The following is a 72,089-nucleotide window of genomic DNA, read 5'->3' as shown; positions in this document are numbered from 1 at the left end:
CAATTGTCATCCTCTGTCCTCCCACCCTCTCCCTGTTTCTCCTCCAAAAGAATGAATTAAAAACCTCCTTTTTCTTTTTTCCAACTATATTTTAGTTTGAGGGCTTGATAATACTGTAATTCCTAGTCGAGTTTATTCCTTTTGTGTATATCTAGAAACTTTTCTTTTTTGCAAGCAAAAAAAAAAAAAATTTATTTACCAAGTATGTTGCAAATCTATCTTATTTACCTATTGGTGGTACATATACTAACTTACGTTTTGCAACTTTGATTTTCTAGTCACAGCGGTTAAATGCTAACTCTTCTCTTAGCCTCCGGCACTGCCATGTTTATATGCTTTGTAGACAAAATATTTTCTATTTTATTGAGTCCTAGTATGTGCTAATGGCAGATTCAAGGTTATTGGATATGACTTCACAAAGGAGAGCGCCATTTCTTTTCCCTGAAATACGTCTTGGCAGTTCCTTTTGTCAAGAAAGATTTGAAGACCATAGCAAGCACATCAAAATGGAAGAGAAGCCAATCTGCATCTCTCAATTAGCCATGGCAGTGACAAAGAAGCAGTCACCAAGTAAAAGCCTCCAGCATCATCATGGTACGAGAAAAGAAAATTCATCGAAGATTCATCTTGGAGCAACATTGTCGGTTGAAGAATTATCGTCTGGGCAAAACTCCGCTTGTGCTCTCTCTCTTCTGTCAGCCCACTCACAACACCATTTACACAACTTAGAAAATTATTGTGCTCACCTTAAAAGAGATCATAATCCTGAGGACTTTTGCGAATTAAGTGCTTCGAGAAGCTTTTCATCAAATGAATTATATTCATGTGAAGTAATTGGAACAGATAGGATCGTCCAAGTTCTTGATGACAGTCAAGCTGTTTCAACTGATGATCTAAGAGAAAGATGTGTTCGAAGATCATATTCTATGAATTCTAAGCATGACCTTTCTCCAGAAGATGGACCAACCGTGGATTTAGTTCAGTTGTCATCGCACCTGCAAAGAGTGGAGCAGCTGAAACATTCTGACCAAGCGAAGCAGGAGAATGATATCTTCCGTTGTTTTACGACCACATGAGTATCAAGAAAGCTGCAAGGTGTGTAGCCATGTCCAATTGAATATTAAATGCTTCTTTCTTTTCTATCATGTTTTGGAATTCGAAATGCCTTTGCAGGTAAATCAACATATCTGTTTGATTTAGGCTTCGGAAACTCTGTGTTTGAACCATGTAAAACATTGTTGTTTTGTTTTTGACCCTTTCATAATTCATGCTTAATTGTTGCAGTGTTAATATGATACCTGAAAGCTTTTGAGGAGATTCAGCCGATACAAGAATGGCTTTGCCGACAAGTCAAGAGGCAAAGACAGAATAAGAAATGGTAGATGTCTGTATATTTTGTAAGTGTCATTTTAATTTCTTTGCTGCATCAACTGCTCAATTGTATAGAACTATTTTGTGGAAACAACACTGTTTTTCTGTAGTCATCCTCTGTTTGCTGATGACTATCACAGTATATACTGATGTTTAAGCAGAAAATGTTATCAAAAGGATAATTTTTTCTGTGTAATCTGTTTGTGGCCTCTTCTTTATGCTAGATGAGATTATTATCTCTTGAGGATGCATAAAAGATACTTAAATCATGTTTTTAAGACCATAAGATTAAGGTGAAACCTTTCATCAGCAATTCGTGTGATGCAACATTCCATTTCCTCATAGAGAAAAATAGAAATGTCACTTTTTGGCAAGAACTCTGCCTTTTGATGCCTACTAATTACTCTAGTATTTGTTTTCTTCTCAATTCAACACTTTTGAGGCCACAACAGTGAAGCACCATTGCAGAATCTTTAATTCCATGGCATAAAGCAGTTGGTGGTTATGAAATTTGAAATTAAATATTTACACAGTTTAGTCTATATTCAAGTTCAACAATCGCTTTCAATAATGGCTACCCGCCGCTTTCTAGTGAATTGGAACTGAATAAGGAATTTTTCAGGAACTAGTGGCTTTGGTGCAACTAAACTTCGATGCTCTGTCGCAGAAAAGTTTATTCAATGCAAACTAATTGTAATTAAGTTTGGTGCAACTAAACTGGATGCTTTGTCCTGATAAAAGTTTATTCCATGCACACGTGCATACACAAAACAAAAGAGCGTAACTTTCGGCATGCATTATCTCAAAGTACATTTCTTTTTTGACTTACTGTTTAAAATTTTTAGCTGATCATATTAATTAATTGTTATAGTACATTAGATTTTGTTTTATACACATGTTTTGACTTTTGTCAGCTGCTTTTCCAATTCACTAGATATCTTTAATATAGGAGTAGATAGATAGGGGTGTGGATATATGAGTGTGTTTTTGAGGTGGTCCTTGAAAGAGAAGGATCTATTCTATGAAGAAAAGAACAGAGAGGTGGTGTGGTCCCCCGTTGCAACATTCGATTTGGTTGAAAACACAAGCTAGCCCGCCGCTGCGTCCCTGTACTATTCTAGTATGCTATAAAAATAAAAGGATTTTTTTGGATGATTTGGGATCAAAAGGGAGTTGCTCTAGCGGTGAACACCATCCACTTCCAATCAAGAACATGTGAGTTCGATCACCCCAAGAGCAAGGTGGAGAGTTCTTGGAGGGGGGGAGCTGATGGTCTATCGGAAACAGCCTCTCTACCCCAGGATAGGGGTAAGGTCCGTGTACACACTACCCTCTCCAGACTCTACTAGTGGGATTATACTGGGTTGTTGTTGTTGTTTTGGATGATTTGGCATAATAGGATTTAAAAACTATTTGACTCCATATACTAAAATATTTTACGTACCTAATCGTTAAGTGCTTGGGATGTGTCCTTAAATAAGGTTTATATACTCAATCACGATTAATTATTATGTATTTTTACTGCAATTCATTGCTTAATCATGTTAAATTCACAAAGATTGGTGCTGTCCGGTTAAGGTGTTTTATTTCTGTAAATAATACATTCTTTGAGGTACAAAGACAGTATCGTTGCAGCATTCAACACTTGTGACTGCTTAGTCCCTTTTCATGAATCCTTTCCTTGTTACCGCGTTCAATTCATTTTTAAAAATTTGTCGCCGAATTTTATACCCTTAAATCTTCCATTTTCCACGTGGTTAATAGGCAAATTATGTATTTACACTGTCTTGGTGGGTAGAGTTATTCAGTACCTGTGCTGGTGGAAGATAGCCGATCTTTGATAAAAATTAATGGAGGTGTACGCAAGTTAGTCTAAACACCATCCTCGGAAAAATGAAAAATAATGTGATGTAAAACAACAGTTTTAAAGAATATTTTCTATACGAACTATTTCCATAAGGAATTTTTACAAGAAGATAAAGAAGCTATAGTTATAGAAGATAATCCATTATTTTGAAGGAAAACAGAAAAGAAGAATTATTACAATCATTATTCATTCCTCCATATTATTCCCATCTCCTGGAGCCAACAACCTCAACCTATTCAAGCGAATGTTTAGTTGGAAAACCAATTATGTAGTCAAAAGTACCTACGTTTAAATAAAAGAGGACTTTTTATGCGTAGCCCACATTCGTTGACTTTTTAGATATAATTGTGAATTATAATATTGTCGAGTTGCAAAATGAAACTGCAAATGATTACAGCAATGAGATTGTAGATGGGATTGAATAATGTTCTATCATATAATTGATTCATATATAGTTGTCAATTTTGGAATTTTGACCTAACCAATTAAATCATTATATATGAATGAAAAAAGTTGAGATGTTAGAGTGGTTAGAGTTTGTGGGCAGAGTATGGGATTGGGAAGAGGGCTAAGAATTAAATAATTGGATAATATTATCATTTGTTTGGTTCATAGGATAGGATGTCGGACTAGAATTGTGATTAAGTATTTTATTACATTAATGTGCACAACAACTCCTTAAGCTCAAATTAATTAAGACTCCTTTCTTAAGTAATAATCATTTTTTCTTTACTTTCTTTTTTCATTTATGTTATGGGCCAATACCTGCAAAATTAACAGGAAAAACGACATGGTATGAAATAGTTGGGCAATAAGTGAGTGAAGCTAGAACTGTATTTTTTTTTTCCTCTTTAAAGAATTGAAATATTTCTTTACAGACATTCTGATTCAAAGGATTTAAGTCTACACCAATAGTATTCAAATCTTTTACATTACCAATGTATAATAATTAGTTGTAGCAGGTTATGTATCCTCTTTCTGAGGTTATTGAGTCATGCTTACAATAAACAATTATTTATAGTTAGTTCTTAAGTAACCTAGTTGTATAAAAAAATTACACTATCAACTTATAAAACTTAAAACTTTAAAAAAGAAAATAAAATTGAGGGTGAAATTGAAGAAAGTAATTTCTGCCTACATTATTATATCAAAAGTGCTATTTTGATTTCTTTTAAAGGTTATAGATTGATATTGAACTCTGCCAACGTTATCGTATTAAAAGTGCTATTTGACTGTTAAAATAATAAGCTGAAATTCTCATAATCTCAAATATATGAAGTATCCTTGTTAGTAATTTTAAAAGAAAAAACAAAAGAGGTTCTAGGGATGAACGTTAATTTATACCCATGACTTATCAATTACTATTAAAGGCGCTTAACGAAATATCGTTTGTCTTTTTTGCCCTTTAAAAATCGATTTTGTATTGGATAAAATTATAATTTAATGAACTTTCCTAATATTTAAGACTTTGAAATCTATTAATATTTTACTTATTAAATTGTTCCATATTTGAACTATGTCTGAAGTTCTATTATTTAGGATTAAAAATATATTATGCGAATAAATAACAAACATATACAAATTTCTCCAACAAAGTAAACCAATCCTATTACATATCATCTTTAAAATTGTTTTGGACTTTCAATTTAATTTTTTTAGTTTTCGACAATAAATAACTTTGAAGTCATTATCGACATTTTCATATATTTAATATTTGACCTCCTTTCATACTCAAATAGTAATATTTTTTTCATCGTTTGAATAATATTTGGAAACTATACTAAATGAACAAATAACTAAGTATTTTCTCTTCATCGATTATATGTTTAGTACTTGTAACTACTCTCAATAATTTAAAAAACAGATAAGATAATATTAAAAAATGTTTAAAAATAATCATGAGGACAATATTGAAGGATAACAATCTTGAGATAAAAAGTCCAAGGTTAAATTAAAAATAAAAATTTATTCAAGTTTACATATGATAAGATCAAACAAATGTTTATATTATACTCTGTATATTCTTATTTTAATCCAATGACTCAAACATCTACCTAAATAATTATATCCAATAAATAATTTCAATATTATCTAATCACTACATTATAATCTATGTATAATTTTTTGCAGTGTTCTAAATGAGCTTTTATTAATTATTTTTCTTTCTTTTTCATCCATCCCAGCACATCTATGTCTTTTTAATATATTACTAAGTTATTTATCGTAAAATATCAACTCAACATTAGTCATCTTTATACTATACACTATCGTTAAGAAATATTTTTAAACTATAGGGCAATTTCTTCATTCCCAAATCTCTAAAGAGCTAAAGATTTAATTTTTAAATAGGTGTTAATTAATAAATCTTTAAAGAATTTTGATAAAAGTATTTATGTATAAATACTTTCTTTTAGTATTAGGTTACAAAAATAACAATAAATTTCATAAGATATTTCCACAGAAGTCTTTAGAAATCACAAAAAGGCATCTTAGGATTTATGTTGAGAAAGATTTCCTTTATTAAGTTAGCTAAATGGAATCAACATATATTATTTTCATGAACTTACACTATTTTTATTTTTTATTTTATAACTCAAAGATATTATTTAAATATAACTTATATAATTTTTTAAAATTATATATTCATTAATATGGGTATATGTATGAAGTGAGTACCCTAAGACTAGTTAATAAAATAGAGAAGAGCCATAAGCTATTTGTTGCACAAATGCATCAACTTTTGCATAACCATTCAAGTAAATTATGTACATTGCAAAAAACAGCTATAAACTGAATACTCTCTCCGATTTGATTTAATTTATGTGAACCTACTTGACTGACACACAATATAAAAAGAAGAGAAAAAAACTTAATACCAAAACGTTAATTTGATTCACTAAATAGATTGTAATCTAGAAGCATGTGAAACTCAATGAAAGTTGTATGTTATGATTAGTAAATTAGTGGGCCTCATGAGGAGGCTCATCATTTTTAATCTTCCAAAATTACACTCTTTACTATAGTGTATAATCACTCTTAATATAAAATAAGATTATTAAAAGCAATGTACTATGTTGAAAAATTTACTCCCGGGACATTTTCTTAGTTTTGCGGAACTAAAGAACCTAAACAACTCAGTTGAGAGCTCCGTGACTGGTTCAAGGGAAGGTCAACCAATGATTGATAGGCCATTCCAAAGTTGGTTGAGACACGGGATGATAGGGCGGGCGGCCGACTTTCGGTACTTTCTGCCAACTCGATTTCAATACTAAGTAAGCTCCTCATCGCATTCAAGAAAATGTAGAAACTGGGGGGAGTCTCTATCAATTAGTGCCAGATAAATTTCTGAATAGTGGAAGGAGTCAATCTCCAGGATGAATGTCTCTACGACATTCTTGACGTCTTCCGGTTGTGGGGAGTAGTCCAGTGACCGCAACATGTGTGTCGCGCACCGGACCAGCCGGTTTTGCTGGCGAACAAAGCGGTCTATCGCCCTTTGTTCCTCCACCGAGAGCCATAGTACCATAGGGATGGTGAGAGTTCATAAGAGCCCGAATTTAGATAGGTGAAAGATCCTTACTCAAATTACGAACCCGTGGCTGACCTGCCAGTCCATCAAATATCGTAGTTTATCCTTAAGAGCAGGAGGTTCCTTGTGTGAAACTTAGATGTTGAACATATGGAATTTGGAAGTGAGATTTTTCCAATAGTGGCACGGTAGTGCTAGTTTTCTTATGCTCATATATATGTTTTATTTAAATTTGAACGAAAATACTGTTCAAAATCCGGAAATACTCCAACATAATATACTAGATTATTATCCCATGAATACTTAAAAGAAGAATGAGAACAAATTAAACAAGGTAAAATTATCTCAATTCAACATGATCTTTGTAAAATGGCAAAACATATATAGCTTGAAGTTTATGACATACATAGAATCATCCACATTTTTACATCTGCTTCTCAGGAGTATATTTTATAGAAACAGGTACATGAGCAATATTCAAGAGGCAAAAAGCTTTTCAAAGAAACCGGTACAAGAGAAATATTCAAGAGGCAAAAAGCTTTTCAAATTCGTAATAAGCTAAAATCCAATCGAGAAGGATGCAACTTAAAACCAGGAGTACTAGAAAGCAAATATATCATAGGAATACATTTTTTCTGCTACGGAAGTTGAAAGTGGCAAATAAGTAGAGACTAATTAATCCTCCATGATACAAAATATAGAGAGTTACCAGAGTAAGAAGGTTGCGAACGAGACAAGCAAATTAAAGTCAAACATAAATATTTCTTCCGAGTGGCCTCATAATATCTCCCTGTAGATCCCAAATTTTGCTTCACTCCTCCAACATCTAGGCCTACATTAATCGAGAATGATTTTCATTAAATAGCATTTTACATATATATATATATATATATATATATATATATATATATATATATATATATATATATATATATATATATATACATATATAAAGAACACGAAAACAAAAAGGAACTACGTTTTTTCTGTTAATCAAGATAAACTAATTATATTCTTTATTATAAAGAAGGATGGAAAAAATAAATGCTTACATTGTTGCTGCTCTCAGCCAAGGTCCCATTTGGAGTATTAGGAATGTACCTAGCCCACTATATCAACAATTTTATTAGATTAATTAGTAGCTACACAAGTTATAGAAAAATAAGGCAGTAAACTTACAAAGTTTATTATTTTAATATGGGAGTGAAACTCACATTTTTAGCTGCTGCACTGAAAGCCTCTCGGTGTGGAATCTCTGGATTTGCTGCTTTGATGCGTTGTATCTCATCCCTTTATAATAATGAAATAAATTAAGAATAACTCAAAAAAAAAAATTCATTATTATAGGAATTTAACATAATCTATGAGAATAAATTACAATTAATGAAACTGAATAAGTAATAAAAAAATAAAAAAAGAGTAGACGATGTTTACTTCATGAACCGATTGTAGGCAGATGGAAGCCTGTGCTTCTTCTCAGGAGCTTCGTCCATAGTTTAAAAAAAAGTAAAAAACATGATTAGTTTTCTTGTAAGCTATTGAGCCAAATAGACACGATATTCTTAAAATTCTTTTACACTATAGGTCAATGATACCTCTTGTATTCCGGTCTTATTTTCAAATTATTAATCTCATATTTTAAGATAAATATCTTTTGGTGACCCGATATTAATATAAAAAAATTTAGACTGACAATGTATATTACTTAAACTTAATAGACAAAGAAAGAAACTATAAGGGAGATTGAGGAAAAGCATATATACGTTTTACAACAAAAGGTGCCTTTGGTGACGAGGGTTCACTTGAAGATGAAGAAGAAGACTGGCCCTTCTTGAAATCGCTGAAGAAAGTTTGATGCTTTCACCATAAAAGAAACAAATGAAACATCGATCCATATACCCTTTAAAAGAATTGATCAAACCAGAAAAAATGGAAATTAAAAAAAGAAGAAGCATTGTGAATAATTACCTGAAGAGCGCTTTGGTGATCAAAACATTGGCCTTGGAGTGGAGGTCTAGTGCTTAAAAAGGAAAGGTTACTGCAATGACCACATTTCACTGTCACTGTATCCAACAGCCTCTTGTATGGAATTCCAACCTATATAACAAAAACATATTTAACTTAGTATCCACTGACAATGTAAATGAAAATTCACAAAATCAGTGTGATTAACTTGATGTAACACATGTTGTTTGACTTATTTCACTTATTTCTATTTATAAATAATTATCTTTTAAATCACATGACAGTATGTAAAAGTTTAATCTTACCATAAAGGACCACCAGGAGGGTGTTGAGTGGTTTTTTTTTTGGGGGGGGGGAGGTTGTTTGAGTTCATCTTCAGTTGAATACCCTTCATCGAAAAATTATGTTGTATATCCGAAAAGTTATACTGCATGTATAAATCAAAAGTTACTTTTTATACATATATATTAAATCTTGAAAACCTTTAGCAAAATTATTGGCTTCGCCACTGCATATATCATGATCATCCATTCTTGTCAAATATCAGGTGTGATAGTATGAGTGTGCACGTGTATAATATATATGATGAGAAACAGAATGTTGAAAGTGAAGAATCAGAGAAATGATAGTTATAACAGTAGTATATATGTTGTAGCACATGTGATTTGACAAAGTAGATTTGCTCTCTTCTTGCTATATATAAAGGTCATATAAGAAGGAAACAATCACAGTAGCTTTCGTTTGAGCTTTCCTGTCTTTCTATTCTTTGCCTTTCCAAGAAACTATACATAGAAATCATGCATCAAAATAATGATTGAAACTTCTTCAATTTACAGCTAACTAGAAATATATAAGATTGATAGAGACAGTTAAACGGGCATTGCATGAAATAGAGAAATAAATACCGCAAGAACAGTGTTGCAAAAACTGCAACGGACATAACAAAGATGTTCAGAAGATTGAACCAAATCCATGGAGTTTTTATCAGCAGCTTCCAAGTTGACACAAGAGCTAGCAGAACTAGGAGAAGAGGAAGACATATTTATATTTTGGAGTTTGAAGACTAGTATATGGGCAGAGAGCAATATCACTAATTTTTGAAGCCTTGTAACGAAAGCAAGAACATGTTTTTTTGGAGTATTAGGGTTAGAGGAATAAAAGGTTATATATGGTTAAATCTGGTTTTAAGGCAAAGGGTTCCCTTAAATAGTGATATATATATATATATATATATATATATATATATATATATATATATATATATATATATATGAATGCGCATGTGCGAGGTTAATTCAACTTGTAGTTCATAAAGTACTTTGAATCTCTAACGGAATTCTTTTAAGGGTAAGTGGTAGGTCTTTTCAAAAATTTGGCTCTACCATGGCATTGCAAGATTGTATCAATGTATCATCATATTGTTGAACAACATAAACAAAAAAGAAAAAGAAAAATCAGGTTTAACTTTATTTATTAAGCTTAAATATATGGTGTGGATGAAGTATACATTTGGCAAATATATCAAAACCTACACAAACCTCATAATTATAACCTTCTAGTAGGGCTTAACGTGCAAAGTTGCACCATATCATGTTAAGAAGCAAATCCAACTTATGTGTAATTCAAAGGTCGATTTATTGTAATTAATTGTCTTTTTCTTTAATGAGTGGAGAACATGATTATTTATCTTCAAATATGGGATATTATACTCTAGGTTTTTCACCAAAGGTCCCTGGTAATATATGATGTGCTATGTTACTGTCTCAAAAACTGTCAGTGTCCTTGATTTTGGAAGAAAAGGGCAATATTGCGTATAGATGCTGATGAAAGTTGGGATTTGATCTCTTTGACTTTTTAAATCTGAATTATTTTAATTTATATACTCCTATGATTTAAGCAAGCAACAGCTCATGTCCTCTATCAAAAGGACATTTTAAGCTTGAAAGATATGTAATTATATTTAAATCACAAAAGGACGATACCCTGGATATGCAATAATTATTGTAGTACTTCTCCGATTCTTTCAATTTAATTGTCTCTCCAGATTTCAACAGATCCTTTTCCCAGCATCTTTATGTAAAGCCTTTCCCTTTGCCACTTTTATCAAATAAAAGCTTATCTAATCATCTTATACTATATTTTGTTGCTTTTGATATTTAGGGCAAATAAATATCACACGGTATTCAAAGAGATGCATGGTTAACGCAATAAACTTGACAATGGCCAATTAGACTGTCTAAAAGGTTAAGAGCATGGATCAGAAAATGTGATTTTCGTTTTTCCTAGTACTGAGCTTTTCTTAACGTCAAAACATAGTGATCATTGTCAAGCAAATTTTTTCTTACCAGTTTTTAAGGTATTCTACTACTATATTCCTATCATGGTTTCTTTGAGCATAATCCAATTATCTATTAGTACTAAAAACCCAAACAAAACTCAATATAATGACATTGATAGCCTTTAAAAATCATCCATCTCTTCATGTTTGGCAGCTAACACTTTTTTTTCTTAAAGTATTATCCTATTAGGTATAGTAAATCTACTGCTAACTAATTTAAATTTGTGTGGGTTAAATCCAATAAAAAAGATGAAGCTAGCACTCCCTGCTAAGATATTCTCCGTCAAAATTAAACTTACAATTAAGTTGATTAAAGTGAGTAAATAATAGTAAATCTTTATCCCATAGGGGTACAAAGTAATTTCAAGAAGAATAAAGGGATCATATGAACAAACAAAAAGAGAAGGTAGAAGTTGAAAGCATGCACGAAAGGATCAATTAAACAAGTTTATGCTTATGAGTTATGGCTTCCCTAACATCTTCTAACTCCTTTTTTTCTCTTTTTCTTTTTATGTTAAAGAAAGAAAGCTGAAAATGACCAGTGCTACAATCACAAGTCACTGTCAATTGTCATAGTGATCTTTTAGCTGAGCTTAGGAGAGGGAAATTAAGTTTCTGTCTTTTTGGTGATGGGACTATTCCTTGTTTGCTAAACAAGGAAACTAGCTATTTCTACCCTTCATCCTCTACAACTTTCTTTGTTAGTATAAACGACTTTCCCAAGAGACCGATCCTTTCTTTACCACTTCATGCATGCAAAAATCAATGCCCCCCTTATGGCCACGAGATTCCCCCAATTTCTTCCTCGAATCTATTGCCAAATACCAAAGCCAATCAATTCAATTATATATGCACAAAAGTTTTAACTTTTTCTCTTCATCTTTTTTTATGTGTTTGCTATTTGATTATATACAGATTTGGACATAATCATTTGATCTACGACTGCCCTCTTTGCTTACCATTTATGGAAGCTTTGATTGGACACGTCTCTCTTTAATTTGAGATTCATGTCTCCCTGGACTTTTCTGGTTCCTCGTGGGGTGTAGATTATTCAAAGGTTATGAGGCGAATGAAGTTGAGACAACAAATAGTACCCAGTGTCTGCTAATAGTTTGGATTTTAAAGTTTTAAGAACAATAAATATCTTATTTATAAAACTATATACGCAATCTGATTAGCAGTACTCATTCTACTAAATCACTTTTTATATAATACTTCACTAATCATTTATTTTTCATTTATAGAGAGTATCTGTAGTTACATGCAACATCATTTAGTTTTTTTCTTTTTTCCATTTATTCTTTGAGATGGGGATAACTCCGAAATAGTGGGAAGGAAGATATAAAAAGAAAAACTTTTGGTGAGATAATTGACATTCTGTGTCTAATAATATGTTTGGCCAAGTTTCTCTAAGACTAAAAATATTTTTTTTGAAAAAAAAATTAAAAAAAATTAAAGTTGAAGAGTTTCGCCAAGCTTTTAGAAGAAAATAATGCTTTTGAGTAGAAGCAAAAATAGTTTTTTAGAAGCAAAAAAAAATAGCTTCTCCCTAGAAGCATTTTTTTGAAAAGTACTTTTGAGAAAAATATACTTAGAACCACTTTTTAGAAGCTTACCAAACACTAACTCTTGATGAAAGTACTTTTTAAATTAATTTGCCAAGCACAAATTTGTTCTCACCAAAAGTACTATTTGAAAAGCACTTTTGAAAAAAATACTTCTCAGAATAAGCTAATTTAGAAGCTTGACCAAACAAGCTATAAATGATGTAGAGTGAATTAAACGGTGTATTCAGAATGGCTTCTCAGACTTCATGCTTGAAATGGACTCTTTGCTCATAGTCAACATGATCAAAGAAAGACATACTGACAATTATAAAATGAAGAACACGATCAATGATATCTCACTGTGCATGAACCAAGCCAATATCACTCCTATGCATTACTATGGGGAAGCTAACCAAGTAGCAAACTACTTGGCAAAAATGGCTTCCAACAAATCGGAGAGTAAGATGTACATATCTTTCTACCTTTTGCCTAGGGAAATCAAGGGAACTTTCATTTTAGATAAATTTCAATTACCTAGCATTAGAACAAAGTATGATAAGGCAAATTTCTTTGTAAGTTAAGCCTTTCCATCTTGTAATTTTTTTGGCACAGGAGTGTGTTTCACACCTTTGTGATTTTTTTGGTTAGGGTAGACTCTCTAGTGTTGTAATCTTGGAGGTAAGGTAATCTCCCCTTCCTTTCTAACGATAATACAACACACCCAGCGATACTGGAAAATTATACAAAAATAAAAAATAATTAAAAAAGTTGCAATTAGGCAGGTGCAATTCTAATTCCAATCGGGATGGTGGAGAAAAATTCCGATGAGACAAGTATCGATCCCTATGCATATGATTTGAGGAAATGGACAAGGAAAGTGACCCATATGTTTAAGTTTCAAATTAAATCGCAAGTATTTTCCTCGTGAAATTATTGTTTTATCTTACGTAATTATTACCAATCCGAAAGAAACTTATTTAATTAGAAGGTCCTCAACCAAAAGAACAACTATAAATATTTGATAAGGATGCAGCCTAACATTTTCTCTAACTTGCCTAATTTGCATTATTGCATATATGTCTAAGCCTTTACGGATTCTGAAGTCATATATGGCTAGACTTGATTTCTGTTTGCATTAGAGCAGTAGGAGACAATATATTTTGATTAATATTTTTGTTTTAGTTTTGTCATCAATGATCGACCCTAATCAAAACACAATCTATATAGATTGTTAGCGAAATGAGAGGCCATGCTACACATACAACAATAACAACCCAGTATAATCCTACACAATAACAACAACTCAGTATAATCTCACTAGTGGGGTCTGAAGCCATGGTACACATACACTTACAAATTTTATATTAAAGCCATGAAAATTAAGTTACAAATTGTAACATGGTACACACAATAACGAACTTACATAAGATAACACCCTATTATACACCCGTCAATGTTATTAAACAAGGTTATTCGTAATTATCTTCTAAATTATCGGACTGTGTAAATATTTAATTTTTTATATTAGAAGTGCATAGAATTTAAACTCTTTCAATAGAATTTAAGTCAATTATATGCACCAAATAATTTTTTTTACACTATCGGTACAATTTAGCCCCGGCAAGGAGGTGTGAGAGGTTGTCCTTAGTGGGTCTTAGAAGAGGTAGAGATAGGCCAAAAAAGTATTGGAGAGAGGTGATTATGCAAGATATGAATTTGCTTCAGCTAACTGAGGACATGACCCTTAATAGGAAGGTGTGGAGGTCGAGGATTAAGGTTGTAGGTTAATAGGTATTTTTGCGGGTTTTCGGACATTTTCAATTTTTTTCTCGTTATTACTTGTTGCTAAATGCTACTGCTCTTTTCTCATTTTTTTTCCTCGTGTCGAGGGTTTATTGGAAATAATTTCCCTATATTCACTGTAGGGGTAAAGTTTGAGTACTATCTACCCTCCCTAAACCTCACTTGTGGGGTTATAGTTTGTTATTGTTGTACACTTACAATTTAACCTGTCATAGGTTTTATGTACTGGAATTATGTCTTCTTATTTTTTTTCCACTCCTTACCTATTTTCCCATGATAACTTACGGAAATAAAAATGATAAAATTGTACAAATGATAGAGGAAACAAATATATCAAAAAGCTATTCCGATGTTCGAATCCGGATTCCATTAATGAAAGAAATTGCCAGTGCTACAGCGGATTCTTTGGCTTTAAAGTTGGAACAAAATTTATTTGATATAAACATATGTTGCATGGAACTACCTTAAATTACGTAAAACTTCCGAGGTTATTTTCTTTTGGACAAATGAAACTTTTATCCTCCTCAAATTAAGAAAATGTGGCAAACCTAGAAAAGTACCACCGCATTAGTTATTTATAATACCCACTTTTAAACCCCCCCCCCCCCTTCCCCCACCCACCCACCCCCCAAAAAAAGAAAGAAGTTGGAAAAATCGACTTAATTTTCATTGTTAAACGGTAGAATTATGTGAACAATATAATTATTTGTAACGACCCGCCCGATCGTTTTGAATGTTGTAACCTCGTTCCCCCATTTACTGCTAATTTATATGCTTAATTGCCATTATGTGACTTGCCGGGGTAGTTGGTTCGATTTCGGGGATATTTCGAAATGATTTGAGACATGCACTTAGCCTCAAGGTTGGAAGCTTAAGTTAAAAAGGATGACCAAATATTGACTTAGGTGTAAATGGCTTCGGAATGGAGTTTTGATGGTTAAGATAGCTCCGTTGGGTGATTTCGAACTTAGGAGTATGTTCGGATAGTGATTTGGAGGTCTGTAGTTGATTTAGGCTTTGAAATGGCCAGAGTTGGAAAATTAGAAGTTTTGGATATTGAGAAGTTTGACCGAGAGTTGACTTTGTGATTTTCGGACTCAGATTTTGGTTCAGGGAGTTGGAGTAGGTCCTTTGTGTCATTTATGACTTGTGTGCGAAATTTGAGATCAATCGGACATGATTTGATAGGTTTCAACATCAATTGTAGAAGTTGCAATTCCTTAGTTTTTATTAGGCTTGAATTGGGTGCGATTTGTATTTTTGATGTTGTTTGATGTGATTTGAGGTCTCGACTAAGTTTGTATCATATTTTAAAACTTGCTGGTATGTTTCGTTGAGGTCCCGGGGGCCTCGGGTAGGTTTCGAATGGTTAACGGATCGAAGTTTCGAATGGAAGGATTGCTGGAGTGCACCAGGTCTGGTGCGATCGCACTTGCGATGGAATTGGTTGCAGGTGCGTTACCACAGAAATTACACGAGGAGCACAGAAGCGGCTTGGAAAGAGGTGTACAGTGGTCGTAGGTGCGAGGGTATTTCTGCACCTGCTTAGTCACAGATACAGCGTATGGGCGCAGAAGCGGAGCTCAGTGAGGAGGCTATGGAGCGCAGGTGCGGAGGAAGTTCCGCAGATGCGGACTCGCATCTGCGCGTGTATGATCGCAGAAGCGAATGCAGGGACCTTCAGGTATAACCGCATAAGCGGAGGAAGCGTCCGCACCTGCGAGACCGCAGATGAGGTTAAGTGAGTCACAGGTGCGAAAACACTGGCAGTTTTAAATCCGAATAGTTTCGTGATTTTTCTTATTTTGGACTTTGCAAACTCGGACCAAGACGATTTTCGAGAGGCATTTCGAGGGGTTTCTTGAGGTAAGTCACTTGTGATCATTTTTATTCAATAATCTTATTTCCCCATTGAATTTACCACATAGTTTGTATGTTTTTTAGGTGGAATTTTGTGAGTTTGAGGCTAGGGATTTGAAGAGTAAATTTGGGGATTTGAGTGACGATTTGGTATCAAAATTTGGTAAATTTGGTATGGTTAGACTCGTGGTCGAATGGACTTCCAGATTTAGTAACTATTATTGAATTCCGAGACATGGGCCCGGGGTCGACTTTTGAGTTGACCTTTTGACTTTTGATTAAGAACTTAGTATTTTCATATGGAATTGATTCCTTTAGCTCGTGTTGATTGTATCGAATTATTTATGGCTAGGTTTGAGGCATTCAGAGGCCGATTCACGAGGCAAGGGCTTGTTGGAGTAGAGATTTGCACGGTTTGAGGTAAGTAACACTTCTAAACTTGGTTCTGAGGGTATGAAACCCCAAATTTCGTGTTATGTGATTAGTATTGAGATGACGCACATGCTAAATGACGGGCGTGTGGGCGTGCACCATAGGAATTGTGAACAATCTTGTCGTTATCAGTATATTCTCCATGTGTTAGAAAAATTGAGCTGTTGGTACTGTTGGGACCCATAGAGGTCATGTTACATGTTGAATTATTTGCTTAATTTGAAATTATGTACTCAGTCGCAGTTATTAATTGCATATCATATCTCAGTCTCTATTGCCATTTATTTACACATCATATCATCATTGTTTGGGCTGATTATCATAATTCTTGTGAGCCCGAGAGACTGGAGAGATTAATGACTGAGTGAGGCCGAGGGCCTGATTGTGAGGATATTTATGGAATTGGGATGGACGCGGCAACATGTTTTATTGATTTATGCCTTGATTGGCTTATTATAGCTTGGGATGGATTTTTCTATCTGGAGTCTGCACACCTACAGTGAGCGCAGATACCTACTGAGTGCGAGTACAAGTGTGAGTGCGAGTGCCGAGCGATTTGGGAGGAATGAGTGACTGTGAGGATGGAGTAACTGTGAGGAATGAGTGACTGTGAGGATGGGGTGAATGAGAGGACTGAGTGATTGATACTCTAAGAGTATGCATATGATTTTATCACTGTTTTGTACTTCAGTTGGCATACATAACTGACATGTAGATATCGAGATGTACCATATCTTGTTTCAATTGAACTTGACATAACTTACTTGTTTGAGCTTTAACTGTTAAATTTGGAAGCATGTTTACCCTTCTGTACGGTATTTCTATAATTGAACTGTGCCTGTGAAGCCCGTCACTGTTTTCAGCCCAATAGTTAGACTTGTTACTTACTGAGTTGGTTGTACTCACGCTACACTCTGCATTTCATGTGCAGATCAAGGTTTTTCTGGATACGGTAGTTGCTGATTCTCAGAGTTTTTCAGTTATTCATAGATTTTCGAGGTAGTTGTCTGGCATCCGCAGACCTTGACTCCTCCCTATCCCTCAGTTTTACTTATTCAGTTTCAGTTTTCTTAACCAGTGTTCCAGACTTTGTATTTGTATAGATACTCATGTACTCTGTGATACCCTAGTTTTGGGAAACTTCTGTATTGAGTTGTGACGGTTTTTATCAGTTTTTATGAGATTTTTACTTATTTAAACCTGTTGTAGTATATTTTAAATTTGAAAGTGTTGGTATGTCTGAGTTGTTGGCTTGCCTAGTATCATGATAGGCATCATCATGACAGGTCAAGTTTTGGGTCGTGACAAGTTGGTATCAGAGCCTAGGTTACATAGGTCTCATGAGTCATGAGCAGGTTTAGTAGAGTCTTGTGGATCGGTACGGAGATATCAGTACTTATCTTCGAGAAGCTGCTGAACCCTTAGGAAAACTTCACATTCTTGTATTTTTGTCATACGAATTTGTTGATTCCGAGAACTAAATTTCTGTTATTATATTCTCTCTCACATATGGTGAAGACATGTGCTACCAGACCGGACGACGGATAGCCACCAATACCACCAGATAGGGCCACAAGAGGCCGGGTTGCGGTAGGGGCCGAGGTGCAGCTCGTACAGCAGTTAGAGCAGCACCTGCAAATCCACCAGTTGCTCCAGGTCAGGAGTAGGTTCCAAATGTGGTTGAGTCAGTGGATCCAGCTCAGGAACCAATTGTGCCCATTTTGATTCCAGGCCTTCAGGAGGATTTGTCTTCGATATTGACCGTTTGCACTAGTCTTGCTTAGGCGGTTTCTGTTCAGACCGAGCCATCTACTTCTCAGGCCAGGGGAGGTACTCAGTCTCCCACCGCTCGTACTCCAGAGCAGGTGATGCAAGGATTTCAGACATCGGGGGTACTATCCGCCCAACTGGTTGCCGCTGCTCAAGCCCAGGTGGTTTCCGTTATGAGTGATGATGAGCAGAAGAGACTAGAGAGATTTAGGAGACTCCAGCCTCCATCATTCAGTGGGGCTGAGTCACGGGATGCCTATGACTTCTTGGATATGTGCCAATGGATTCATCGCATGGCGGGTATTCTGGAGGCTAGTGGGCTCCTTTACTATTTTTCAGCTATCAGGGGTTACCTTCAGATAGTGGGAGGCCGATGAGAGGAGCAGGCCACTCGGTGCTACACCACTTTCATGGCACGAGTTCTCCATTCTCTTCTTTGAGAAGTTTGTGCCACAGACCCGCAGGGAGGAGCTGTGTAGGCAATTCGAGCAGCTACGTCAGGATGGCATGTCTGTGACCCAGTATGAGGTGAGGTTTTCAGAGTTGGCTCTTCACGCAGTTTGGTTGGTTCCCACTGAGAGGGAGAGGATTAGGAGGTTCATTGATGGCCTCTACTATCAGTTGTGTTTTGTTATGACTCGGGAGAGTGTATCGGGTGCTAGGTTCGACGAGGTGGTTGATATTGCTTGGCGGCTAGAGATGGTCCATAGTCAGGAGCATGAGGAGAGTGAGGCCAAGAGGCCTCGTGATTTGGGTGGTTTTGGCGGTGTTCCTTCAGGGGCTTAGTTCCACCACAGTAGGGGTCATCCTTATAGGCCCGTCAGATGACTCGTCCAGTTCATCATAGTGCCTAAGCTAGCCATGGTTTGTATAGTGCTCGCCTGGGTTAGTCATCTCTCAGTGCTCTCCCAGCTCAGAGTTCATCCCGTGCTCCATCGGTTCAGGGTTTATCTGTGCCAGGTCCTTCTAGCAGTTACTCTGGTACTCGGGGCCCGATTCAGCCCCCACCACCACCACCAGCGGGGAGTTGTTTTGAGTGCGGGGAGTTTGGGCTTATGTGGAGACAGTGTCCTCTTCACCCAGGAGGTCCAGTTTAGTAGAGGGGTCGGGCTATAACTTCCGCACCAGTTACTTCACCACCCGCCCAGCCAACTCGGGGTGGGACCCAAAAAGTTAGAGGTCACCCTAGAGGAGGAGGCCGATCATGTGGTGGTCATACCCGATTCTATGCTATTTAACAAAGATGCTTCCACATTATTTGATCATGGTTCCACTTACTCCTATGTATCATCCTATTTTACTCGTTATTTGGATATGCCCCGTGAGTCCTTAGTTTCACCTGTTCATGTATCTGCGCCGGTGGGCGATACTATTATTGTGAACCATGTATATTGGTCGTGTATAGTGACTATTAGGTGATTGGAGACTAGAGTTGATCTCTTGTTGCTTAGTATGGTCGATTTTAACGTGATTTTGGGTATGGATAGGTTGTCTTCATGTCATGATATTTTGAATTATCATGCTAAGACCATGATATTGGCGATGCCGGGGTTGCTAAGGATTGAGTGGAGAGGTTCTCTAGATTATGTTCCCAGCAGGGTGATTTCTTATTTAAAGGCCCAAACGGATGGTTGGGAAGGGATGTCTGTCATATTTGGCCTTTGTGAGGGATGTTGGTGCTGATACCCCTACTATTGATTCTGCTCCGGTAGTGCGAGACTTTTTAGATGTGTTTCCTGCAGACTTGTCAAACATGCCACACGATATGGATATTGATTTTGGTATTGATTTGGTGTCGGGCACTCAGCCTATTTTCGTTTCTCCGTATTGTATGGCACCGAATGAGTTGAAGGGATTGAAAGAACAACTTCAGGAACTTCTTGATAAGGGGTTTATTAGGCCTAGTGTGTCGCCTTGGGGTGCACCGGTTTTGTTTGTGAAGAAGAAGAAGGATGGTACTATGCGAATATGCATCGACTATAGGTAGTTGAACAAAGTTACAATCAAGAACAAGCATCATTTGTCACGCATTGATGATCTATTTGACCAGCTTCAGGGAGAGAGGGTGCTCTCTAAGATTGATTTGAGGTCAATTGATGATTCGGGACTCAGATATTCTAAAGACGACATTCAAGACTCGTTATGGTCACTATGAGTTCCTTGTGATGTCTTTGGGATTGACCAACACCCCCAACAACATTCATGGATCTGATGAACAGTGTATTACAGCCATATCTCGACTCGTTTGTCATAGTATTCATTGATGATATCCTGTTGTACTCACGTAGCCAGGAGGAGCATGCCCAGCATTTGAGGATTATATTACAGCGGCTGAGGGAGGAAAAGCTTTATGCCAAGTTCTCCAAGTGAGTTTTGGATTAGTTCGGTGGAGTTCTTAGGGCACGTGGTGTCCAGTGAGGGGATTAAGGTGGATCCAAAGAAGATAAAGGTGGTTCAGAGTTGGCCCAGACCGTCCTCAACTACTGAGATTTGGAGCTTTCTCATCTTGGCCGGTTATTATCATCATTTCGTGGAGGGTTTCTCGTCTATTGCATCGCCTTTGACCAAATTGACCTAGAAGAGTGCTCCTTTTAGGTGGTCGGATGAGTATGAGGAGAGATTTTAGAACCTCAAGACTGTCTTGACCACAACTCTAATTCTAGTTTTGCCTTCAGCATCAGGCTCTTATAGAGTGTATTACGATGCTTTTCGGATCGGTATCAGGTGTGTATTGATGTAGGAGGGTAGAGTAATTGCTTATGCTTCACGTCAGTTGAAGCCTGTTGAGAAGAACTACCATGTTCATGATTTGGAGTTGGCAGCCATCGTTCATGCATTAAAGATCTAGAGGCATTATCTCTATGATGTGTCATGTGAGGTATTTACGGATTATCCTGAAAAGGCCAATGTGGCAGCAAAGATGATTGGAGCTGCTAAAGGACTATGATATTACTATTTTGTATCATCCCGAAAAGGCCAATGTGGTGGCCGATGCCCTGAGTAAAAAACGGTAAGTATGGGTAGCCTTGCATTTATTCCTGTTGGTGACAGACCGCTTGCAGTTGATGTTCAGACCTTGGCCAACCAGTTCGTGAGATTGCATGTTTCGGAGTCCAGCCGGGTTCTAGCTTGTGTGATTTCTCGGTCTTCCTTATATGATCGCATCAGAGAGCACCGGCATGATGATCCCCATTTGCTTGTCCTTAAGGACACGATGATGCCAAGGATGTTACTATTGGGGATGATGGGGTATAGAGGATGCAGAGTTGGATTTGTGTGCCTAATGTAGATAGGCTACGTGAGTTGATTCTTGAGGAGGCTCATAGTTCTCGGTATTTCATTCATCCGGATGTCACAAAGATGTATCAGGACTTGAGGTAGCACAATTGGTAGAGGAGGATGAAAAATAATATAGTGGGATTTGTAGCTCGATGCCTAAACTATCAGCAAGTGAAATATGAACATCAGAGACCAGGCAGATTTCTTCAGAGGCTTGAGATTCCAGAGTGTAAATGGGAGCACATCACCATGGATTTTGTAGTTGGGCTTCCACGGACTTCGAGGAAGTTTGATGCTATTTAGGTGATTGTAGATCGGTTGACCAAGTCGGCGCATTTCATTCCAGTTGGGACTACTTATTCGTTGGAGCGGTTGGCTGAGATCTACATCCGCGAAATTTGTTCGCCTTCACGGTGTGCCAGTGTCCATCATTTCAGATTGGGGCACGCGGTTTTGGATAGTTGTGCAGTGAGAGTTGGGCACCCAGGTTGAGTTGATTACAACATTCCACCCTCAAACGGATAGACACTCCGAGCACACTATTCATATATTGGAGGATATGCTATGCTTTTGTGTCATAGATTTCGGGGGGTTCAGGGGATCAGTTTCTGACGCTTGTATAAATTTCCAATAACAACAGCTACCAATCGAGCATTCAGATGGCTCCGTATGAGGCTTTGTATGGGAGACGGTGTCAGTCTCCTGTAGGGTGGTTTGAGTCGGGCGAGGCTAGGCTATTGGGCACTGACTTGGTTCGGGATGCTTTGGACAAGGTTAAATTGATTCATGATCGACTTCACGCAACGTAATCTAGACAGAAGAGTTACGCCGGTTCGTGATGTTGCTTACATAGTTATAGAGAATTTAATGCTCAAGGTTTCACCCACGAAGGGTGTTATGAGGTTCGAGAAGAAGGGCAAGTTGAGTCCTCGGTATATTGGGCTGTTTGAGGTGCTTCAGAGGATTGGAGAGGTGGCTTACAAGCTTGCCTTGCCGCCTAATCTATCAAGTTTTCATCCAGTATTTCATATTTCTATGCTCTGGAAGTATGTCGGCGATCCGCCTCATGTTTTGGAATTCAACACAGTTCAGTAAAATGGTGATTTGACTTATGATATGGAATCGGTGGCCATTTTGGATCGGCAGGTTCGAAAGTTGAGATCAAAGAACATAGCTTCAGTGAAGGTGCAGTGGAGAGGTCAACCAGTTGAGTAGGCTACTTGGGAGAATGAGCGGGAGATGCAGAGAAGATATCCACGCCTATTTGAGACTCCAGATATGTTTCTAGACCCGTTCGAGGACGAATGTTTATTTAAGAGGGGGAGGATGTAACTACCCGGCCGGTCATTTTGAGTGTTGTAGCCCCGTTACCCCGTTTACTACTAATTTTTATGCTTAATTTCTATTATGTGACTTGCCGGGATAGTTGGTTCGGTTTCGGGGATGTTTTGGAATGAATTGAGACATGCACTTAGTCTCAAGGTTGGAAGCTTAAGTTAAAAAAGTTGACCGAATGTTGACTTAGGTGAAAATGGCTCTGGAATGGAGTTTTGATGGTTCCAATAGCTCAGTTGGGTAATTTCGAACTTAGGAGTGTGTCCAGATAGTGATTTGGAAGTCCGTAATTGATTTAGGCTTGAAATGCCGAAAGTTGGAAAATTAAAAGTTTGACCGAGAGTTGACTTTGTGGTTACCGAACTCTGATTTTGGTTTCAGGAGTTGGAGTAGGTCCGTTGTACCATGTATGAATTGTGTGCAAAATTTGAGGTCAATCGGACTTGATTTGATAGGTTTTGGCATCGATTGTAGAAGTTGGAATTCCTTAGTTTTCATTAGGCTTGAATTAGGGTGCGATTCGTATTTTTGATATTGTTTGATGTGATTTTAGGGCTCGACTAAGTTCGTATCATGTTTTAGGACTTGTTGGTATGTTTGGTTGAGGTTCAGGGGGCCTCGGGTTTGTTTCGTATGATTAACAAGTCGAAATTTGGAATTGAAGGATTGCTGAAGTGCAATAGGTCTGATGCAATCGCACCTGCGATGCAATTGATAGCAGGTGCGTTACTAATGGTAGGCTATAATTTCGTGTTTTAGTCGCTTATTTCATTCCAATTTACTGCACTTTAATTGAGTTTGAGCTTTAATCGCTAGTGTTTTGCACTAATTGTGTATTTTATGCCTTGTAGGAGAATTCCGAGCTATGTAAATGTTATGGAGCTAATTAGAGTGATTTGGAGCTTTGAAGTCTGAGTAAAAGCCCAAAGGATTAATTCGGGATCGCATTCGGGGGTCGAGGACCAAGTCTGGATATCAAACTCGAAGCAAAAAGCCGGACTCTAAGAAAACTACACTAGAGCACCGCGCCGCGCCTGTGTAAAATCTTGCCATCCGTCAGAAATCAACTCTTTAAAAATCCCCACTACTGTGTAATTTTTACAGAGTATTTTTCTATTTTGCGCGGGAGAAGGTATTTGCGCCTGGGCTCGATCCTACTTGGTATAAATACATAAAAAAAATAGTATTTTGGGACTTTTGACACATCTAAGACCTAAGGAGGCTAAGGAGGAGGTAGAGAAGCGAAAGCATAGGGAATTCATCATCCAATCCTCACTCAAGACAAGAGTTTGGATCATATTATGATTTTCTTTATATTTGTGATGAATTACTCTATATTTATGAAGTAGTTCTCTTTAGGGTTTGATGGATTTGGTGTATTGATATTTGTTTGTGGATCACAACTCTAGTTTTTATGTATTAAATCGTTTTGGATGTTTTAATATGGGCATCTATATTCACTTGTTTATATAATCGAGAGAGGCATAATCTGTGATATCTTTGCATTATATTATAGGCAAAATACATAAATTACCCCCTAAACTATGGACCAAATCCCTCTTACATATTTTTTGCGGACGAAAATCACTTTACACACTCAATCTTTCTAGAGTGTGTCTAAAACACACCACTTTTTTGTTGACCAGATTTTTAAAATATGCTTGATATCATGCACCAATAAGGTCGTGACACATGTCGTAACAAAAAACCTTAATTAATAGTAATTCTTTCTTTAAAAAATAATAGGAGAAAAAAAAATAAAAGCCTCCCCATCCCCATCCCCAACCCGTCTCTCATCTTCCCAAACTCCCACTTTTAGTCATCTTCTAGTAGAGGTTTTTCTGTCATTAAAATCACTATTGCCACCACCATTGTCATAGAAACCATCAACATTATGTTTTAGAATAAAATCCATAAACACAATAACCTTATTTCTTTACGGTCATCCAAAAACAAAAATTACACAAAGCATTCAGGTTTTTATGGCACTCTACCGGATGCCTGATCTAGACACAAATTATGAAAATATGTCAACTAAGTCCGAAAGCAAATCTGAAAATAAAATTATTAATCATCATCATATTAATTGTCATATCAATCCAGCACCGAAAGGATTGTAGTCAGGCAGATAGTAGAGAAGGGAACAATTATCAGATTGTATACCCGTATTAAAGTAAATTTAATTTATTTTCTTCTCTCCTGCCATTGTTGAGCTTCAAAACCCAATTCTTGACATTTGACAAAAAATAAGCAAAACCATTGATCCAATGAATCTGATACTATACTAGTTATATGATTTTAAACCACAAAGTTGCTAAGGTAAAAGAATTGGTTTCCTATGGCAAAGTTATTAGGAAAATGTAAGAGAATTATGACACAGTAAATGCACTGATTTTAGCAGATATGAAAACAAGAAAGGTGGGTGTCCAGCAAATCTAAAAATATTTAAGTCAAGCTTGGAGGAGATGAATAATTAATTTAGAATTTCAATTTAGATCTAGAATTATTTCAGTGTTTCAGAGCTTAATCTATGGAGAAGACAAAGGCAAGTGTCATGGGAGAAGGAAAATGGATGGAGTGGTGGGCCGTGGAAGGGAGACCAAATTATTTGGAGATATAATAATTAAAAATAGAAAAAAATAAGAAATGACTCAAGAAAATTTAAAAAATAAAAAAGGTTGGATATGTGGCATTCACATAATGGTTCTGATCCAAATATTTTTTTTTATATTAACTCGCTTTTTTTTAGGTGTAAAATACGCGCGCGCCAGTTGTAAAACATGGTGTGTCTTAGGCACACTCCGGAAAGGTTCAATGTGTAAGGTAATTTTTGTTCGCAATAAGTGTGTAACAGGGATTTAGTCCATAGTTCACGGGATAAGTTATGTATTTTGCCTATATTTTATTGGTTGAATTCATTAATTCTTCTTAGTAATCGAAAGAGGCTAGTTGAATTATTGATTAAACCTAGTTAGGAGGATAATCGAAAGAGGTTCTTCTAAAGACCAATCCAGCATGAATTCTTGCATATCTTCACCGAGCTTAAATTAGTTCTTATTGTGAGGTTGAGACTTAATCGAGAGAGGAGTTTCTCCTAAACGTTTGAATTAATAATTGAGTGAATTCGAGAGACTTACTTAAACATTAGAAGTGAATTAACTAGAGTTAAATCCCAGACATTTATCTTGCAACTATCCAATAAATCCCTATTTTTTCCCATTGATATCTTCCTTGCTTACTTTTTTTTCGATTGTCATTCGTCAATTAACTTTAGATTCTTAGTTAAATTTAGGTTTTAATCACATAATTCTAAACTGTTGATTATCTTGGATAGCAATCTAGCTACAAACTATGATAATACTATTTAACTCCAATCCCTGTGGATATAATATTATATTATACTATATTCGACTAGCGAGCATATTTATGTATGTTTTAAGCTCGTCAAATTTTGGCGCCGTTGCCAGGGATTGACAATCAATAGTTTTTTAAATAGTTTGTAGTGCTAATTAAGGATTTGTTTTCTTTTTTATTTTATTTTTGTTCTCTGACTGTGCGTAAGTTGCAAGTAAGAGTGGTGCATGACTCGATCTTCTGGGAAGGAATTGCTACCATACAAACCAGAAATAGAAAAACAACTACGATAACTGAGGAAAGAAAGAAATCTCCTTGAGAACCAGGTTGGGCAATTGTAACGACCCGACCGGTCATTTTAAGAGTAATAGCCCCTATCCCCTATTAGCTGTTTCCCTCGTATCTTTTCTGCTCATGTGACTTGCCGGGAGGTCTTGTTTTTGGTTTCGGAGTGTCTTGGGACACTTAGTCCTTAAAAACGGAAGCTTAAGTCTTAGGATTTTGACCGTAGTCGGAACTATGTAAAGACGACTCCGGAATGGAATTCCATCGGTTCTGTTATCTCTGTTGCGTGATTTTGGACTTAGGAGTGTGTCCGGACTATGAATGTGAGGTATGTAGCTGATTAAGGCTTGAATTGGCGAAAGTCAAATTTTTGGAGATTTTAACCGGTAGTGGACTTTTTGATATCGGGATCGGATTCTGATTCTGGAAGTTGGAGTAGGTCCGTAATGTTGAATATGACTTGTGTGCAAAATTTGAGGTCAATCGAACGTGGTTTGATAGGTTTAGGTATCGATTGTGGAAGTTGGAAACTTTAAAGTTCATTAAGTTTGAATTGGAGGGTGATTCGTATTTTTAGCGTTGTTTGATGTTATTTGAGGGCTCGACTAAGTCCGTGTGGTGATTTAGAACTAGTGGGTATATTTGGTTGAGGTCACGTGAGCCTCGGGTTGATTTCGGATGGTTAACGGATCAAATTCGATTTTGGAAAAATAGCTCAAGCTGCTGCACCTAGTGTAATTGCACCTGTGCAACATTGACCGCAGGTGCGAGCCCGCAGAAGCGAGCCAATGGACACATGTGTAGTTTGGATGGAAAAGGCCAGAGGTTGCAGGTTTGGAGGTATAACCACATCTGCGCATCCACAGATACGGAAGATGGAGCGCAGAAGCGGAAGGCGCCAGGGCGTGAGGAATCACAGAAGCGGAAGAATTCCGCAGGAGCGGGCGCGCAGGTGCGGCCAATTGCTCGCAGATGTGGACCCAGTCCCTTTAATTCATTTCCATACCAGCGATTAAAATTCCGCAGGTGCGTCGTCGCAGGTTCGACTATGGGCCGCAGGTGCGAGATTTCTGGACAGAACACTTAAATGCAAGGGTTCGAGATATTTGCTCATTTTTAACATTTTGAGCTCGGGTTTGGCGATTTCTTGAGAGAAATTTTGAGGGATTTCTTGAGGTAAGGCCCTTGTACTTATTTTTGATCAATAATATTACTTCCCCATTTATTTTTCTACCTAGTTAGTGTGTATTTAAGGTGAAATTTGGGAGTTGAGACTAGGGAATTGGAGAGTTTGATTTGAGAATTTGAAGGACCATTTGGTGTCGGATTTTAGTAAATTTTATATGGTTAGACTCGTGAGTGAATGAGTGTTTATATTTTGTAACTTTTACCCGATTCTGAGACGTGGGCCCGGGTCGACTTTTAGGGCGAATTTCGAAATTTTTGTTAAAGTATTGATTTCATTAATTAGATGAGCCTATTATAGTTGTATTTATGATATGTAATTGTGTCTGGCTAGATTTGGGCCATTCGAATTCTGATAATCGAGGAAAGGACATTCTTACGGATTGAATATCTTGGTGCGAGGTAAGTGGCTTGCCTAACCTTGTGTGGGGAAAATCCCCTTAGGATTTGGTGTTGTTATGATATGTGAGCGCAGTGTACGCGAGGTGACGAGTGATTACACAGGCTATTTGCGAAAACATATTGATTTTTATTGAGTAAGAGCCTATTTTCATCTTATCTTAGTATACTAGCATGTGTAGTTATCCTGTTAGCCTAGAATAGCATGTCTACATGTCCTAATTGCCTATTTGAACTCTTGTAGCATGTTTAGTAAGTCCTGTTTCTTTATTGACTTGTACTTAGCCTAAATTGTAGGTTTTCTTGCTGTAACTGTTATATTCATTTGTTTGAGTTGCGTATTTATTTTAGGACTACGGGACGGTATCCCGGGAGATCCCCCTGTACTGTATATTTATATTGGGACTATGAGGCGTTTACTCGGGAGATCCCCCTCTACTGCATATTTACTTTGAGACTACGAGGCGGTTCCTCGGGAGTTCTCCCTGCACATTTACTTTTGAGACTGTGAGGCAGTTTTTTGGGAGTTCTCCCTGCACATTTACTTCTAAGACTACGAGGCGGTTCCTCGGAAGTTCTCCCTGCACATTTACTATTAAGACTACGAGGCGGTTCCTCGGGAGTTCTCCCTGCATATTTACTTTTGGGACTACGAGATGGTATCTTGGGAGCGCCCATGTTGTTATATCATTGTGCGGTGTTGTTATTGCTTTGTGAATACTTGTTGTTGTCTTCTCCATTTTACTTCATGCCTATTATAGCATCTGTCTTATTATTATATCCCAGTAGGGCCCGGGACTAACCTCGTCACTACTCTACCGAGGTTAGGCTTGGCACTTACTGGGTACCATTGTGGTGTATTCATGCTACTCTTCTGGACATGTTTTGTGTACAGATCTAGGTACTTCTTATCAGCCCTGCTACTAGTTGAGAGTGTTTGCTGCTGTACAGAGACTTAAAGGTACATCTGCCGCGTCTGCAGACCTCGGAGTCCCCCTCTATTCTCTCCTATGTCATTTACCTTCCGTACTTCTTTTGTTAGACTCTGGTGTATAGAGATACTAATCTCTTTATGTAGCTTGTGACTTATGATGTTCTGGGTTTTGGGAAGATTGTGTATTTATAAAGTATTGGTTATCGTACATGCCGAGCGGCATTGTTGCTAGTTATTCAGTTATCTACTGCTGTTAGTTGCCAAGTTTTACTTTCATTTGTTATTTTCCGCAATTTGTTAGGCTTAACTACTCGTAGAAACTAGGTGCCGTCACGATGTTATACGGAGGGAATTTGGGTCGTGACAAGTTGGTATCAGAGCACTAGGTTCATAGGTGTCGTGAGTCACAAGCAAGTTTAGTAGAGTCTCGCGGATCGGTACAGAGACGTCTGTATTTATCTTCGGGAGGCTATGGAACTGTTAGGAAAGATTACACTTCTTTGATTCCTTGTCATGCGAAATTGTTGACTTCAAAATTCTAAACTTCTGTATTCTATTCTCTCACAGATAGTGAGGACACGTACAGGCGGATCTGATGACCAGACACCTGTGCCCCCTACAAGAGCCACGAGAGGCCGGGGCCGAGGTAGAGTCTGAGGACGACCACGCAGTGCAGCCAAAGCACCCGCACGCGCGGCGATAGTGGAGCCCCCAGTAGCTCCTGCTGGAGGGCAGACACCTGAGATACATGTTGCTGCACCAGCTCTCCAGGAGACTCTAGCCCAGTTTCTGAGCATGTTGAGCACCTTAGCTCAGACTGGATTGATTCCACTTTCTCCTGCCACATCCTAGGCCGGGGGAGGAGCAAAGACTCCCGTCGCCGATACTCCAGAGCAGCGGGTTCAGGCCGACCAGGTTCCAGAGATTATACCAATGCAACCGGTAGCTCCAGTTCATCACGAGACTAGGATAACCGCTTCTGAGGCGGAGCAACTCAGACTTGAGAGTTACAAGAAGTACCACCCACCTACCTTCAGCAGATTGGCTTCGGATGATGCTCAGGTTTTTCTGAAGGAGTGTCATCGTATTCTCCGTACTGTGGGTGTAGCGGAGACGGGTGGGGTTTCTTTTACCACCTTCCAGCTTAGAGGAGCAGCCTATCAGTGGTGGCGTTCTTATGAGTTGAGTAGTCCGGATGAGGCAGCTTCACTTACATGGACTCAGTTCTCGAACATGTTTTTGAGAGAGTATGTCCCTTAGAGCCTCAGGGACTCATGGCGCACGGAGTCTCAGCAGCTGCGCCAGGGTTCTATGACTATGTTAGAGTATGCAGTCCACTTCAGTGATTTGGCCCGACATGCACCGACCTTGGTTGCCACAGTTCGAGAGAGGGTTCGTCAGTTTATTGAGGGATTCCACCCCAGTATCCGAATTAGTATGGCCAGGGAATTGGAGACGGATACTTCTTATCAGCAGGTTGTGAGTATCGCCAGGATATTGGAGGGCATGCTTGCCCGGGATAGAGAAGAGAGAGAGCCCAAGAGGTCTCGAGAGACTGGTTCTTTTTCTGGTGCTCGTTGCCCCAGCAGCTCGCCATGGTAGGGGTTGTGTGAGTCACCCCATTCATTCAGAACTTCCAACTTCCAGTGGTATTCTAGTCCTTTCTAGGCCCCAGGAGCCTTATTATGCACCGCCAGTATCTAGTGTGCCTCCTGCACGGGGTGTTCCCAGTGGCCAATCCAGCAGACCTGTCCCGAGCCAGTCACAACAGTCACGCCCTATTTTGATGGTGGCAACACCCGCCATATGGTGAGGGTTCGCCCCAGATTTAGGGGGTGCACCTCTATAGACTTCTCAGGCACAACGTGCTCCACCGGGTCCTCAAGCTATGATTCTAGCACCAGCTACCGCCCCACCTGCTCAGCCAGCTCGAGGTGGAGGTCGAGGTCGCCCTAGAGGGGGAGGCCAGGCCAGATATTATGCTCTTCCTGCTCGTATAGAGGTAGTTGCTTCCGACTCTGTCATTATAGGTATTGTTCCGGTCTGTCATAGAGACGCGTCGGTCTTATTTGATCCAGGCTCTATATATTCCTATAGGTCCCCTTATTTTTCCCTGTATTTGAGCGTATTTCGGAGTTCTTTGAGTTCCCATGTTTATGTGTCTACTCCTGTGGGAGATTCTCTTATTGTGGACCACGTGTATCGGTCGTGTTTGATTCCTCTTAGTGGTTTTGAGACCAGAGTCGATTCATTATTTCTCAGCATGGTATACTTTGATGTTATCTTGGGCATGGACTGGTTGTTGCCCCATTATGCTATTCTTGATTGTCACGCTAAGATCGTGACGCTAGCTATGCCAGGTTTACCATGATTAGAGTGAAGAGGTACCTTAGAGTATACTCCCAGCAGAGTTATTTCATTTCTTAAACTCAACAAATGGTTGAGAAGGGGTGTGACACGTATCTAGATTATGTGAGAGATATTGATACCCCTACAGTTGAGTCAGTTCCAGTAGTGAGGGACTTTCCAGATGTGTTTCCAGCTGATCTTTCGGGCATGCCTCCCGACAGAGATATTGATTTTGGCATTGATTTGTTGTCGGGTACTCAGTCCATGTCTATTCCTTCATATCGTATGGCTCCTCCTGAATTGAAGGGGTTGAAGGAGCAGTTACATGAGTTGCTTGATAAGGGCTTCATTCGGCCTAGTGTGTCACCTTGGGGTGCTCCTGTCTTATTTGTGAAGAAGAAGGATAGTTCTATGCGAATGTGTATTGATTACCGCCAGTTGAACAAAGTCACAGTGAAGAACATGTATCCATTGCCTATTGATGACTTATTTGATCAGTTACAGGGTGCCAAAGTGTTTTCCAAAATTGACTTACGTTCAGGCTATTATCAGTTAAAGATTCAGGAGCCAGATGTCCCGAAGACTGCTTTTAGGACTCGGTATGGTCACTACGAGTTTTTTGTGATGTCATTTGGGTTGACCAATGCCCCAGTAGCGTTTATGCACTTGATGCGCAGTGTGTTCCGGCCTTATCTTGACTCATTCATCATTGTGTTTATTGACGACATTCTGGTATACTCCCGGACTCGGGAGGATCATGAGCAGCACCTGAGGACTGCACTTCAGACCTTGAGAGAAAAGAAGTTATATGCAAAATTTTCACAGTGTGAGTTTTGGATAGACTCAGTGGCATTCTTGGGTCATGTATTATCGAGTGATGGGATCTAGGTGGATCCGAAGAAGGTGGAAGCAGTGCAGAATTGGCCTAGACCGTCATCAGCTACAAAGATCCGGAGTTTTCTTGGTTTGGCGGGGTATTACCGCCATTTTGTAGAGGGATTCTCATCTATTGCATCACCTATGACCAGGCTGACCCAGAAGGGTGCTCCGTTCAGGTGGACAGAGGGATGTAAGGAGAGCTTTCAGAAACTCAAGACAGCTTTGACTACATCCCCAGTATTGGTATTACCTACAGGTTCGGAGTCTTATACTGTATATACTGATACGTCTCGGATTGGTCTCGGTGCGGTGTTGATGCAGGACGGTAGGGTGATTACCTACACGTCCAGATAGCTGAAGGTGCATGAGAAGAGCTATCTTGTCCACGACATTGAGTAAGCATCTACTTTTCATGCCTTGAAGATTTGGCGGCACTATTTGTACGGTGTTCCTTGTGAGATTTACACCGACCATCGGAGCTTGCACTATTTGTTCAAGCAGAAGGATCTTAATTTGTGTCAGCAGAGATGGTTGGAGTTGCTTAAGGATTATGATATCACCATTTTATACCATCCCGAGAAGGCCAATATGGTGGCCGATGCTTTGAGTCGTTGGGCGGAGAGTTTGGGGAGCTTAGCATATCTACTAGCAGCAAAGAGGCCATTGGCATTGGATGTTCAAGCCTTAGCCAGCCAGTTTGTTAGATTGGATATTTTTTAGTCGAGTCGAGTATTAGCTTGTGTGGTCTCTCGGTCTTCTCTTTATGATCATATCAGGAAGCGTCAGTATGATGACCCCCATCTGCTTGTCCTTAAGGACACGGTCCAACACGGTGATGCTAAGGAGGTCACTATTGGAGATGATGGTGCATTAAGGATGCAGGGCAGGCTATATGTGCCCAATGTAGATGGTTTGCGTGATTTGATTCTCCAGGAGGCTCACAGTTCGCGGTACTCTATTTATCTGGGTGCCGCAAAGATGTATCAGGACTTGAGACAACATTACTGGTAGAAGAGAATAAAGAAAGACATAGTAGAATATGTAGCTCGATGTCTGAATTGCCAGCAGGTAAAGTATGAGCATCAACAACCAGGTGGACTGCTTCAGAAGTTAGAGATTCTGGAGTGGAAATGGGAGCGGATCACTATGGATTTCGTTGTTGGACTCCCACGGACTCAGCAAAGGTTTGATACAGTTTGGGTGATTGTGGATAGGCTGACCAAGGCAGCTCATTTCATTCCTATGATGACTACCTATTCTTCCGAGCAGTTAGCTCGAATTTATATCCGTGAGATTGTCAGGCTTCATGACGTACCAATATCTATCATTTATGACCGAGGTACGCAGTTTACATCACGATTCTAGAGGGCTATACAGCAGGAGTTGGGTACTCAAGTTGAGTTGAGCACAACGTTTCGCCCTCAGATGGACGGGCAGTCTGAGCGAACTATATCAGATACTGGAGGATATGCTCCGCGCTTGTGTGATAGATTTTGGGGGTTCTTGATCAGTTCTTGCCACTTCCGTCGGTTCTTGCCTACAACAACAGTTATCAGTCGAGCATTTAGATGGCACCGTATGAGGCTCTGTATGGTAGCGGTGTTGGTCTCCAGTGTTTTGGTTAGAGCCGGGCGAGGCTAGATTATTGGGTACAGACTTGGTTCAGGATGCCCTGGATAAGGTAAAGGTGATTCGGGACCGACTTCGCACAGCCCAGTCCAGAAAGAAGAGTTATGCGGATCGGAAAGTTCGTGATGTTGCATTCATGGTTGAAGAGCGGGTCTTGCTCCGGGTTTCGCCTATGAAGGGCGTTACGAGGTTTGGGAAGAAGGGCAATCTGAGCCCAAGGTTCATTGGTCCCTTTGAGGTGTTGCAGCATGTTGGGGAGGTTGCTTATGAGCTTGCCTTACCTCCCAGTCTAGCAGGAGTTCATCCGATATTCCATGTTTCTATGCTCCGAAAGTATCACGGTGATCCGTCTCATATGTTGGATTTCGGCTTAGTCCAGTTGGACAAAGATCTATCTTATGTTGAGGAGCTAGTGGCTATTTTGGACAGGCAGGTTTGAAAGTTGAGGTCAAAGAACATTGCTTTCGTGAAGGTTCAATGGAAGGGTCAGCCGGTAGAGGAGGCGACTTGGGAGACCGAGCAGGATATGCGCAATCGTTATCCTCATCTTTTCACCACTTCAGGTATGTCTTTATGCTCGTTCGAGGATGAATGATTGTTTTTAGAGGGGAAGGATGTAACGACCCGGCCGGTCATTTTGAGAGTAATAGCTCTGATCCCAAATTAACTGCTTCCCCCATATCTTTTCTATTTATATGACTTGCCGGGAGGTCTTGTTTTTGGTTTCAGAGTGATTTGGGACACTTAGTCCCTAAAACGGAAGCTTAAGTCTTAGGATTTTGACCGTAGTTGGAACTATATGAAGATGACTCCGGAATGGAATTCCATCAGTTCTGTTAGCTCTATTGGGTGATTTTGGACTTAAGGGCGTATCCGGATTGTGGTTTGAAGGTCTGTAGCTAATTTAGGCTTGAAATGGTGAAAGTCAAATTTTTGGAGACTTTGACCGGTAGTGGAATTTTTGATATCAGGGTCGGAATCCAATTCCTAAAGTTGGAGTAGGTTCGTAATGTTGAATATGACTTGTGTGCAAAATTTGAGGCCAATCGGACGTGATTTGATAGGTTTCAGCATCGGTTGTAGAACTTTGAAGTTTCAAGTTCATTAAGTTTGAATTGGAGGGTGATTCGTGTTTTTAGCATTGGTTGATGAGATTTGAGGGCTCGACTAAGTCCGTATGGTGATTTAGGACTAGTTGGTATGTTTGGTTGAGGTCCCGGGGGCCTTGGGTGTGTTTCAAATGCTTAACAGATTAAGTTTTGGACTTATACAATTGCTGAAGCTATCTGAGTTCTGGTGTTTTCGCACCTGCGGCGAGGAGACCGCAGGTGCGGGATCGCACATGTGGAGTGAAGGGCGCAGGTGCGCTTTTGGTCAAGAAGGTCATTGAGCGCAGGTGCGAGAAGGGGGCCGCATCTGCGCATCCGCAGATGCGGAGTGATGGTCGTAGGAGCGGTATGGGCAGCCTAGGCAAGGGTCGTAGATGCGGAAGTCAAACCGCAGGAGCGGGCTCGCAAGTTCGCCCCAAAGCTCGCATATATGGTCTCATCCATTTAAGTCATTTTCACACCTGCGATAGCGGTACCACAGGTGCAGTACCGCAGGTGCGGTTGAAGGCTCGCAGAAGCGAGTTTCCTGGGCAGAAAATAGGATTTCGAGGGTTGTTTTCCCATTTCGATTTTGGGACTTTGAGAGCTCGGATTGGGCGATTATTTGAGGGAGTTTTAGAGAAAACTTTTGGGTAACGATTCTTAACTCATTTATAGTTATATTCCACTAATTTATGGTTGATTTCATCATTTAATTTTGGATTTGGGTTGAAATTTTGGGGAAAATGGGAAGAAGTGCTTCAACTAAGATTTTGGGTTTTGATTGAGATTTTGACATCGGATTTGGATAATGTTGGTACGAATGAACTCGTGAGTGAATGAGTGTTCATATTTTGTGACTTTTACCCGATTCCGAGACGTTGGCCCGGGTCGACTTTTTGGGGCGATTTTCTATTTTCTTGCTTTTGTTTTGATTTCATTAATTAGATTAACTTCTTATAGTTGTATTTATGGTATGTAATTAATTTTGGCTAGATTTGGGCCAATCAGATTGGATATTCATAGAAAAGGTATTGTTACAGATTGATTTGAGCTTGGTTCGAGATAAGTGGCTTACCTAACCTTGTGTGGGGGAAATCCCCTTAGGATTTGGTATTGTTATGATATGTGAGCGCCGTGTACACGAGGTGGAGATTGTGTATTGTAATGACCTGGCCGGTCATTTTGACTATTGCAATCCCGTTCCCCCATTTACTGCCCAAATTGTGATTTACGGATGTTATTTGGCTTGCCGGAATAATTGGTTCGGGTCCGGTGAGGTTTTGGAATGATTTGGAGCACTTAGTTCCAAGGTTTAGAATTTAAGTTAAAAGGGTTGACCGATGTGTAAAGGAAAATTTTGCCGGAAGAAGGTCATTTCTGCGACTGCGGTCGCAGAATCACTCTGCGGACCGCATAATGGTCGAAGAGTGGATCAGGAGAGGGCAAGATTTGAGAAAAATATGTGGTGCATTATGCGACCGCAGACCTATTTTGCGGTGCATTATGCGACCGCATAACAAGTATGCGGGCTGCATAATGACCGCAAACCGGGTCAGTCACGCCTAGTTTTGGAGGCCAAATTATGGGGCCAATATGCTGACCGTATACCTGTTATGCGATCGCATAACTGCGTCGGAGCTTATATTCTTTCTAACCTTGTGTGGGGGAAATCCCCTTAGGATTTGGTGTGGTTATGATATGTTAGCACCATGTACGTGAGGAGACGAGTGCATACACGGTCTATTTGTGGGAAAAGAAAACCTGATTTTTATTAAGTAATAGCCTGTTTTTATCTTATCTGAGTGTAATAGCATGTGTAGTTATCCTGTTAGCCTAGAATAGCATGTCTACGTTTCCTAATTACCTATTTGAACTCTTGCAACATGCTTAGTAAGTCATGTTTCTTTCTTGACTTGTACTTAGCCTAAATTGTAGGTTTTCTTGATGTAACTGTTATATTCATTTGTTTGAGTTGCGTATTTATTTTGGGACTACGGGACGGTATCCCGAGAGATCCCCTTGTACTGCATATTTACTTTGGGACTACGAGGTGTTTACTCGGGAGATCCCCCTCTACTGCATATTTACTTTGAGACTATGAGGCGGTTCCTCAGGAGTTCTCCCTGCACATTTACTTTTGAGACTACGAGGCAGTTTCTCGGGAGTTCTCCCTGCACATTTACTTTTGAGACTATGAGGCGGTTCCTCGGGAGTTCTCCCTGTACATTTACTTTTGAGACTACGAGGTGGTTCCTCGGGAGTTCTCCCTGCATATTTACTTTTGGGACTACGAGACGGTATCTCGGGAGCGCCCCTGTTGTTATATCATTTTGCGGTATTGTTATTGCTTTGTGAATACTTGTTATTGTCTTCTCCGTTTTACTTCATGTCTATTATAGCATCTGTCTTATCATTATATCCCAATAGGGCCCGGGCCTAACCTCGTCACTACTCTACCGAGGTTAGGCTTGGCACTTACTGGGTGCCGTTGTGGTGTACTCATGCTACTCTTCTGGACATGTTTTGTGTGCAGATCTAGGTACTTTTTATCAGCCCTGCCACTAGTTGAGAGTGCTTGCTGTTGTACAGAGACTTCAAGGTATATCTGCCGCGTCCTCAGACCTCGGAGTCCCCCTCTATTCTCTCCTATGTCATTTAACTTCCGTACTTCTTTTATTAGACTATGGTGTATAGAGATACTAGTTTTCCTTCTGTAGCTTGTGACTCATGATGTTCCGGGTTTTTGGAAGCTATGTACGCCTAGCGTTTTGATTGTTGCACATGCCTAGCAGCATTGTTATTGGTTATTCAATATCTATTGGAGTTAGTTGATAAGTTTTACTTTCGTACTGTTATTTTCGCAATTTGTTAGGCTTACCTAGTCGTAGAGACTAGGGGACGTCACGACGTTATATGGAGGGAGTTTGGGTCGTAACAAGTTGGTATCAGAGCACTAGGTTCATAGGTGTCCCGAGTCACAAACAAGTTTAGAAGAGTCTCGTAGATCGGTACATAGACGTCTGTATTTATATTCGGGAGGCTATGGAACTGTTAGGAAAGATTACACTTCTTTGATTCTTTGTCGTGCGAAATTGTTAACTTTGAAATTCTAAACTTCTGTATTCTATTCTCTCATAGATGGTGAGGCCACATACAAGAGGATCTGATGACCAGGCACCCGCGCCCCCTGCTAGAGCCGCGAGAGGCCGAGGCTGGGGTAGAGGCCGAGGACGACCACGCGGTGCAACCAGAGCACCCGCGCGCACGGCGACAGAGGAGCCCCCAGTAGCTCCAGCTGGAGGGCAGACACCTGAGATACCTGTTGCTGCACCAGCTCTCCATGAGACTCTAGCCCAGTTTCTGAGCATGTTCATCACCTTAGCTCAGGCTGGATTGATTCCACTTGCTCCTGCCACATCTCAGGCAGGGGGAGGAGCACAGACTCCCCTCGCCAGTACTCCAGAGCAGCGGGCTCAGGTCGACCAGGTTCCAGAGATTTTACCGATGCAGTCGGTAGCTCCAGCTCGGCCCGAGGTTAGGGTAGCTGCTTCTGAGGCGGAGCAGCGCGGACTTGAGAGGTACAAAAAGTACTACCCTCCTACCTTCAGTGGATTGGCGTTGGAGGATGCCCAGGGTTTTCTAGAGGAGTGCCACTGTATTCTCCGTACTATGGGTATAGCGGAGTCGAGTGGGGTTTCTTTTACTACATTCTAGCTTAGAGGAGCAGCTTATCAGTGGTGGCATGCTTTTGAGTTGGATAGTACGGCTAAGGTAGCTTCACTTGCATGGACTCAGTTCTCGGACATGTTTTTGAGAGAGTATGTCCATCAGAGCCTCAGGGACTCATGGCGCGGGGAGTTTGAGCAGTTACGCCAGCTAATGATATAAACATATATTCATTTCTTTAAAAATTATTTGAGTAATCAAACTCTTCGAAATTTCAAAAATTAAGAAAGATATGAGAAGATAAGATAAATTAAAACCCAAGTAAAATAATTTAATCCACAAATTCTACTAGTGTGTGCCAAGACCTGGTGTCACAAGTGTATGAGCATCTAGTAGATTATACAAAATTCTAAATATTGTTTGAAATAAAATAGATAGAATACAAATACAAGAAGAGGCACTAGTTGCTGCAGAACGGCTCAGAAAGGCAGCTCACCACTAAGCCTCTGGATAACGTGGGTGCGCGCCGATAGGTCCTCCGATAGTACCTGTCTCAGGTCCTGCACAACAAGTGCAGCAAGCATAGCATGAGTACGTAAATAAAGTGTACCCAGTAAGTATCAAGCCTAATCTCGAAGAAGTAGTGATGAGAGGTCGACTTTGACACTCACTATGGGTCAATAATATTACAATAGAATATATTGAATTAAACATAATTTTTAGATGAACAACAATAATTTTCTTAACAAGCAGAAATAATTAATTCCTTACATTTCAATAATTTTTAATTTATCAATTAACTTCACAAGCAGCAATTAAAATATCAAGGTATCATGTAATTATTATTATTAGGCACGATTTCTGCCGAGGTCGTACGGCCCAATCCAGAGTGTCGTGTACACTGCCGAGGGACGTGCGACATGATCCATAGATGTATCTATACTGCCGAGGCATTCGGCCCATTCCACAAGAAAGGAGGACATTTTCTTATGAACCTCCGGAATGAGAAGTTATTATAATATTAACACGTAGGATGTTCAATCTCTATTAACAATTCAATAATTTACACAAAATTAGAGTATATGAAGTTTCGACCTTTTACTATTTCCTCAAACAATTTACAATATAATTCTAGTAATTTAATCAAATAAAAGATGCAATTATCACAAGTAATTCATGATTTGAGTCCTAAACTACCCGAACATAGCATAATTAATAGCTACGAACGGACTCTCATCACCTCGTGTGTACGTAGCCCCCACAGTTAGCAATAATTATTAATGTGAATCACATATTGGATAAATTCTCTCTTACAAGATTAGGCAAGAGACTTACCTTGTCTCAAAGCCCACTTCACGATCATAATACCGCGTAAAATCTCAATTCGATGCCGAAAAATCTGAAACTATCCAAAAGTTATATAAAATAATTATACATGCTCAATAATTCAAAATTAGACTATTAAATAAATTACCCTATTCAAAAATGGTAAATTCCTAAAATTCACCCCGGGCCCACGTGCCCGGATTTCGAAAATTTTTAGAAAAAATCGTTACCCATAATCTCAAGAACTCAAATATACAATTTTCATCCAATTCCATTATCATTTTCGTGGTTAAAATCTCATTTTTATACAAATCTAGTTTTTTCCTCCAACCCTTGATTTTCATAAATTTACAGGTTATAATCTACCCATAATCTATGTATTTAACTCAAAGCTTGTAGAATTAACTTACCTTCAAGTTTCTAGTTGAAATCCCCTCTCAAAGAGTTCCAAAATCGCCCAAGAATGGAGAGAAATGGGCAAAAATGGATGTTTTCCCATTCTTTAAGGGTTCTGCCAAACAGCCCTTTCGCATCTACAGCATGCAAGCCGCTTTTGCGACTCCGCATCTACAGAAAATGCGTCGCAGATGCGATTTTCCCCTAAGCTGGCCCCGTCCGCTTCTGCGGCTTGTACATCGCATCTGCGATGCGCTTCTGCGGTGCTTTTCACGCACCTGCGGCTGGCCAAGCGCAGGTGCGGTTGCAGCAGAAGCTGGAAGCTTCAGCTGCTGCTCCAAGGTCCAAAATCGATCCGAGCCTCGTCCGGTTAACATTCGAGGACCCCGGGGCCCCGCCCGAACGTACCAACAAGTTTGAACTCATAAAACGGAATCGCTCGAACCCTCGGAATGTGTAAAATAACATCAAAACTAAGAATCATACCTCAAGCCAAATTGATTCAACTTAGAATTTTCAAATTCTTCAAACTTACTCCGAACTTGCCGAAATATACTTATACTACTCGGAATGACATCAAATTTTGTGTAAAAGTCTTAAATCACCATACGGAGCTATTTTCAGGCTCGGAATTCCAAACAGACTTCAATTACTCCAAAACCTACTCCAAACCAAATTTAAAGAACATTAAACTTTCAAATAGCTGATTTTTACTATTAAGCTCTGAAACGCTCCCGGATTGTCCAAAACCCGATTCGAACATACGCCCAAGTTCAAAATTATCATACGAATCTATTGGAACCGTCAAATCCCGATTCCGGGGTCGTTTTCTCAAAATGTTGACCGAAGTCAAACTTGGGATTTTAAAACCAAATTAAGAAATCAAGTGTTCCAATTTCAACCCGAACACTTCCAAATCCTGAACCAACCATCCCCGCAAGTCATAAATTAATAAAAGCACATGCGGGGAGTTTTATTTAGGGGAACGGGGTTCTAAAAGTCAAAATGACCGATTAGGTCATTACATAACTATTATTCATTTTTATTCTTATCGCAAAAATTCACGAAGATTCGGATCGATAATAGAATCAACATCGATGAGTAAAATTTTATTTTCTTCTTTGAGTTATTATAGTTCCAAAGCTTCTTTTTTTTGACTTCAAAGCTTCTTTTTTTTTTTTGTCTCATTTGAATCCTTCGTCACCTCAACAATCCGACTATTTTCTTATTGGACCATTTTCATATAATCTTCATCTATTTTTCTCTTCATTTTTGCTTTCTTCACTCCACTAGGTCGTTGTGATAATGTAAAATCACCTGCAACATCCTTATTTAAATTTAATGAAAATAATAATAAATTAGGAGAAGATACAAAAGGTGAATCTGGGGTAGGAGTCTCAGACTTCGATGATATATTAGTATACCCTTGCTTTTTTTTTTTCTTCCAGTATCGCCATCGTTAAACTTCTCAAAATCCTTCATTATAGCCCACATATGATCAAATTTAAAGCCTTTTTTAAAGTTTAGATCTTGCATAAATATATCTTTTGCTTGTGTAACCCGCAATATTAAAAAAAAGGAAAATATTAAGTAAATATATACAAATAAAGTATAAGTAACTACAAAATAAATACTCACAATATCTTGATCTGAAGCACCATTAGGACACAAATTTTCTACTTGACGTACACATCCATTTAATTGTCTTATGGACTTCTCAATTGTTTGAATTCGACATTGCAACAATTTTTTGGTGTGAATCTCCCAACTCTCTAACTTTGCATTATTGTATCCATCTACGACTCGACACCAAAAATGATCTTTGGATTGATTCTTGAAGTTGTAGCTGATTATGACCTTTGGATATGGCATGCATATTTTGGTATGCCCGACACCAATAATGACATTAATATTTTAGAGTCATAATATTTGTTTCTCAATCTTGCTAAAGGTATTGCTCTTCCTGCCCATTATGTTATTCAAGGAAAAGAAGTGGGTTATTATTTAGCTGACGGTATATATCCAAAATGGTCTACCCTTGTGCAAACTATTCGTGAGCCACGTTCGCCAAAGAAGAAATATTTCGCGATGAAATAAGAATCATGTAGAAAAGATGTTGAACATGCATTCGGAGTTTTGCAAGCTCGTTTTGCAATTATTGCAGGACCATCATGTTTTTGGAGAAAAGAAGTGCTACGTGGTATAATAACTACATGTATTATACTGCACAACATGATATTCGAGGATGAGTGTGATCATAATGCACCAATTCAAGATCCTTGGAAAGGTCCAACTCCAACAGTAGAAATGATAGTAGATAAAAATCACCGATTTGAATAATTTTTAGGTCGACACAAAAAAATTAAGGACAAAGATGCTCATTTTGCACTTCGTAACGCATTAATAGATCATTTTGGGAACTAGAGGTGGAATTTGAATATTAAGTAGTATTTAAACTAAATTTTAAACTACATGTAATATGTATTGAATTATCTTGTATCTGATTGATTTCAGTTTTATTTGAATTATCCATTAATATGTATAATCTATAATATTTTCTAACAAATTATACTATTTAAACAATTATGCTATAAATTAATTTTATTTTAAATGGTTATATAAGAAAGAAATATGAATTATATGGGATGAATATGTAAAAAAAAAAAAAAGAAAAAAATAATGAAATAAGAAAATAAAATTTAAATAAAAGAAAATAATATAATATAGAAGAGAGAGAAGAATATAAAAAAGAATATTCTTTTTTGGAGTAAAAAATGGAGTAAACGTTGGAGTTAGTTTACTTCATTTTGGCGGATATATGTAGGGGATTGGGGGTTTCACACCACCCGGATGCTCGGGTAAAATTTTATATAGGTATAGGTATTTTACATAATGAAGCTGTTATAATTTGAGATTGGCACCCAAAGTCATAAATTGGCTCAAGGTGCTATGGTTAAAGTGTTGTACTCCCATTACCGAAGATTCAGTATCGACCCTCGTTAGATGCACAATCTAGTTTTTATTGCCCTTTTGTCGTTACTTTGTTCCCCTTTTATCTTTTCTTTCTGCTCCTTTTGTTAATATCTTTTATTTGTTCATCTTTCTATTTCCTCTCTTGTACAAGTTCATTTTTATTATTTATTGAATTATATATTTGCTCCCTTTTTGTCTTAGATCTTCAATATTTTATTTAAATGTGATTCTAGTTATTTTCTCTTTTATCCATCTAATGCTCGTTTTTTCTTGATTTTTAAATTCTTATAGAATGATGGCATCCATTGACATAATATTAATCTAGCTATATGTAGATCAAAGGGTGTATTTACTAATTTAAAATTTTATTTTATGTTTTAACTACACAGTTCAATAGAATTTGAATCACGAGAATTAGATCGAATTGGACAAAGTTTTTTCGGTTTAATGATCACATATTTATTTACGAACTCAAAATGGATAGAATAGAAACGAACCGAATTAATCTAAAAACGGATTAAACTGACTAAACATACACCCTAATTTAATCTCCTTCAATAGTAATATATTTGCATTAAATACAGTGGCACCCATAGTTAACAAATCTTGGATCCGCCTTAGTAATACATTGCAAGCCGTGGAATTAAACGATCTCGTCCAGAAATATAATAAGGCTATATATACTAGACCTAATGTAATTCCACTATTTTCAACTAGCAAGCATAGTGGGAGTTTAGTGTATCAAACGACTGTCCTTCTCAAGTACCGGTGAAGTAATAGCCCAACGGATCTACTGCAAGTATTTCAGTTTTGCAGTGTGTTTTATCAGCAACTAATAAGATTCATAGTCTAAAGATATTACATAAGAAACCTTTTTTAGTTTTATTATACATTGGGTGAATGGGAGAGGAAATAGAGGAGCGATTATAAGGTAAGGGACTGGATTCTCACAAATAAAGTAGAAGTTTATGTAACCAACCAACTGGACCACCATGATTCCCCAGACAAAAGAAACCAGTTACTTGCGATATAATAGAGGACACTATGATGGTTTCCTTTCTAGGTATTGACTGATCCATTGGAAAAAGAGAAAGAAAGGATTGAGTTACAACCAAAACTCCTGCTCATTAGTTAGAACTAGAAGGGTAAATACGTAGCGAACTATCGTCTGGTACTCTGATTTAAACTGATCCAGATATCCTGGACTTAAATCAACTGGGCTGCAAACTGGAGAGCAATACTTTCTTCTTCTTTTTTCAATCAGGGGAGCAGTACAATGTCAATGATCTAGATTACTTGACAAGGAATGAGCAGCAGTAGCAAATGCGAATTTAGAAGATATCACATGGGAGCTGCAGAGGGGTTAGAAAGCAATTAACCCATTTTATTCGCAATAAATAGCCTCAACTTTATAGAATATAAGTCTAACGAATAAATAACACAATCTCTCATAGAACGGAATACAATCCTCAACCAAAATTAAACATGTAAAATAAAATAGATAAATAAGTTACTCAGGCCTGCCCAACTCTATCTGTTAGGCCGTTAGAGAAAAAAGACCAACAATCTACTTTGCCTTGCCTTCCGAGATGGATAGCTTAGCCAAGTTTTCCCCAGTAGGATTGAGCTCATCCCAGGCTTCGATCCAAGTGGTCATGGCTTCTGCTAGCTTTGTGAAATAGGGATCTATGTTGGAAAGCTTATCCTTCACCTGTTTCGCGAGCTCGATGTAGCACTGCTGGACAGTTGTGCACTCTTTAGGAAGGGTTACAGTCTGGAAAAATGGGATGATCTCTTCTTGCCAGTAGATGCCTTTGTACTCCTTTTTGAGGTTAACAAAAGGGTTGCTTGCTTTGCTGTGCCAAATGTAGGGGAGACCAGTCTTGATTCCCAGGCCAAAGTGGTCACATATCACCTACAATGTTGATGATTCTATATCAGATTTCTTCGTCCATTAGATATTAAAATGACACTCTTAAGTAATTCCCATTTTAAACATTAGAACTCAACAGACAGATGAGACGTCTCAAGGTACCATAGATGAGTAAGGGCTCTATTTACAAAGACAAATAATGATAGAAAAGATATAGACAAACAATACCTTGGTACACCAGCCAGCCCACATATCGTCGTAACGACCAATTGGCTGACCATCACCCATGAGCCCAAAGTACATTGCAGGTCCGATCAACTCACGGTTGAACGCCAAATTCATTCCACACATGGGAAATAAAGTGCCTTTGGGAATGGTCATAACTGCATCTACATACCTGGTGACAAGTACAGAAATTGATATTAATTAGACAATAGAATTTTTCTGAGTAATGACCAAAGAGATAAGCATTACAAATACTATAAAATTTGGATGCTCTAATTATTTATGGCAAGCAGCCAGGAGCTACAACTATGACTAATCAGATAAGCTCTACAACTATTGTCTTATGGAAAGTGAACTTGCCTGGTGTTCCTCTCACGAGGCTTAACAAGTTGTGTGGGTGCATCATAGTCAGGGATGTTGAGCCAAAGCCCATGAGAAACAGCTGTGGCAGCCCCTTCACGCATACTGAAAGGGTATCCACGAACGAAATCTGCGCCCTCTCTGTATGGATCATACAGAGTGTTGAAGAAATGCGGGGTAGATGGACAAAGGAGGTTCTTAATATGCTGTTCGAGCGCATTGATATCTTTGCCAGATGGGTCTTTGGCTACCTGCACATCAGCGTCACTTCAGCACGATTGCAATTAATTGCTATATGCCAAACAACATTAGATACTGAAGGTAGACTTTCTTCGATTATAGGATCATAACAAGATGATCAAATAGAACATACCCATTCAAGAAGCATTAAATAATTGAATGAATTAGTCAAAAAGGGGTGACATAATATCTATGGCCCTATATAAGACCCAAGGTTCCGTCATTAGAAAATCATCCCAAATATATCAAGGCCATTGAAATGGATTTCATCATTGACCTGGCAATGCTACAAATTACACGGTGAAATTGAATCACGACCTTTTTTAACATCAGATCAGCAAAGGCTTTCACATTAAGGTCTTCAAGTCCAAAGTAGGAAGTGTCATGATGGCTCAAATAGTAGTGAACATATAAAACTCATAAAACATCGACCTTTATGAACCTAAAAGGAAAGGTGAAGGAAAATAACAAGAGAATGAAGAAAGTAAAAAAGGTCTTGCACAAATGCACCAAGGCAAGCTACCTCTATCTATCCGTAAAACTACAGCAAAACGAGACCAGATGCTAATGCAGCAAAATAGTAAGATCATATCTTAACTAGTAACAGTATCCTAAAATAAGTTGGCAGTCCAATTAACTTCACATTTGGCATATAGATCAGCTAAAATCTTCACACAAAGACCATAGAAAACTTTAACAAAAGAAGCACTTAATAAATTAACATCAACAAACAACAATAGTTCAATTCCAAACTAGCCCGGATCTGCTAAATGAATCCCCTATACTTAAGAGACATACTACTCCCTAAAGAATGAAAAATTGCTACTTATACATCAAAGGGTCTGCAGACATGATATATAACAACAGATCAGCAAGATACACTTAATTGGACCTTAAATTTCTTGTCCAAATAAAAGTATATTCAATGTCATTCAGTTGAAGATATCTATATAAACAAATACAACAAACCAGTGAAATACCACATGTGGGGTTAGGGGAGGGTAGTGTGGACGTCCATACCCTTACCTAAGTAAATAACAAATCCTCTAAAAACTGGATCTTAAACCCCAAAAATTCATCAAGATCCTATTTTTCCAGCACAAAAAAAAAGGTACAAGAAGGGCAAAAGAGGAAATTTGCAGTATACTCACAAAGCAATCATCATCAATGGTGTAGATATACTTCTTCTTGGAAACCATGTAACCAAAGCAGCGACAAGCAGAGTCTTTGAAAGAGATACAAGAAGCTTTAGGACCAAGAATCCTGTTAATATCATTCCTATTATAAAGCTCATAATCAAATCCTTCAGGGACATTAATGGTCTTAGAAGGGTCACCATCTTGTACAATGATTAAATGGTATGGTTGAAAAAAAGGTCTCCACATCTCAAGGAAATCAAGATTCCTGATTGTGGGTATCACTATATCAAGCTCATCTTTCAACAATGGTGTTGGGGTGGCCATGGCCTCTCAATCTGATGAATTTGAGAGAGTTGTGAGGTTTTTGGAGCTGAGTAACGGAAATTGTGAAGCTGTGTCCTATTTATATAGGGAGATTAACTGTCCAAAAGACAAGTTGTTAATTGTGACTAGATTCCTACGTACCGATGTTTCGGGGAAGCTTATGAATGTACTTACTATTACTAAGTTAAGATTAAAAAATAAGTCTTTTTTGTTTGTTTAGATTGGATGGAATTTATTTATTTACTAAGGTGAAAATTTGTGAGATCTTGACAGAGATTTAAAAGTAGGAAGTATGTCTTAATTTAAGTTGCATTACTTTCTCTAAATTTTAATATTTTATTTATCAACAGATAAATTTTAACTTCATTATTTGAGATGGTAAATATTTATCAGTACAATGTGCAAGCGAACCGTTTTTCTGAAACTTTTATTTTCTAACCTCGCCTAGTCGAAAAAGATGTACTAATAAAGTTTGAAATTAATTAACTTGAAACTGCCAAAAAAGAATACTGGAGTTTCAATTTCAAACGCTCCTAAGTCCTAACCTACCCCCTCCTTAGTTGGGTTACCCTTCTCCTGATATTCACACTCTGACCTTCATCTGGAAAATTTTAACAAGTAATAAAAATCAGAGTTAAAAATTATTAAAGATGTAAAATATAATTAAAGGGCAAAGCTCCATTTGTTCCTAAAGTAGTGCTCCTACTAGCCATTTTATTAATAGTAAATGAACTCCAGTAAATAAGACTAACAGGTCAAACTTACCCTTTTTCTCTACAAATTGAAAGATAGGTCACGAAAGAAAAGTAGAAGTTTCGACTTGGTCATATTTCGTTTTACACGTTTCACTGAATTTCCTTTTCAGCTTCTGATGACTTGCAAGAGTGAGAATTGTAACGTTTACAGCTTAATTAACGAAAACTATGGAGCTATGCTTTGAAAAAGAACGTATTGGGTCCCAATATTTACTCTAAATTAGTCTAAACGGATAAATACAAGAAGACATGTTTTTCTAAGTTAAACCATGGTTAGAACTTAGAAGTGATATGTATGTATTATTATAATTATAATATATGACTCTGAAGGTTAAAGTATTGTTCAATCTAGTGTAAATATCGAGCATTATTTTTGAGTATTTTATTAATATAGGCAGAGAGTGCAAAAGACAATGTTGTTACTTGTTAATTATGCCCGTAATTTCACTACACTGATGTTACAGCTATGTTTATGAATATATATTGGTACTACTGAGTTTTACTAAAAAGCACTGTAATAGAGATTAGATAAAATTCAATTACCTTTTCCATAGAGAGAATTTTGCCAATGAGATATTGGCACAGCGTATAAGTTGGAAGTATTCGTAAGAAAAATGAATTGGAACTATAGATGTTGTGCGTCTTAATTAACGCTCCATTGAAGTTTGAACCGTTATTCAATATTATTTCAATGAAAATTATAAGATAAAAACAAGAGAAATTTTAATTTCCTTTTTTAATATCATGTGAGATAGGAAATATTTTTCATAATGATATTTTTTTTAAGAGATTAATAATTTTATTGATGAATATTTGAGGATATAATTCTGTTTATTCTCTTGAAATTTTTTTTCGTGATTCGAGGGCTTAAATAGTGTATTTCTTGAACATAGAATGATGCCGACTTCCTTATGATGCATTTGATGTCCATAAAAGGAAAACATCTCTTGATCACGTTGGCTTTGAGAAAGTTTGATCCCTTTGTGAATATTTCATAAATTTTTGAAATTTTCGTAATATCTAAATCTATTTGTAAATATTCAAGAGTTCATGAGATTTCGAGATCGCGTAATTCACACTTTTTCTTTTATTCTGTAACATCGTCCAAATAAAAATAAAATGTAATGAAATCTGGACTTTGACTATTTGAAACTGAAAAAGAAATTTCTCTTTAAGAGAGAAGTGAGAAAGAAAAAATTGGAAATTAAAAAGTAGGAGCGAAGAAAAGGTGTTGAGAATCTGGTCACAACTTTGCAATTTTCTCCACCGATATGAAAGATGAAAGTCACGAAAGAAAAGTAGAAGGTAGACTTGTTCTTACTTTGTTTGGCTTGCAATTTGATTCTTCATGTTTCATTGAAGTCCCTTTCAAGTTTCTGTCAACTTACAAGTTGCAAGAATCGAGAGTGAAAAAGTTGATCTAATACGGAGTCCTTTTTATTTATCTTTAGGTCCTTCAAAAAAAAATCCGTTATCATACCGTTCGATATTTGCTCTGGAACCCGATGAGTAGGATTCAAAATTACTATTTGCAACACAAATACTGTTTATTTTGGAAGAATAATACTCATATCTATTTTTAACATGACAAGGATAGGAGAAGTGCAGAATCATGAGGGAAGGAACAGAAGGGAAAGGGATAAGAAGATTCCATTGCTGTTTGAAAAGCATATCCTAGGACCTTGGTAGTACTGTCATGCATTAATTAATCCCTTTTTTAAAAATTAAGTGAGAACTATGAGATCTGAAATAAAAGTAGCACTATAGTAGTACAGGTCATTAGTCGTAAGTAAACAATAATGTCATCAGTCCATATCACTCTTCACAATCATGTGCTGTTACCTTTTTTTAACATTTTCTATACAGATTTATTTAGTATTTTGTAGCTTATAATGACCTGAACATGTTAGTTGACCTGTCGGCAAATTATTTTGGTTAGAAACGAATCGGTAAAAATCTGAAACCCGTAAGCATCTTTGCAGCATATGCAAATGTTGCAATTGTATACGCTCGGTGCCCTATCTAACCATGCATAAGCAAAATAAAACTATAATAAGTACTTATAAAACTAGTTTCGTGATTATATGCAAATGTTGATTCGTTAATTTTGAATGTTTCTTACTGTATTTTTTATTTTGCATCTCAAAAGTAAAATAATAAAAAAGAAAAAATGCAAAAGAGCGTAACATGTGATGTGGGGTTAGGTGTATGTCATAAGTTCGAACCCTATACGCTAAAGTCTGGTATTCAAGGACGTATGTAATATATACGTAATGGGTTCAATTAAATTCATAACTTTCTATACGGAGCATAAATTTATGTGCAAAATTTTAAAAAAATTATAACAAATATTAGATTTGAACCTGTATAACTTCAAAAATATAATGAGTTCAATGCTAAAAATCTTAAAGGTTGAACCCATAGAATTTAAATCCTGAATCCGCCAATGTTGATAGCCTGATATTTAAATGAATAATGAAAAAAGAATAGACTCATTATATACCGAATTTTTGGCCTTCAAATTTTATCAGTTATAAAAAAAAGTAATAAAAAACAAGAATTAAGTAAAAGGAACATGGGGTATAATGTCAGTGAAGAGAAGGGACAGGGAGGGATACTGCCATGCAAGGTAACGTGGTTTGACAGCAAAAATAGTCACTTGAAAAATAGCGTGCCTGCACGTAGATTTTCTTCAATTTCTTCACTCAACATTTGCACGTAGATTAGTTTAGCAGTAGTGTTTCCATGTTCACTGTTCCAAACCTAATTCCACGCCTTCTACACTTCCCTCACATGTCATAAAGTGTTTTGTAAGCCTTTTGGTTTCGTGGGAGAAATAGAAAATGTTCTCCTCGATCTAGAATTGTTTGTTATTGTTATATTTTTAAATTCATTTTATGGATCTAGATCACTAGGATCACTCTTGATGCGTTGGACTTATCACCATTGAACACTTTGATGAATTATCAAGAGATAAATTTCAAGCAAAATTTTATAATTAGTTTAGTTTTGATTGCCATTGGAAATAGTGTATGTTAAAGGGCTTGGCATATATCAGGTAAAATTGATAATTCGAACCGAAAAATATATATTAGGTTATCGGTATCAGAGTATTGGATCAATGATTCGATAATTTAATGTTATTTGATTATTGGGTTATCGATTCGGGTCTCGATTTGCCCTATTATATTAACTGTTTAACCGATAACCCAACGAGCTTTATCCAAATTATAATTTTAATCTTAGGTTTATAAAGCCACCTTAGAGCTTCATTCTCTCATTCCGTCAATTCTCGTAGTCACTCTTCATCTTTAGACCTTACTCCTTAGAGTAATTAGTGCTAAACTTTTTGTATTTCTCATCTTCATTCTTCAATATAGATCTTTAGTTTTAAACCTTAAGAATTAATTGTTCAATTTATGTTTTTCTATTTGTTTCTTTTGTTATGCTAATTCTTTAGCATTTACAAAATTAGAGTTTTACCTTTTTCCTGGGAATTATGTCTGTCCGCTATTAAGATAACTAGTAAGATTAGATTGTTCAATATCTATATTTATTTATGCTATATTTAAAGTACGAAAACCCTTAGCAAAATGTAGTTCGCCTTTTTATTCTTTAAAAATATATTACGCATTAGATATATTATAATTTAATTATTTTTCTAATATTCTAGACTTAGAAAGTAACTAAAATTCTAGTCATTAATTTTTTTCTTATTTGATTTATGTAAAAACTCCTAATATTTAGGAATTAAAAATCAAATAAATTTTACATAGATAACTCCTTTACTTATTTCAACTGTGTAAAATGATTATGTAAATTTTTTTCTTATTTGAACAATATATTTCTTTCTTTGTATTTTTAATTTTATTCCAACGAACAAAGCGAGACTACTTTTACTTCACAATCAAAAAGGTTTAAAAGACAAAAATAACGCTCCATCGATATTGTAAATGCTTCAAGGTTAGAAAGACAAAAATCATACTGGGGTTGTTCAAGGAAGAGCCAGGGAAAGCAAAGCAGGACAAGGAGAAACAGAAGACAACAGTGGCTCCTCCAAAAGAAGCAGAGAAACAACAAGGAAATACTGGGGTTGGGCATGGTGTACAACAACAATATGCATAGCAACAATTCGGAGAAAAGGGAAATAGAAATGTGACTGAGCAAAGTAGTGCCATAGAGAAAGGGGGGATGGACCTCAGAACTCAAGTTATCTCAACAAGGAACACTTTTGATATTCCGAACGATCCGAAAACACAGGATCATACACAAAATGGAGATGAACAAGCCAGCACTTCTCACCTTGGGGGAGGACCGGTAGATGCTGGACCTAGACTAGTCTGGGTGGGGGTCATCCCCCTACCAATGGATAATATAGGATTTTGGAACACCAAAGGCTTAAACAAACCAAAAAAGCATAAAGAGGTTCACTTATTTCTGCACAATGCTAAAGTTGGTTTGTTTGGCCTGCTGGAGACAAAGATTAAGAGGAACAAAGCAACTGCAACTTCTCCTAATCTTTATGAGAATTGGTTGTTTGTTACTAACTTTTCCCATCACCCTGGAGGTAGAATTTAGGTACTTTGGAATCCAAGAATATATGATGTAAACATTGGAAGAGTCACTAGCAACTCATACATTGTGAAGTAAAGCATGGAGGGACAGGTAAAGAATTTTGTACAACTATGGTGTATGGTTTCAATGACCATGTATTTAGAAGATCATCGTGGAAAGAAATAGAAGATATACACAACCAGATACAATGAGCATGGGCAATCATGGGAGATTTTAACTGTATTCTCAATTCTAATGAGAGAATAGGAAGGGCAGCCATAGTGAGAGAAATGAGGGAATTCAGACAATGTATAGACCAATGTGAATTGCAGGAATTAAAATCATCGGGAGCCTTCTATACATGGAATAGCAAACAACAAGGGACCGATAGAGTGTATAGTAGGATTGACATAGTGTTGACCAATATAGACTGGCTTACTCAACTGCCGGCATCAGAGGTTCATTTTATGAATGAGGGGTTGTATGACCATTGTCCTGCAATCATAAAATGGGATAAAGGTAGTCAGAATAATACAAGATCATTCAAGTATTTTAATATATGGAAACTTGTCCCTGAGTACAAACAGAAAGTGCAGAGCAACTAGACTACATCATTACCAGGTACAAAGATGTTCCAGTTAGTTGGCAAGTTGAATAACTTGAAAAAAGCCTTAAAGCCTTGCAAGAGTTAAATAGAACAAGATTTAGCAATGTTGAAATGAGAGCAGAAGAAGCAATGAGACATCTGATGGCATGTCAAAGCAATATACAGCAGGATCCACAGAACATGGCACTGTTAGAGGAGGAACGCAAGCTAATTCATGAGTGCAAGAGGTGGAACAAGGCAAGGGAATTATATTTACAACAAAAAAGCAAAGCACAATGGCTTCAGGGAGGTGACCAAAATACAAAATACCTCCACAATTACATGAAGAGCAGAAGGAATGCAACAAGAGTGTTTAATATTAGAAATGACAAGGGAGAAACAAAAACAGAAATAGAAGAGATTGCAATAGCTTTTCTGGATTATTACAAAGAGTTGCTGGGAACAAAAGCTACACAAAGAGTTCATGTCAATAGCAATTTGGTCAGGAAAGGAGCAATAGTATCAGTGGCATAAAGAAGCATGCTGGAGGATGACTTCACATAAAAAGAGGTTAAATAAGCCTTATGGGCAATACTAGGAGATAAATCCCCAGGTCCTAATGAATATGTAAGTCAATTTTTTAAAGACAACTGGGAGATAGTAGGGAAAGATATATGTGATGCAGTGTTGGAATTTTTTGACAATGGTAAATTGTTGAAGATAATGAACAACACAACCATTACTCTCATACCTAAAAGCAACCATGCAGAGTCAGTAAGTGAATACAGACCAATAGCCTACTGCAACACAGTCTATAAGATAATTTCTAAGATGCTATGCAACAGACTCAAGGAAGTACTTCCTACAGTCATATCACATAACCAGGGTGCATTTGTGGCAAATAGAACCATTGTGCAGAATATACTTATATGCCAAGACTTAGTGAGATTGTACAATAGAAAGAATTCTACAAAAAGTTGCCTCATTAAAGTAGATATCATGAAGGATTATGACACTGTTGAGTGGGAGTTTGTTCAAGAAATGCTATATGCTCTTAATTTTCTTGAAAGATTTATAAGATAGATAATGGTTTGCATCACTTCAACACAATATACACTGGCTCTAAATGGAGGAATGTATGGGAAAATCATAGGCAAAAGAGGATTGAGACAAAGGGATCCCATATCTCCATTATTGTTTATAATATGCATGGAGTACTTCACTAGGATTATGAAGGTTGTAGCTAATCAGGAAGGATTCCACTATCATACAAAATATAAAAGCCTGCATCTCAACCACTTATGTTTTGTTGATGATGTGCTATTATTTAGCATAGGAGACTTCCATTCAGTCATATTGATGCTTAGGGGCCTGAAAAGTTTCTCTCACTCATCAGGGCTATACACTAATGTTGATAAGTCAAATATTTTCAATGCTAATATGGAGGAGTCATGCTTAGAGGACTTATGTGAATTAACAGGATACAAGAAGGGGCACTTCCATTCAGATACTTAGGAGTCACAATATTAGCAAGAAAGATATCAGCAACAGATTGTGATTTATTGGCACAAAACATAACTAGTAGAATTAGAGGATGGGGACAAGAAATTTGTCTTATGCAGGCAGGGTGCAACTTATTAACTCAGTACTCATGCATGTACACATATACTGGGCATCGATCTTCATTCTTCCAAAACTGGTGATGAAGAGAATTGCAGCAATCTGTTGGAACTTCCTTTGGAATGGTAAAGTAGAAACAAATAGAACACCTCTAGTGGCATGGGATGTGGTTACTAGACATAAAAAGAAAGGAGGATTGGGGATCAGAGACTATGTAAAATGGAATGAAACTACAATTGAAAAATATGTATAGGATATAGCAAAGAAAGAAGACAACTTGTGGGTAAAATGTGTTGATCATGTGTACCTGAAGGGGAGGGATTGGTGGGAATATAGACAGCCTCAGGACTTATGTTGGTACTGGAAAAAAATCTACATAATGAGAGATAAGTTGGAAACTGGGTATATCCAGAATGGATGGCTAACTTGCACTGCTAAATACACCAATTGGTGGGGGATATAGCTGGCTTAAAAGGAATGCACCAAGATGGTCTAAGAGTAGATGGGTGTAGAACAATATGAATATACCCAAACATAGACTCATCCGCTGGTTGGTTGTTCACAAGAAACTACAGACAAGAGAGAGGCTGAGTATAATGGGAATATGCCAAGATATTACATGCCTTTTATGCGAGAGCTTACCTGAATCAGTAGAGCACCTAATGTTTGAGTGCCAATTCTCTAAGATATACCTAACTGAAATCCTCTAGTGGTTGAAAATAAGTGTGAGAAACACAGAGATGCTAGGCTTATGGAGAAGAATCATGAGAAATGTGAAGGGAAGAGTGAATAGATCCTTTATTATGGCTGTACTAGCAGCACTTGTCTATGGAATCTGGAAGGCTAGGAATGAAGCGTTATGGCAACTAAGGGTTCCTCATCCACAGGAGATGATAAAACAGTTGAAGCAAGATTGTAAATATAGCACAATTGAAAGTGTAAATAGAGTACAATATAACAAGGCTAGAGAATAGATAAAAGAACTTTACAGATAGCAAGAATATGCATATAGGAGAAGCTTAGCTGTAGGGGCTAAATCTTCTCAGTTTTGTTTTGTTTTGAAGGCACACTGTAAGTTGGGTTCGTGGTGATCAATAAAAAAAATTATTTTCACCAAAAAAAGAAGAAGACAAAAATAAAAAATTTAATTAAAGAAGAAAACAAAAGTCGAAATCGTGTGGGAAATACCTCATTTCACATTATCTCATGGAATGTGCTTATCTTTACGTTCTACTAAATTAATTCTTTAAAAAAGAAAATCTAAGTTTAACAAAATTGTAATATTTAAACTTTTAACTAATATTTAAGAATTTAAAGTCAACTAATAATATAACTTATTAAATTTGTAAGTCAATCTAAATTCATTCTCTTGAGTTTTTCGGCTGGTATGGTATTCCAATTTTCAAGTGATTGGCTCTATACACAACATTATTAGATTGTAAATCAGAGTCTAATTAAAATAAAACGAAAAATAGAGTTCTTGATCTTTTGTTTAGGTGTTTCAACTTTTGAACATTCTTTACCCTTCTCAAAAACATCCAAAATAAATATAAGGGTGCTAGCCTCCAAACATCCTTCAGAATCTCCTTGTATTTATCCTTCAAATTTCAATAATGGGATTGCTATAGAAATATCTGTGCAGACTAAGTGGATCTAGGTGATCTATCATGTTCATGTTTAACTTTTTCTTGCATCTGCAATAATCTATATGTAACGATCTGACCAGTCATTTTGAGCATTTGCATTCTATTTGATGGTTCGAAGGCATGATTAGCTTTGTATGTTGTATTATGACTTATGTGTATCGTCGGTTTTAGTTGTCGGGTGATTCTAAATTGATTTAGAAGAATGATTATAAATTTAGAAGCTTTAAGTTGGAAGAGTTGACAAAGTTTGATTTTTGGGTATTTTATCCCGAATCGGAGTTTTGATGGTTCCATTGGGTCCGGATGGTGATTTCAGACTTGGGCGTATTCACGGATTTGCATTTGGATATTTCTAGAAGATTTTGGCGCTAATTGGCAAAAGTTGCCAATTTAAAAGTTTGAAAAGTTCATAGGTTTGATCCGAAGTTGACTTCGGGATTATCGGATTTGGATTGTGGTTTCAGGAATTGGAATAGGTTCTTTATGTCATTTTTAATTGGAAAAAGGTCCAAAAATGACCTTGTGGTATTCGAAATGGATCAATTATAACCCCCGTTTAAATTTGAATCCAAAAATGACCCTGCCGTTATAAAATGGGTCTAATAATGCTCCTGTGTTATTCAAAATGGATCAATAATGCCCTGAATTTTTTTTTTTAAAATGCTTTTAAAAACCGAAAAATATATATTCTGTAAAAATTAGCAAAAGAAAGGAATTTGCAAAATATATATTTTTAAGTCTTTTCAGTTTTTTTAAAGTATTTATTTTGTAAAAACTGGAAAAAAAATATTTTTTTAAAAAACTAGAAAAATAAAACTCTCCTAAAGCAGTGGACTACATATGCATTAGTTTTAAAAAAATAAAAATATTTTGCAAAATATTTTTTTTTTCAATTTGACGGTTCAATATTTTTTCGATTTATTTTTATAAAATAAAAAATCTACCATAATTATCGGTACAGTTATAGATTTATATAAAAACATACGATTTTATTTAAAAAAACTAAAAATCGGTTCGGCACGGTACGATTATGTCGGTTTAGTCGGTTCTTAAATATTTTTTCGGTTTATTTTTATAAAATAAAAAATCTACCAGAATTATCGGTACAATTATAGATTTATATAAAAACATACGGTTTTATTAAAAAAAACTAAAAATCGGTTCGGCACGGTACGATTATGTCGGTTTAGTCGGCTTTTAAATATTCATTTACACCCCTAATCATTACTGACTGAGGAAAATAGCAGTATTAGACCCATTATTTAACGTGCTGAACCGATTTTTAGGTTTTTTTTAATAAAACCGTATGTTTTTATATAAACCTATAACTGTACCAATAATTATGGTAGATTTTTTATTTTATAAAAATAAATCGAAAAAATATTGAACCGTCAAATTGAAAAAAAAAATTGCAAAATATTTTTATTTTTTTAAAACTAATGCATATGTAGTCCACTGCTTTAGGAGAGTTTTTTTTTCCAGTTTTTTTAAAAAATATTTTTTTTTCAGTTTTTATAAAACAAATACTTTAAAAAAACTGAAAAGACTTAAAAATATATATTTTGCAAATTCCTTTCTTTTTCTAGTTTTTACAGAATATATATTTTTCAGTTTTTAAAAGTATTTTTTTTAAAAAAAATTACAGGGCATTATTGATCCATTTTGAATAACACAAGGGCATTATTAGTTAGACCCATTTTATAACGGCATGGTCATTTTTGGATTCAAATTTAAACGGGGGTTATAATTGATCCATTTCGAATACCACAAGGTCATTTTTGGGCCTTTTCCCTTTTTAATTTGTGTGCAAAATTTGAGGTAATTTCGAGTTGATTTGATGTGGTTTAGCATGAGTTTTGAAAATTAAAAGTTCATTAAGTTTGATTTGAGATGTGATTTGTGGTTTTGATGTTGCATGTGTGAATTGAGGCTTCGAGTAGGTCCATGTTATGTTTTGGGACTTGTGAGTATGTTCGGACAGGGTCCCGAGAGGCACGAGCGCGTTTCGGGGTGGTTTTAGATCTTTTCGTTTCGTATTGCATTGCTGAAGAACTTTCTAGTGTTGGTGCAACCGCATATGCCGAAGTTTGGATGCAGAAGCGAGTCTGCAGATACTAACGTTTTATCACATTAAGTGAATATGTCCTGCTGGGCGAGAAGCCACATGTGCGGGGACCTGGGCGCATCTGCGCGTCCGCAGGTGCGGTCCCCTGAGGGCAGAGGTGCGACCGTAGAAGCGGATTTATTATCGCAGAAGCGACAAGTGCTGAGTTGAGGTGTTTTCGCAGAGCGAGATTGAGGGCCGCACGTGTGGTTCTGCAAAATCAGGCATTTAGTTGTAGGTGCGACTTCCCTGGGCAAACTTTTATATATATCGAGGGCTTGGTTATTTCATCACATTTTGGGATTTAGAGCTCAATTTTGGACGATATTGGAGAAGATTTTTACCACATGGATTGGGGTAAGTATTTTTTATTCGGTTTGATTATATTCTATGATTCCATCTATGATTTTAGTATTTGATTGATGATTTTAAAAGAGAATTGGGGGTTTTTGTCTAAACCTTCCTAAAGCGAACTATTGAGTTTTGAACATCGATTCAGAGTCGAATTTGAGTAAAATTAGTATGGTTGTACTCGAATTCGAATGGGTTATCGGAATTTGTGAATTTTGTCGGGTTCCGAGATACGATCCCGGTTTGACTTTTTTGTTGACTTTGAGTATTTGATTAAAACTTTGACCTTTATCGTTTGGGTTTATTTCTTTTAGCATTATTTGATATTTTGAGTTGCTTTTGGCTAGTTTTAGGCCGTTCGAAGGTCAGTTCGCGTTGGATGGCATTTCTAGAATATTGATTTGCTTGCTTGGTATTTGATTTGGCTTGTTCGAGGTAAGTAACCTATCAAAACTTAGATTTGAGGGTAAATATTCCTGAGGACTATGATGTTTGTGATGGGTTGGGGGTGACGCACTTGCTAGGTGACGGGCATGTGTGCGTGCATTGAGGTATTCATGATTCGAGTAGTTCTTAGGCTATTATGTGCCTTGTGTTGCTATCATGCTTCTTTGATATCATATTTTCTCCATTTATTCGTGCTATCTCATGCCTAGGCCACCAGTTTAATTGCTGAGACATAATAGAGCTATTTTTCCATGTTGAGCTATTTGCCTTAGCCGTAGTCATATTGTTGCAGTCATGATAGTTAATTCTACATGTTATACCTCGGCCTCTATGCATTCTTGTTATGCTATCTCACATGTTTTTGGTGTCTTTGTACGTGACACAAATTTGAGATGTCTTTAAGGCACATTGTGGTATTCTATATTATATGATTGGATTATGCTTCTGTGATATCTTGACATATGAAAACTTAAGCGGATTGATGACTGATGAGGGCCGCAAAGTCATGTTGTGAGTTATGTTGGATCAGGTTGCATGCCACAACGATTATATTGATATTGAGGTGACGCGTATGCCGGGACCCACATTGGGCTAAGTGTTACCAATTTTTGAGGCTACACGTGCATCAGGGCCCACGGTTGGGCTATGTAATTATGATTAGTGCTTGAGCAGGATCCGCCCCTCTAGAGTCTGACATGCCAGCAGTGGGCGCATGCATAGTGTTTTATATACGTGCTTCTGTGATGGACATTTATGCCAGGCACCCGTACAATGCTACGTGTTGATGTGTGTGATGGTTAGGGCCGCGTGCCAGGTACCGTGAGCGTGCTAAGTGTGGTTATTCTTGATAGTTTCATTGTGGTGATATTGAGTTGACATGAATATTTGACAAGCATGCATAGAGATGCATTTTCCTCATGTTATACAGTAATATAACATTTGATGATTTGACATGTATATTAGACATGTAAGCATAGAGATGTATATTAATCATGCTAAATGGTATATGATAATTAATGACTTGACATGTGTATTGACATGTAGGCATAGAGATATAATTTTTTTGTGCTAATTGATAAACAGAAATTCTTATTTGGCATTGTGAATTGGAAAATACAGTCCTTTTGATAAAAATATGTTTAGTTAATTTCGATGGTAAGATTTGGACTTTGACTGTCATACTTGAAAAGCATTTCTATTTTCCCGCAACTGTGATCGAGCTGAGCATAATATTTTTCTAGGTCATTTACTGTTTCCGGCATTATTATATCTCATTTTATTATCAATTATTGATGTTGGACTCCGACTATCTACGGAGCTCGTCACTACTTTCTATCTGAGATTAAGTTTGTTACTTATTGAGTACGTGGAGTCGGTTGTACTCATACTACACTTCTGTACCTCGCGTGCAGATCTCGGAGCTGATGTCGTTGTGTATGACGGGAGCTAGCATTGAAGATGTACCTGCTTTCCAGATATAGTTGCCTCTTGTCTTTGATAGCTTTAGATTTGCAAATCTATTTATGTATATATCTAACCGTTGATGTATTTTTTTTGTATCAGCTTTGTAAAATCTAAGTCTTATAAGCTCATGATTTGTACTACCAATCCTTGAAATTTTGTGTGAAAGTTTAGTTATTTTACTCATTGACTCTTATCATTTTCATTTAGATTGTGTTGAATGTTATTTGGCTTACCTAGCGGGTTGAGTTAGGTGCCATCACGACTAGCTGAATTTTTGGTCGTGACAAATTGGTATCAGAGCTCTAGGTTCATAAGTTCTATGAGTCATGAGAAGTATCTAGTAGAGTCTTGTGGATCGGTATGATGACGTCCATACTTATCTTTGAGAGGATGTTGATACCCAATTTTGCCTCATATTATTTTTAATAGTATATATACTTTCAAAACATCATTTTGTATCATTACTTAATTTACAAGAGTTATACAAGTATTTTCTATAATTTTTATAATTTTTAAAGCTTTAAAATTTATTTTCTTGCATTATAATTACTTGAATATGCATTAATTACCCCTAAACTATTTTGTGATGACTTAATCATCCAAATTTATCATTTACACCCACATATATATTTTACAATATTATTACTTCATGGCATATGATTACATTTTGCATTTTTATCTATTTACACAATATTTTGCAAGAATAGCCTACATTCTATACATAATTATATTTATTATATTATTTATGTTAGAATAATATTATTTTTATATTTTTATAATATTAAGCTATTATTTTCCAGCATTTGACTGTATAAATAGTATTTTTATTTTTTATTAATCACTTTTATAAATTATTGTTTAATAAATTTCGTATATTTAAATTTTATAGCCCAATGAAGGGCTAATTTTCGGACCAAACAGACCCAAATTTCTGGCCCAATCCCTTTAGCCCAAACCAAACAACCCTTTAGATCCAACCCAGTCGCAACCCGTTGAACCAACCCGCCCCGCTCGAGTTTTAATCTTGGTCATTGATCTCTCAAGATCAATGACCCACAACTACCCTACCATTTTTAATAACCCAACCCCAAACCCTAATCCCTATTCTCCTATAGACCGCGCCCCCATTTCCCTCGTCTCTCCTCCTCCCTCCTTCAGAAACCCTAGCCGCATTTACCAACCTTCTCCGAATTCGTTTATTTCATGGAATTCTGCCATGATTCACTTACCTTTTATGGATTATCTCGTTGTTCTTTACAAGATTATGGTATTACATAGTACTTGCCTCATTTTTGGCAAGCACCAATCTTCCGAATCAAGAGAAATCAGACTCACTCCTCAAGATTCAGACGATTTTTCGTCTATATACACTCATGGCAAGATTATATGGGTCTGATTTACCAAGAATCTTCAGCCAATCTGAGATTCTGGGTAGAACTAGGGTTTGCGAAATTTTTCTCCTAATTTGGTTCTAAATCGATTCTGCATGCTTTTCTTTCCTTATTTGTGTTTGATTGATTATACTTCCTTGTTTGTTTGTTCAATTTTCATTACTATATAAACCCATCCCCCTAACTCCCCCAAGACAGATTCTGGATCGCAAAACTACTATTGTTCTCTTATTCTTTCCTATCCTATACTATTCTGATGGTTAATCTTTTGGCCGGCTGAAATCCAAGGCCACCAGAATTCAATTCTCGAACCTTTCTCAGTGTGAGCACTGCACGGGGTTCGTTTGAAACCCTTGGGAACTCTGACGCACTAAGATTCTTGGGTTCTATTGCTCATTTTGCTATTGAGATTGAAGTGTTGCTGAAATTACTCCCCTTGTTTACTTGTTCGTCTGTAACTGGTAATGTAGCTACGACTCTTGCAATTTCATTTTGTTTCTTCTCATTTAAAATCCTGCTCCGCATATCTATGTATCTGAGAATTTTTATGAACCAATATGCCATTATATGCTTTGAAACTTTTCTTGAGGCTCTATACCTTCTAGTAGCCCATTTTGCATATTTATTGCTTTGATTCTACCTTCTTAAGCCTACCTGCTAATATATGTTCTCGAATGCTCATTATTGTTGCCTATTTTGAGTTTGGTTTCTTTGCCTTGTTCTGTATTCTTGTGATGAGTCGAGTCATGCCCAGAACATGTTCTAAGTCTTTAGTCATTCATGTGCAACTTGATACTATTCTAAGAATTAACTCCTGATCATGTTATTAGCCCAGGCATGCTTTCCCTGCTACTTGTGAACTAATGCTCGTTCCTTGCCTTGTTATGTACCTTTGTGATGAATCCATACATGTGTTTCAGACCTTGTTAAGTCATTCCTGTCCAACCTGCTAAGTTTTGATGTTGTACTGATTAGCTAGGGCCTGCTTTCATGTCATTTAAGTTCTAATATATGCTTTGAATTATGCAATCCTGTTTGAGACCTTAGGGAAAACCTCATGTCTAGCCTATTCCCCCATATGCGATTAAGCCTAGTGTAGGCTAGTCCTGTTAACCTATATTTGACATATCCTTGCCCATTCTGAGTCCTGGTGCTATTTAAACCTTCTTATATGATTGATAATGTTAAAGTCTTCATGCCCAGTTGATTGGATTATTACAGACTATGTTCATTAGCCTGTTTTTGATCATATTTGCACTAGACCCTCATGCTAGAAATCTTACTTGTTTCCGTATATGATTCTGCAAGATTACTCTATCAAGATTGTGTTTAAGTTAACCTTAGATCATATTGTATCCTGAAACTTTATTTGGGGCTGTCTGTTGGTTTATGATATTCCATCTTGTCTTCTAAACTTCTAGCATCTTATGTGTATAACTCCGTGTGATCTCATCTACCTGCTATGGTTTAAACTAATGTTAGTTGCAGTCTTAAGAATTAAGTGTGTGGACTTCAAGTGGTTTAATTAATTTATGAACAACTTGTTACTCATATGGTTAAGTCTGGCATTGATGGGTAAGTTGATTCCCCCTTTCAGATTTGGTATGGGTTTGGGTTCGAGTCCTGCAACTGATACACTCTAATGTCCTGGGGTGTACCTATACTCGGGTTTACTATTTTTTGTGTGAAGAATGAGATCACTAAAGACCTTGAAGTTGCTGGGTTCTTCCTCTTTGGGCCTACTCTGCTTATTGGGTTTGTACTCATTCAGTTTGTAATATTCGAGCATGTACTCTTCATTTTAGGCATGTAATAATTTGTAAACAAATAATTGGGGCATTAGTGGAACTGGAGAATGAGTGTGCTTTATTCTTACATAAGGGGTAGAGAACATGCCTATTGGGTCTATGTGCTTTATTTGCTACCTTGTTTAACTTGCTCTACTTCTGTACGCTAGTAGAAATCATGTCTATAAGAATCGCACACACCTCACCTAATTTGTCTAATACTCGCACATTATCTCAAACATGTTAATAATTGCTATACTTGATTTCCATATTATTACTATACGTTTAGACAGCCTGCCTATAGGATGTATAACACATGCTTTGTCAACCTAGAAACCATGTCTATAGGACTTCAAATATTCAATTAGTCTATTGCTTCTATTACTTTTAGGGTACTGCTCATCTAGATATCATGACTATAGGACCCTAATCTTTTAATCAACTACTTTTGTTGTTTTCATTACACTACCTAACCTAGATGACACGCCTATAAGAGTAAATTGTTGTAAAATCAATTTCAGTTATCAACTACTAGAAATCCTACCTATAGGATGCCGTCACCTGCCTAAGAAGTATGTCTATAAAATCAGCACTGGTAATTCAGAATTCTGAGATCGCTTCACTGTCTTATTGCGCAAACAATTAGAAATTATGTCTATAGGACTTGCAACGCCTTTAATCTATAAGTTCGTTAGTTTAAAGCTGCAATGCTGCCTATACAACACTGGAAATCAGAATCACATAGAAACTATGCCTATAGGACTTAATAGCTCTAATGCGTTTGAAATTGTCTACTACCTAATTGCCCGCGGGCATTTGTTGTTTATGTGTGGAGGTTAACTTGAGCCTTTAATTGTACTCATGTGTAGTCCTACATGTTTTTGAATGTGCGCTAGTTTTATCATTTTGAGTATCCTAAGTGAAGTCTAGAACCACCCAAATAGAGGTCCAAATCCTCCTGGACCATAGGTATGGGACGGGTAGTGCACGCATAGGGTACGACCTAGAATTGAATTAGAGCGCCTTTAGGTAAACAACTTTAACATAGTAATCGGGTAGTAGGAGATGATAGTCCGTGCCCGCTGAATAATATGAGCAACCCCTATCTCAAAGGAGTTGCGAAGTATTATTTATGTTGCATATGATTATCCTTTAGGGTAAAATATTTAGGACCCCCTCCCCCCTTGTTTCTTTATGTATTTGTTATTTACACTTAGTCATTTAACATAGATCAATGTAGTTGATCTCTGTAGTCATTAAGATTTGTGTCGATTCTCACGTGTTCTAATAAGACTCTTCAGCTTCTAAATTTCCCTTTATTTATTTGATCACCTAGCCTAAATACGTAATCCATATAATTTAAAGTTCGGCCAGGACTCAAAGTTGTGGACCTCGAAGAGTGCCTAACACCTTCTCTTTGAGGTAATTTGAGCCCTTACCCGGTCTTTGGTAACACGGACCAATCAAACAGAGTTATTGGCAAATAGGTTCCCTAACACACATCAAAATCGTTAGGTGGCAACTCTTCTCTTTTAATACCCATTTAAAAGAGTTATCACACGTCGTAACCCGCGTTCGTGAGAAAACGGGGCGCGACAGAGGCTACGGGGCACCTAGGATACACTTCTCAACTTTCTTTCCTTATCGTGCGACATTGATTAAGCTTGAAGCGTATCTCTTTGAATTCCTTCCACTCATTCGTACGTGATATTGAGCATTCAGTATCAGCTATGCATCGACGGTTTGTGATTCTATGGATGAAGTGCGAGATGTGTTTTTTGTGTTTCGGTGATGGGCCAGTCTGGAGGACTTGAGGCATTTAGACCGCAACTTGGGCTCAGTAGTTTCAATTATGTCAGCATGTGATTTTGGACTTATATGTTCGGTTGTGTCCCTAGGACTGGGATTGATGGCTCAGTGAGTGGTTGGATGGCTATATGATGAATATCATGTGACTGCGGGATGTATTCAGATGGTTTGGATGTGACAAGAAGAGTTTGCTTGGGATGTGAAAAGGACTATTGGGTGCTTGAATTATGTCTTGACGTGTTGTGCAGTCTCTGAGCGTGTTGAGGGATCTTTCATGTTTTTCATTTGTGGAATAAAGTATATTCTTATGTTTTGTTGACGAGTTTAGACGCGGGAAGATTTAGTGATTGCATAGTGATTGTGGCCACGAAAGTGCATAGTGAAATGCCAGTTTGAGGCTAAGCAACTGGGTTATCTCCTACGGGATGTTCTGAGGTTGTGTGATTCTTATGATGATTATGTGGAGAGTTTCTTTCTACCGGTGAGTTACAGGTGTTGCAATTTGAGTTTGGATTGTTTGAGGAAATCATCTTGACTGTCACGAGGATCCATAGGAGTTTAGCAAATAATTTGAGGTATTCTTTTTTATGATTTGTGCTACACGAGTTCAAGAAGGATTTGGCTGAATTACAATACGGTATTATGGTAGTAATGGAGTAAGGCTATTGTGGGTTATCGGGTGTTATGTTCCATGGCTTTGAACCAAGTAGGGGAGCCTGATGATAAGCTAGGAACTCACATTTTAACTATATTTTGTATTCTAATTACTGCACTTTGATTGTATTTGAGCCAAATTATTAGTACTTTATACTTATTACCTATGTTATGTTGTGTAGGATGCGATTTTGAGTAAAGAAGCAAGTTTGGAGCTAAAATGGATAATTTGAAGCTTTGAAGTATGATTAGAATCCCAAGAAATTATGTTGGGATCACGTTCGGGGGTCGAGGACCAAGCATGGATGTCAAAAGGTGAGAAAAACATTTCTCTGAGAAAAATGCACTACCGCACCGCACTGCGCCATGCGCCGCGGGAAGCTAGTGCAAAATTCCTATAGAGTAAAAAAATTAACTCTTTGAAGATCCTCACTAATGCGGTGCATGGCGCACCGCGCTAGTGTTTTTTTGCGGTGCAGTTGTCCCACTCCGGCTTGGAAAGGGTAGTTTCATCCGGGCTCATTCCTACATGGTATAAATACATCAAAAACACGATTTTTAGAGGACTTCTGACCTTGGGATATTTTGGAGAGCATTGGAGGCTTCAAGACACAAGATTTCATCAACTCAATACGGGAGTTTGGATTGTAACGTTGGATTGATGTTTTCTTACTCTTTAACTCTATTTGTGATGATTTCCTTCATAATTATGGAGTAGTTTCTATTAGGGTTTGACATGATTTTGTGACTTGATTGTTATCTATGGATTTGATTATTGTTTGATTGCACGAATTTATTGGAAGATCTTTAACTCTAGTTGTGATTATAGTCATTATTGTGTTTAATCGGAAGAGGAGTGTAATACTGAATATTATTGCAACACATGCCTTAATTCATTATGGTACTTCTTTAAAGTAATCGAAAGAGCTTTGCGATCTACCGTTTGAATTACGATTGAGAAATATTTGAGAGAAGTGTCTCTTAGACTATTATTACTAATAGATTCTTGCAAGTTCCACCGCACTTCATATTAGCTTATTTGAACGGTTTAGGTTTAATGGAGAGAGGAACATGAATCAGAATAATATGATAATAATTTCACACTTATCATGTCATGACCCTTATTTCTCACATTGATAATAACCCAATTTCGGTAGTCTCTAGTTCATAGGGATCAAATGTCATTTGCTTTACTATTAATAGTTAGTTGTAGTTCATTCCAACCAAAGCTTTAATCATCCTAAATAGCATTTAAGCCAGAAATTACTTGAATATTACTTAAATTCAATCTCCGTGGAGATGATAATTAAACTATACTATCTTTGGCTAGCGAGCATCAATTTTGTGTTGTGTTTTGCGCTCATCAAATTTTGGCGCCGTTGCCGGGAATTAGCAATCGATAGTGTTCAAAATAATTTTTGGTGCTAATTCAGGAATTGATTTTATTTTATTCTTCACAATTTTTCTCTTCCGTGTTCAGGCAACAAGTTAATTTCGTTGGAGTATGACTTTATCTTCTTCAAAAGAAGTGATACCCTATAAACCGGAGTTGGAAAAACACCTACAATAATTGAGAAAATAGAAAGAACTCACCAAAATATTCTTGGGGAAATCTTCAACCCAACAGAACATGGCTAAAAACGGTGAGGAGGTAGCTGATTTGGCTACAAGGGGAGCAACCCAACAGAGAGAACAAGTTGCACGGGTAGTAGCTGATGTAGCCTTTAAACCTGCTCATGATACTGTCGAAGAGAATGGGGCTGAAGATTAAATCGAAACCGACCCCTGGTTGAGGACCCGTTCAAAAGTATGGCTCTCAAGAAGGGGGGAGCATTAGGTGATTATGCCAGACCAGTCTGCAATCATGGACTTTCAGGTGTCAGACCTCCACCCATAGCAGCAAATAATTTTGAGTTGAAGCAAGGCTTGCTTCAAACCATCCAGAACAACTATGTCTTTAGAGGGAAAGTGAATGAAGATCTGAACACTCACTTGATGGACTTTGAGGAAATCATGAACACCTTTCAGTACAATTGAGTGTCCAAAGATGCAGTCTACTTATGGGCATTACCCTTTTCAATAAAGGATGACGCGAAGCACTGGCTTTGAAGCTTACCAAGTTGGTCAATCAGGACATGGGAAGATATGACGAAAATGTTTCTTGACAAGTACTTCTCATCTGCAAAAACGGTGAAATTCAGAAGGGAAATCCATAAATTCTGCTAGAAGGATACTAAAAAGGTCTTTGAAGCTTGGGAAAGATTCAAATAAATAGTGAGAAGGTGTCAGCATAATGGAATCGAGTTGTGGATGCAACTCCATGACTTTTGGGATAGATTGACACCCTCCTCACAATGAACTCTGAGTACTGCATTGGGCGGTCCTTTAATGAAGAAAACACCTAAGGAGATTGTTGTGATTCTTGATGAGCTCTCTGAAAATACTAACCAATGGCCTGCTGAGAGTAATGATAGAAGAAAATCAGGTGGGGTTCACCAGGTAGACTTTAATATATCAGTGCAAGCCCAGCTATACACTATGGCCAGAGAGATAAGAAAGTTAACCTTAGCCAAGGTCCATAGCCAACCATCATCAGTTTGTGACTTTTGTGGAATGTGTCATCCAACACTTAAGTGTCAGGCCTCGATTACAGATGAAGTGATAAATGTTGTGGGAAGCATTGACAGAGGCAACTACGAGAGTAGTAATAATTTCAATTTCATGGGCCAGAAGCACCCGGGATTTTTGTGGAGTTCACCCAATGGTAGTGCGAATGCATGGCAATAGAACAACTCCAGACCCTAGGGACAAGGAGCTCCGGGTTTTCTAAATCAGCAGAGGTAGCAGTACCAGCCTCAACAGTCCAATCAGTCTAGCATGGAAGATCTAATGACGACATTTATCATTAAGACAAATGAGAGACTTTAAAGTCATGGCACAGCCATTCGGAACTTAGAGAGACGAGTGGGACAACTTGCGAATCTATTATTTGAGAGGATTTTAGGAACTCCCCTTGCTGATACTGAAAGAAATCCAAAGAAAATAATAAATGCTATGCCTTTGAGAAGTAGGCACGTATTGAAGGACCCATTACAAAATAAAATGATGAGTTGATTGAAGGATCGACAGACATTGTGGAGGAGCAGAAAATAGAAACATTCAAGAAGGTGAAGTGATGGTAGATGATGGTATGAATAAGAAGGGGAAGACTAAAGCTCAAAAGAAGAAGAAGGATGAGAATTCAATGAATGAGGAGAGCAAATAATGATTGCTCTACCTTTCCCCCAGAAGCAAAGAAGAGAAAATCTGGACAAACAATTCGAGCGCTTTCTAGAAGTGCTCAAGCAGGTGCATATGAATATACCTTTCGTAGAGATGCTTTCACAAATGCCATCCTATACTAAGTTCTTGAAGGATATATTGTCCAACAAGCCGAAAGTGGAAGGGACATCTATTTTCAAGCTCACAGAGCATTGTAGTGCCATTCTGCAAAATAAGCTCCCTCAAAACTGTAGAGATCCAGGGAGTTTTACTATACTTTGTTCTTTAGGAAGTCCTAAATTTGTAAAATCTTTGTGTGATTCCGATGCTTCTATTAATCTTATGCCTTTGTCTATTTTCAAGAAATTTGAGGGAGAGAATGGAGAAATCAGATCGATACATGTGTTGTTGTAGCTGGAAGATCAGAACACAATCATACCTAAAGGAATAGTAAAAGATGTGCTAGTTCGGGTGGATAAATTTGTGTTCCCAGTAGACTTCATTTTGGTGAATATGGAAGAGAATAGGGAGGTCCCTATGATTTTAAGGAGACCCTTCTTAGATACTGGAAGAGCTATTCTAGACATTCCAGAAAGGTAGCTCATGCTCATAGTGGGGGAAGAAAGGGTGGTTTTTAAGATGGAGGAAGCATTGGGAACACCTAGAGATGAGTTGACTGCACATTCTGAATACAAGGCAAGGGCACTAAAAGAGCGAGCTGGAGAGGGAAAGCATGACAAGTATAGGGTTTACCCAAAGAAGACAAAAAAGAAACTTTTAGCATGGATGTGTGCACTGGGTCGGGCATGCAAAGTGGATCACGACTTCGATTCAAACACAGACTAGATGATTCAAGGGAGTTTCCTTTACCTATTACTTTTTATTTGTGTTTGATGGCGACATGCCATAATTTAAAGTGTGGGGTGGGGGATATAAATATGTATATGTATATCTAGTTTTGTTAGTTTTGAAGAAAAGAAAATTGATTTTTCACCACGATGGATTTCCTCGACTGTCTTTTTGAGGGATCAAGGTCGAAGAAAAAAAAAGTTATATTTTTTTAGGTAGTGTAATAATTCCCCCTTGGTTTTTCTTTGTGACACGGTTCTTTTTTAAGGGTTTTGCTTGAATCGTGTGTAGTTAGTTTTCCTTTTGTTAGGAATAAGGAAATCTTATGCTATGGTGTTAAATGAAGATAACTGTTCTTAACTTTGTTGTGCCTTTAGAGTAGTAAGTTCTTTAGTTGTGATGCCTAGGTTCAGTCCTTGACTCATGTATAAGTATCTTAATTTGTTTGATCATTAACTTTGCTTAACTGCTTCGACTAGAGAGGCGGGATAGATTCGGTTATAAGTGAGTTATGTGCCAATGTGTGAATGAGGTTGTTTGTTGATATTCTGTGCATGTAGTTGATGTCTAGAACTTGCCCTGTGTGTTTGCAAAGTAAAATAACAGTCTTGTTTAGTCTAGGAAGTGATATAGGAATTTCTTAGTTGAGCCAATTATATGCATGTGACCCGCCTAATTGTTGTATATACTAGTTAGCCCCTTTTGAGCCTGTAATCCTATTTTCTTTGGCAACCACACTACGAGCCTGACCCTTTTTTATTTTAATTGACTGTCTGTTTGAACTTTTTACCTCCATTGACCATTGAAAATTGTTATGAGCTTGTTAAAGGCTAAGTGGAGGTAGGGTTGGATTTTGAGTAGAACTAGGAAAAATAGAGAAAGGTGCATTATTTGAAAATTTGTGAGAACTACTTGTAAGGAATTGGAAGGGAAAAAAATTTTAAGTTGCTTGAGGAAAATAATCTGAACTTTGGAAAAAAAAAGGAGAGTTTGTGTATGTATTAGAAAGAAGAAAAAATTGATTCCTTGCTAGAGGTAGTTCTCATCCAATTGTCACTTGGGGTTTGGTTTAACATAAGTGTGGGATT

General features: G+C 37.4%; 3 protein-coding genes and 1 long non-coding RNA gene across 7 annotated transcripts in view; 1 reads left to right on the top strand and 3 right to left on the bottom strand.

The window, feature by feature from the left end:
* LOC107827998 (squamosa promoter-binding-like protein 6) overlaps positions 1 to 1,567 on the top strand; it is a 4,023-nt gene extending 2,456 nt beyond the window's left edge. For 3 of the 4 annotated variants that reach the window (XM_016655244.2, XM_075220905.1, XM_016655245.2), the window contains exons 4-5: positions 391 to 1,095; positions 1,285 to 1,567. In XM_016655244.2, coding sequence (XP_016510730.2) covers positions 391 to 1,076 — 686 coding nt within the window. In that variant the 3' untranslated portion in view covers positions 1,077 to 1,095; positions 1,285 to 1,567. 4 annotated transcript variants of the gene reach the window in all.
* A 5,720-nt stretch (positions 1,568 to 7,287) lies between these two features.
* LOC107823042 (protein CRABS CLAW-like) lies at positions 7,288 to 9,816 on the bottom strand. Its single transcript, XM_075222352.1, has 7 exons — positions 9,638 to 9,816; positions 8,736 to 8,864; positions 8,531 to 8,624; positions 8,202 to 8,250; positions 7,982 to 8,057; positions 7,820 to 7,876; positions 7,288 to 7,599 (listed from the first exon to the last, which is right to left on the bottom strand). Exons 1-7 carry the CDS (start codon positions 9,770 to 9,772, stop codon positions 7,594 to 7,596), a joined length of 546 nt encoding a protein of 181 aa, XP_075078453.1. The 5' UTR covers positions 9,773 to 9,816; the 3' UTR covers positions 7,288 to 7,593.
* A 35,128-nt stretch (positions 9,817 to 44,944) lies between these two features.
* Positions 44,945 to 47,786, bottom strand: LOC107823086 (putative UDP-arabinopyranose mutase 2). Its single transcript, XM_016649686.2, has 4 exons — positions 47,412 to 47,786; positions 46,021 to 46,271; positions 45,664 to 45,832; positions 44,945 to 45,477 (listed from the first exon to the last, which is right to left on the bottom strand). The coding sequence occupies exons 1-4, from the start codon at positions 47,721 to 47,723 to the stop codon at positions 45,130 to 45,132; spliced, it is 1,080 nt and encodes a 359-aa protein (XP_016505172.1). The 5' UTR covers positions 47,724 to 47,786; the 3' UTR covers positions 44,945 to 45,129.
* A 4,608-nt stretch (positions 47,787 to 52,394) lies between these two features.
* On the bottom strand, positions 52,395 to 56,282 carry LOC107823079 (uncharacterized). The gene is made up of 2 exons (XR_001656555.2): positions 53,651 to 56,282; positions 52,395 to 53,527 (listed from the first exon to the last, which is right to left on the bottom strand). It is a non-coding gene; the product is annotated as an uncharacterized LOC107823079 (long non-coding RNA).
* Positions 56,283 to 72,089: the final 15,807 nt, after the last annotated feature.

The sequence above is a fragment of the Nicotiana tabacum genome, chromosome 9 (genome assembly GCF_000715075.1).
Source record: "Nicotiana tabacum cultivar K326 chromosome 9, ASM71507v2, whole genome shotgun sequence".
Taxonomy (NCBI): domain Eukaryota; kingdom Viridiplantae; phylum Streptophyta; class Magnoliopsida; order Solanales; family Solanaceae; genus Nicotiana; species Nicotiana tabacum.
This window is presented reverse-complemented; position numbering and strand designations above follow the sequence as displayed.

Excerpts from the sequence above, each read along its gene's own strand:
- LOC107823042 (XM_075222352.1), bottom strand. The coding sequence starts at position 9,772 with ATGTCTTCCTCTTCTCCTAGTTCTGCTAGCTCTTGTGTCAACTTGGAA. Across the intron at positions 8,865-9,637 it reads TTTGCAACACTGTTCTTGCG|GTTGGAATTCCATACAAGAG; the intron begins GTATTTATTTCT and ends TTTGTTATATAG. Across the intron at positions 8,625-8,735 it reads ATCACCAAAGCGCTCTTCAG|CATCAAACTTTCTTCAGCGA; the intron begins GTAATTATTCAC and ends TTATGGTGAAAG.
- LOC107823086 (XM_016649686.2), bottom strand. The coding sequence starts at position 47,723 with ATGGCCACCCCAACACCATTGTTGAAAGATGAGCTTGATATAGTGATA. Across the intron at positions 45,833-46,020 it reads CCTCGTGAGAGGAACACCAG|GTATGTAGATGCAGTTATGA; the intron begins GCAAGTTCACTT and ends ACTTGTCACCAG. Across the intron at positions 45,478-45,663 it reads GGGCTGGCTGGTGTACCAAG|GTGATATGTGACCACTTTGG; the intron begins GTATTGTTTGTC and ends TCAACATTGTAG.